Source organism: Cryptomeria japonica, chromosome 6 (assembly GCF_030272615.1).
Source record: "Cryptomeria japonica chromosome 6, Sugi_1.0, whole genome shotgun sequence".
NCBI classification, from domain to species: domain Eukaryota; kingdom Viridiplantae; phylum Streptophyta; class Pinopsida; order Cupressales; family Cupressaceae; genus Cryptomeria; species Cryptomeria japonica.
Genome location: NC_081410.1, coordinates 322,430,282 through 322,502,370, shown reverse-complemented (window position 1 = coordinate 322,502,370; position 72,089 = coordinate 322,430,282).

Below are 72,089 nucleotides of genomic sequence, written 5' to 3'. Positions count from 1 at the left end.
TGAAGAAAAAGAGGAATTGAATTGGAATTTTGAAAAGGGTCAAACCTAATGGATAAGGACACCTTGGAAAATGTTTAAAAATCTGAATGTAAATGAAATTGATTTCAAATTCACACAAAATCCAATTAAATTTAAAAATTAGGGTTTGATGACCTAACCACTTAAATTTGAAATTTGAATTTTGGGAAGAAGGGGGAAATTTAAAATTTGAATTGTAGGATTGAAGACAAATCAGAGAACAATCAAAAATCTGAAAATTAAATGGAAATCCAATTTTTGCACAAGTTCAAGATGATTTTTGAAAATTAGGGTTTTAACAAGTAACCACTTAATTTTAAAAATTTTAATTGCAAATTGAACAAGACAATGAGGAAATTGGATTTGAAAAACAAATTTTTCAGATCTAAGATAACCATAAGAAATTTTTACAAATCACAAGTTCAATTTTAACTTTTAAAACTAGGGTTTTTAATGATTTAACCACTAAGTTTGCAGAAAGTTGAAACTTGTAAATGAAAAATATGCAATTTTGTTCAAAGGAAAGCAGGCAAGATGTCGGGTTCACCAAAATGTAATGGTGGGAAAATGGTGAATGATAAATTAAGAAGGAAACTACCCTTTCCCTCAAAGAGAGATGAGTTACCCTTCAAGCACTTTTCACCATTACATTAGGAAGAGGGAGAAGATAATTCTCTAGATCTAATCTCTCCACACAAAGATGGTAGATTGAATTCTGAATGAATTGGGAATGCTAAGTTGATCCCCTTTTCCTTGTTTGATTTAGAAAGAAAATTGATTGAATTATGTAGTGCAAAAGTGACAAAGAATCGATTATAACTTGAGATGGGAATATGGGATGAAGCTATGCACCTAGATCTAGCAATGAAATGTTGAGATGAATTCACCCTACAAATTTGAGGAAACATTGCCTGGACCATGGCTGGAATGTACACAGTCCTCCGAAAAATCTGCGAAACAAAAAGGGTTTTTCCGCCTCTGAAAATGAAGCCTGAATCTGAAAGTACAGTTGCGCACCTGTAACCTACATACAAAAAAGAGAAGAAAATGGGTTGGGATTGGGGGATTGCCTTTAGGTCAAACCCCATTTTTGGAATTAACCAAGTAATGAAAGAAAGTACTTGCAATTAGATGTAAACAAAAGACTGGATTGTAAATCACTTCAAGGGAGGTTGTAGTAGCAATGTTGATAGAAATGCTTGTGTGGAATTGTATTTTCCAATCAATCTCCTCTTCAATGATTGAATCCTACACTTGAATGCAACACCTAGCCTTGAAGGGAGACTTGAGAATTCTCATTTCTGGAAAAGAATGCCTGAATGCTTGAATGTTCTTGAATGCTTGATCACTTGTGCATACTCCAATCTTATCTGACTTCAAGTTATCCAACTTATACAAATTAGAGGATGAATGCCCCTTAAATAAATGTTTAGTGGATTTGATTTTCATCATGGGCCAACATCGGGGGACTTTCTCGCCCGAGGCACAACCCATAATGCATGCTCTAGGAAGGGTCCTACCCTAAAATAGGGTAGGGACAGGGGTGCCACGCCTCTGTCATGGGAGGAAAATGGCACCATTCCCCTATCCAAAGGGGGATAGTGGCACCATGCCCCTATCCTACCTCTTTCTCTAGGGCAGAGTGCAAATGGGGCCATACAGAGGCTAAGGAAGAACCTGTTTTTGCAAGCCGAGCAATCTCTGGTCTCCGATCAGGCTAGAGGATTCAATTTTGCATGCGTGAGGAACCTAATGCAATCAAAAATTGCTAGGGTCACAATTTTTTGACACTACAATTACAATCTAATTCTCTATTATAATGATTTGTATGATCCAAGAGGATTTGGTTGACCCAAAAAGGATCAAAACCCAAAGAACAAGATCTAACATGTAAAACCAACAAGGTCGGCCTCCGCCAAAGAAATTTCTCTGAAAAATCCAAAGGATTAAGAGTAGATCATGGGAAAAGGTCAGCCACACACCAAGGAACATTAGAATCAACGTTCAGGGCTCTGCAAGCTACAAAAGGGGATCTAGTAGATCAGCAATGCAAATAGGTCTAGGCAATCGGTAATAGTAAATTGTCTTAGAAACAGGTAGCGATAACTTGTTGGGAAATGATCCAAATGCTCCACGATTTGGGAATAAGGAAGATGACCAAGTCTTCAAGTAAAATCCAACTCCACATGTTCGGGTGAGCCAAATTCAAGACACAAAGAAAGAAATGTTGAAACTACAAACAGAAAGGAAATATTTTTAGTTGATGCAAGATTTCTATGAACCAGAGATGCGCCCGCATCAGAAATTTGGGGTTGTTGAAAAAAAAGTGAGTCTCTCACTTTGCTAGGCTGAGAGGAAAACCAAGGTGATCTACCTCTTCCTGAGAAATCCAAGATGAATCTTCAATTGGTATGTCCTTCCACTTCACAAGATACTCCTTGTACTAAATTCTTTGAGTACTACGCCCAATCCTTTTGTCCAAAATATCTTCAATCTGATCTGGTTCCTTTCGAAGCAACTATTTCTCCAAGTCTACAATACTGTCCTCACTAAATTTTGATTCATGATACTGATGAAGATCTACAATGTTAAACACAGGTGAAATACTCAGACTATCCCATAACTCCACTTCATATGCATTCCCAAAACTAAACTTTCTCAAAATCCTACAACGTCCAAACTTTCTCATCTACAATTTGTTATAAGTTCCAACCAAGAATCTTTATTTTATCAGATACACCATCACTTCATCACCAACTTCAAATTACTTATGTCTCCTCTTCTCATCTGGCTTCTCCTTATACTTTCTATTCATGTCCTCCAAATTTTTCTTAACTTGAATATGTAAGTCCTTCATGTGATCTACAAATTCTTCTGCTTCTAAACTTCTCTGATCTTCACTACTAATATCTCTTAATTCTGATATACCTCTAGGGTGTGCTCTAGTAACAATCTCAAAAGGTGTTCTTCCGGAACTCCTGTTTACTAAATTATTGTAGGAAAACTCTACTTGTGCAAGAATCAAATCTCAACTTCTGATTTTATCTCCAACTAAACATCTCAACAAATTTCCCAAGCTCTGGTTAACTACTTTTGTTTGTCCATTAGTCTGTGGATGAAAAGTAGAACTAAACTTAAAATTTGTTTTCATCTTCTTCCAAAGTGTTCTCCAAAAATAGCCAACAAACTTAGTGTCTCTGTCTGAAACTATGCTCTTAGGTAATCCATGCAATCTCACCACTTCCTTAAAAAATAGGTCGGCTACATGTAATGCATCTGATGTCTTCTTACAAGCTATGAAATGAGACATCTTCAAGAATCTATCCACTATGACAAACATAGAATCATTCCCTCTTGATGTTTTAGGCAATCCAAGTATAAAATCTGATAGTCCTAAATATATCTTCACATGGATTTTCATATTTGAGCCAAAATATTGGTCATTCTTGTTTTATTTTTCCCTCTATCAAAGTTCAAGGTATAGGGTTTAGGGTTTGTGAATATCCAATTAAGTCTTTTGAAGAAAAAACCCTAACCTTGTTATATTTTGTCATTACCTTTTTCCACTTAAGCCAATGGTCGGAAACTGTTGGCGGGGCCATTTTATTTTTGAAGCATTAAGTTGTCTTCAGCAAGCCCCTTATATTTTCTTAAGTCTAAAATTCTAAGAATTTTGGTTGGTGCATAAAGATTGTTTATATTTGATGGTCTGTGCTTCCCCATGGTCGAAAGTGCAGGGAAGATAAAGACCGTGACATCACGAGATGATGTCACGTGTTTTTGACGAAGAGGGGCAAGCTGGAAGTTTGACTTTTCAAGACCTCATGTTACCGGATCTTAGGAGGTAAAGAGCGGTTTACTAATGACCCTATCAATTTGCACATGTTTCAAATGGATGATGATGTTATGATCTGGGTGAAAAGCTGCTTGATTACTAATTTGCAAAGGTTAGCGGGACCTATGGTTGCACAGTAAAGTGCAAACATATCTAATTGTGCTTGTATCCTCGGGATAGAAGTTGCAAGAAGGATATGGACTGTGGCATCACGAGATGATGCCACATGTCCTAGGCTGACCAAGAAGACCAATGGTGGGGCTGTTGATAGTGTTAGGCTAAAAGATGATAAGGCACTACAATGTCACACATGTAATGGATCCACAAGCCCCGATTGAGGGTCAATTACTATATTGACCATTAGTGATCATTTGATTTTCTAGGGTGGGAAGGATCTAATGCTAAGTTTCAAATTGATTTTAAAAGGGTCATTAGAGGTATTGGTTGTCACCCACACGGGAAAGATAGGATGAATGGAATATAGGCTTGTCAACTTGGAATAGATAGCGACAAGTTGGGACACATAGATGTCGACTCATTTGAGAGGGACTAATTTGAAATTTTCTACTGTCAGAATTCATTAGATAAGTAAGGATGATGTCTCAAAGGTGTGAAAGGATTGGGATAGCTTCTCAGTTAGAGATGAAGGATAATGGGTTCCTTGATGAATTCAGAGATCACCTATTCACAAGGATTTTGAAGGTAGAAAAAGTACACTCAAGGAAGAGTACAATGAGAACAAAATCATTCACACAAGATGAGCCTTGGCAAGAATACAGTGGATTTGATAGGAATGATTTCTAGAATCCGTAGCTGGCAGGTTGAGTTGAAAGCACTAGAATGATGATTTTTCATGTGAAAGAGCATCACCAGATGAAGTGTTTTGATTATAAATAAAATAGGGTGGTGACTTAATTGGTAGGAGAGAAAAGAAGCATTTTTATTTTCTAAGAGGAGTTATTTCTTCTGCAAGGAAGATGATGTTTGAGCAAGGTTGTAAATGGAGTTGTTGTATGCTCTATGATACCAAATGGATGTTTTTTTCTCTCGTGTGAGTATGTTTATTGTCATAGGGGTTGTGAAAGTGAGAAGGATTATCAGAGAGGGCATGAAAGTCTTTTGTTATGAAGAAATCCCATGCATGGCACAGCCTCTGCTTCTACTCTACCACTGAATGTTAGGAGTTTCTAAGAAGGAGCCTACAGAGGAATGAAAGAAGGATTTGTTCGGGAGGGGAGTGGTAGCCAATCATCTCTGTGACTGCATGCAAGTTGCAACCCCTCCCCAACATATTATGTTTCCCCTATAGCTCCTCCTTTCACTTTCTCTGATCCTAGGCATGAAGGCTTGAGGTCCTCTTCTATTTTAGAAGCGACTTTTTTTCTTGCTAGGACTCAGTATCCCTTCCAATAAGGGAGATGCTCTGTTGGACAGAATGTAACACGTCATGCTCCATCTGAAAGCATTAGGGTGATAATGGTGCGGCTCAACCGGTTTTGCTTCTACCAATTTTCATTTGAAAATATTGATTCACAAGTGCCAATGCATGGATATAGAATATCTTTGTAGCATAATTGAATATGGCCTTTTAGGCCTAATTGCTAAGAGTAAATCTGTTGTTGACATTAACAAAAAACAAAAGGGACCATGAACCATCCCAGTTACTCTAAATCACTCAGTGAATCATCAAGCAACATAGGAACATGATTGAAGCCAAAGATAAATCAGTAAAAAGATAAGACACACAAATTCAACCAAGTCAAACAAACAAACTGATCGTCATTGTCAAAAGTGGAAAACAAGAATGATCATGCTGTCTGGTTTCAGGGAATGCGGTACCCCGTCTAAGATAGGACACAGTCTGGTTTCGAGTATACCACACCCTGTATAAGACCCATGATAATGTTGACAAGGACATGGTCCATGTTGATGCTATTTTGATTGATGTGACAATTGTGATTAGGTTGAATGCTTGCTTGGTCGAACAGTTCATTTGTTAATGTGTAATTTCATTAAAGCACAATGTTTGATTGATTGTCATTGGATGTATGCTCAGCGATCTGTCTATGCACAAAGGGGACCATTTATTGACAAAATGAAAAATTCCAAAGAAATTGTTTTTGGATTTTGATGTTTTTCACTTTGTAGGAATTTCGAGTTTTTTACAATTTTTTTGTTCATTTTTTCAAGACTTTATTTGACTTTTTAGGGATTTTTTAAGGACATTATTTGATTTTTAGGGATTATTTTTTATTTTTTATTTCTTTCAAGACATTATTTGATTTTTAGGGATTTTTTCAGGACATTATTTGATTTTTAGGGATTTTTTCCCCTGACATTTATTTGATTTTTAGGGATTTTTTTAGGACATTGTTTGATTTTTAGGGATTTTTTCAGGACATTTTTCAATTTTTATGATTTTGCCCCTAGTGTCTAGCAAGGCAAGGAATATGATAGGTGAATAAATAGGCTTGTTGAAATGTTGGTGGATAGAGGGAAAACAAAGGCCTTTTATCATGGAGACAATACAGATGCAATTTTCAAGGGCTATTGCGTGATGGGACAAGAGACTGGATATGACAATGTAAAGTAGGAACATGGCATGAGGGACATGTCAAGAGGTTTTTAAAATTATGTTTAAATTTTGCGTCCTTATGTCAGATCAAGATCAAGGAATGAAAAAGAGTGTATGGATAGTGATAGGATATGGATAGGATAAGCAAGACCAAGAATGGATAAGGGATGTGGACTGAAGGTCGGGATTGGTTAAGGGATAGTGGCAGAAAGTTGCAATAAGACAAGGAATATGGATGAAAGGTTGTAATAAGCAAATGGATAAAGACCAAAAGCTATGATAGACTAAAAGCTGCAAACAAGATGCATGATGCTCATGAAGATCCTTAGCCTTGTCAAGATCAAAGGTGGAAAGAGGAAATGGACATGAGGGACAATAGGATATGAAGGGTAATGACAGGGGTTCAATAGGATAATGGAACAATGAAGGACAAAAGGATATGATAGGATAAAACCTATCCCCAAGTATGGTATGCAAGAAGTTCATAGATTACGCATGACGCCTGTTTGCCAGATTTTCATCATGGTACTTTCCCAAGGTGTCTGTTTGTCAGGTTTTCACCAGTGGATGAATTATTTTTGCTTTACTTTTTTCTTTTGTCTTTTTTTTTTTTTCTTTTTTTCAATTTTTCACTTTTTTTGATTTTTTTTTTTTTGATTTTTTTGACTTTTTCAATAGAAGATGGACACATGATAGGGGATGGAAGAAGGACTCAAGCATCTTTTTTTTTTTTTGTTTTGGATAGTAGCCTTAAAAAAAATGGACCATGACCTTTAAAAGTATGCTCAAAGACGTTGGTAGGATAAGGACATGGAAAATAAGATGAAACTAAGGCAAGGATTTATGCAAAGGATTGGATCAAAGGGATCGAAGGATGGAAAATATGCATTGGATAATAGATAGGGTATTGAAGAATTGGGCTTCAGTGGATGGAAATGTTGGCAAGATCAACATTGGCACACACCTTGAGGGGTGATGGACTGATGGAGGAAGAGTGGGTTTTGGATATGGAGATTTTGATGAAGGAATAGCTAGGGATTTGTGGACATAAGGACCCAAAATGGAAGAAGGAGGTGATGGAGGAACAAATTTGAGAGGTTTGGATGGAGTAATATCAATTTTGGATGCCAAGTTGGATTTTTATTTTTGTGCTTCAAGAAGCTGCTTAGGAACCCACATGGTTTTTGATTTTTCATGCTTTTGTGGTTCCTTGGACTGCATTGCTTGCACAAGAGATTTAGGAACCCATATATATTTTGACTTTGCTTTATTTTTCTCAGTGGGCCTTTGTGGCCTTTTGGATTTTTCTTTTTCTTTATAGATCATATTGTTCTTTGTTTTGACATGTCGATTATATTGGACATGTTGATCCTTGAATACATGTGGATTTTTAGACTTATGACTTTTATGCTTGGCATCCAAATTGCTTGGAGGGGGAAAGGAATGCATGGATGAATATGAATGAAATGGACTTCTTTTGGATGGATGAAATTTACTCAAGGATGTGTGCCTTTTCCAACCTTGCATAGAGGACAAAGGGATATAAGGACCTAAGATGGATGGAAATTAAGATGGATGGAAAGTATGATGGAGAAGGTGTATGTTTTGATTTTGATGGAGGGATATTGGATTTAGTAGGGGTACCCACATCTTGAGGAATTTCACTGAGGCCATGACCCTTAATATTTTCTTTAACATGAAGGGATGCTTGCTTATGGAGATCTACTCCTTTGCCTTTATGAATATCTTGACTTGTAGGATACTCTTTTCTTTGGGAAGAAGATGTGAGTCCATTATGAGGTGGATATGATATGAGAGAAATAATGAGATCTTGAAGTGGATCGGATTGCACCAAAGTGGAAGAACCCATTATGCATGTCGAGGGTTCATGAACATCTTGCACTGACACATCAGAATCATGAGGGGGATTAGGATCATGAGGGGGACTAGGATTGTGAGGGGGACTAGGATTGTGTGGTGGACTAGGATCAATGACAGGCTCTTCAAGAGATGGAATGGGAGAAATAATGGGATCATCAAAAGAAATGAAATCTTGGAGTGTATATGGAGGAACAAAAGGATCTTGTGGAGGATTTGAAGGAATAATTTGATCTTGACAAGGAGGAAGATCATTGGAATCCTCTTTAAAGGTGCTTTGCTCTTGACTTTTAATGGGATCATCGGAAAGGATGGAAGGGATATCTTGATCTTTCTTAGGAAGTGGAATGTCAATGGGATTTGAAAGGACATTTTTTTCATGAAATGGAAGGGGATCATTTGGGATTGGATGGACTGGGATATCTTGATCTTACTCAGGGAATGGAGTGTCAATACGAATTTGGATAGGATGGACAAGAATAGGGGAATCATCGTGAGTGTCTAGGAACATGGGGTCCTGATCAACAATTGGATGGGATGATAAGGTTTTAGGATCTTGATCTTGATCTGTTTCAAGACACGTTTCTTCATGCTCTAAATTATCCTCTTGACATGGGGCTGGACTTTGGATATGCATGGGGGATTCTGATAAGGGATCAATGTTTTGGCATGAAGGAAATGCACTTTGAACATTTGTGATGGATTCTGGCAAGGAATCAATGCTTGAACATGAGGAAGAGGGACTTTGAATGGGGTCCTCTAAAATAGGTAATGGCAATAAAGTGCATGGTGGCATTGGGTCTTGTATTTCTGAAACATGACAAGAATGTGCATCATGAATTGGATTATCTTGGCAATCAATTATGGATAGCCCTTGGGTAATTTTATCCTTGGGTGTATTGTTTGATGAGGACAATATGGAAGGTTCTTGGGAAACTTCTAAAGGTGTAGGGATAGATGCCACTGGAGAGTCAATTTGTTTGTGGGGGGATGAGGCATTGCTAGACATAATTGTATTATCTTGATCTTCCTCAAAGAACTCACTTGGTAATTTCCTTAAGATCCTTGCAATAAGGCCACCTTTCTTTCGAGGTTTTGACATAGTTGTATCTGGAATTTGAACTTGTTTGGAAAGGAGTTGGTTCTGGTCTGATATCATGTTTTGATTTTGAACTAGATGTTGATCAAATTGGTTTGACATGTTCAAAATTTGGCTTGGTGTGTGTTGCAAGTTTTGTTTTTGAATTTGTGATTGTGGTTGTTGATACTGAGTTGTCCATTGAGTTTGTTGCTGATACTTGACAGTTGGCTGGACATATTGTTGAAATTGGACCATTGGTTGTGTTGGTTGTATATGTTGGACCATTGGTTGTGTCTGTTGGATATGTTGTTGATTCAAGATTTGATTGAATGAAATTTGACCAAATGAATTTTGATTTGGGACTTGATTGAAATTTGTGCTTGTTTTTTGAAATTGTTTCATCATCTCTATTTGAGAGATGAGAGCTGGTATGTCTAATCGTTCGATAAGAGCTTTTACATCAATTGGCTCAAATTTTGGGTTTGAACCTTGAAATTTTTTAAATGCTTTGGACATTTGGGATCTAATCTTCTCACTATTTTTCACTTTTTGTTCCAAGATCTCTTTTTCTCGAACTAGTTTTTCCTCTAGTTTTTGTATTTGGAGCCCTGTTTCATCATAAAAAGTTTGACCGATATTGCCTTGTTGTTGGGTTGGATATAATTGTGATTGCCTTGGATTAAAATTCAATTGCATTGTCAGTTGATACGTCAAACTTTGTTGCATCATTGGTGCTTGGAACCTTGTTTCAATAGACATGTCACTATGCAATGTTTTTGGGATTTTTGATTTTAAAAGGATGATGTATGATATGCAACTAAATGTAACCTAAACAAATGAAAATGCAATCTATGGCAAGAATGCAACCTATGGTTTTGTTGTTTTCCAAGATTTGGACAAAGTTTTTGGAATGCAACCTAAAGACTCAACCTTGGGAAGTTGGAATGAAGCCAAGACCTTAAAGGACAAAGGACCGAATGACAATAGGACAAATTGACAATGTCTCACCTATATGCTTGGATACTAAGCTAGGTTTGACAAAAATGATATTAATGAAAGGACAAATTTTAGACAAGGTCAAGACTCCCTAACAACAACTTAGGGTATCATCCAAAGTTTTGATTTTTCAAGTTTGACAAACCAAATTTTTGAGACTAAATGCAAGAAGGCAATAATTATGACAATGACTTAGGATATGACATGAAAATGATCTAAGGATATGATATGACAAGATGAAGCCAAGACAAGATAACAATACAATGATAAGGATATGTGAAGACCAATGACTTGGAATATGCAAAATACAACCTAGGCAAGACCTAATTTTAGCATGACAAGGATAATGCACGAATGTCACCTAAATGGAAATATAGCTTGGATATGAAAATGAAATGAAAACTTAGGGAAATGATTTTGAACCTAAGTGAAAAATGAGGATGCTTGCAATGAAAAGGACTAAAATGAAGGGAGATGACAATATGCCCTAGGACCTAAGTTGGACTATGCAAAACCTAGCCTAAAGTGACATGAATTTTGAAACAAAGACATTCAATGTTTTGAAAAGCCATTTTCAAATGTTGGATGAATACTTGGAAAAATTTGGATTTTTGTTTGGATTTTGTTTTGAATTGAAGGTTGTTGATTTTGAAAACCCAAGTTGATTATGAGCACTTTTGAAAGTTTGTTTTTGATTTAACCTTTGACAATCACGGAAGACAAAATGTTTGTTTGAATTTGACTCAAGACAATCAAGCACATTCACAACAAATCCTATGGCTGGCAAGGGCAATATCTGTTGAATCCTCGAACCATAAAATATAACACTCGGCCAGATAGCTAGACGCTTGGTATCACTGGCTCCCCCTTACAGTGCACTCACTTCTCAGGCATACCAAGCTTCGAGTTCAAGGGGCATCATTTCCCAAGAACTTGCTATCTCTAACTGAGGAGTACATGAGAGGTTTCTTTGGCATGCATGTATCACAATGCCTGAGCCAACAGATAGAAGGATTTTGGCATCTAAAAACAAGAGATTCTAGTAAGGGCATCTGTTCAGGTGGGTATTGATCCGGCGAATAAATCGTCACAATACCATTCCAGCACCTGTTGTCTACAACTTTCGTTGCATCCATAGTTATTTAGAGTGGTTCAAAAGAGCTTGGCTTTAGCTCATCACCACTTTGGGTCATTCCCTCTCACCAATGCCTGTGCAAAGTGCCAGGCAAATCGGGAGGTAGGCCCAGTTCTAAGGGTTAAAACATGCAATCAAATTAAAAATAGATAAAGCATGCATGGTGTTCATTAACCTTTAAGAAATGAAATGTACAACTACTTTAGAAATCACAAACACACAGTTTTGAATATGAATCTTTGGCTGCGTCCTACAACAAATATGTCAGTAATTTCAATGTTTGTCTTCAATATATGAAAATGCCAACCTCCAAACCTGCACACATCAAAAGCTCCAAATTAGTTGCCAAAAAGAAATCCAAAACACACTAACAAAAAGAAAAACATTAATCTAATTAACAAAAATAATGTTTAATCTACTTAACAAAATTTAAAATCTAATCTAAAAAAAAATCTAATTGTAATCTAAAAAGCAAAAATCTAATCTAAATTAAAATAATCTAATAACAAGTTAAAAATCTAACTAATTCTAAATAACAAAATTAAAATCTAACTAATTAAAAATCTAAAAGTAATCTTAAAAGGAAATTCAAATCAATCTCAATCATTTATATTAGCATCAATCAATGCCTCAATCAAATTTGTCCATCACCTCCTTCTTCCATTTTGGGTCCTTATGTCAACAAATCCCTAGCTATTCCTTCATCAAAATCTCCATATCCAAAACCCACTCTTCCTCCATCAGTCCATCACCCCTCAAGGTGTGTGCCAATGTTGATCTTGCCAACATTTCCATCCACTAAAGCCCAATTCTTCCAATACCCTATCTATTATCCAATGCATATTTTCCATCCTTCGATCCCTTTGATCCAATCCTTTGCATAAATCCTTGCCTTAGTTTCATCTTATTTTCCATGTCCTTATCCTACCAACATCTTTGAGCATACTTTTAAAGGTCATGGTCCATTTTTTTCAAGGCTACTATCCAAACAAAAAGATGCTTGAGTCCTTCTTCAATCTCCTATCATGTGTTCATCTTCTATTGAAAAAGTCAAAATACAAAAAAAAAAAAGTGAAAAATTGAAAAAAAAAAGTAAAGCAAAAATAATTCGTCCACTGGTGAAAACCTGGCAAACAGGCACCTTGGGCAAGTACCATGATGAAAACCTAGCAAACAAGCATCATGTGTAATCTATGAACTTCTTGCATACCATACTTGGGGATAGGTTTTATCCTATCATATCCTTTTGTCCTTCATTGTTCCATTATCCTATCGAACCCCTGTCATTACCCTTCATATCCTATTGTCCCTCATGTCAATTTCCTCTTTCCACCTTTGATCTTGACAAGGCTAAGGATCTTCATGAGCATCATGCATCTTGTTTGCAGCTTTTAGTCTATCATAGCTTTTGGTCTTTATCCATTTGCTTATTACAAACTTTCATACATATTCCCTATCTTATTGCAACTTTTTGCCACTATCCCTTAGCCAATCTCAACCTTCAATCCACATCCCTTATTCATTCTTGGTCTTGCTTATCCTATCCATATCTTATCACTATCCATATACTCTTTTTCATTCCTTGATCTTGATCTGACATAAGGACGCAAAATTTAAACATAGTTTCAAAAACCTCTTGACATGTCCCTCATGCCATGTTCCTGCTTTACATTGTCATATCCAGTCCCTTGTCCCATTGTCTCCATAATAAAAGACCTTTGTCTTCCCTCTATCCACCAACATTTTAGAAAGCCTATTTATTCACCTGTCATATTCCTTGCCTTGCTAGACATTGGGGGCAAAATCATAAAAAATCCCTAAAAATCAAATAATGTCCTTAAAAAATCCCTAAAAAGTCAAATAAAGTCCTGAAAAATGAACAAAAAAATTGTAAAAAACTCAAAATTCCTACAAAGTGAAAAACATCAAATCCAAAAGCAATTTCTTTGGCATTTTGCATTTTGTCAATAAATGGTCCCCTTTGTGCATAGACAGATCGCTGAGCATACATCCAACGACAATTAATCAAACATTGTGCTTTAATGAAATCACGCATTAACAAATGAATTGTTCGATCAAGCAAGCATTCAACCTGATCATAGTTGTCACATCAATCCAAATAGCATCAACATTACCATTGGTCCTTGTCAACATTATCATGGGTCTTATACAGGGTGTGGTATACTCAAAACTAGATTGTGTCTTATCTTCGATGGGGTACTGCATTTCCTGACACCAAACAACATGATCATTCTTGTTTTCCACTTTTGATATTGATGATCAAATTGTTTGTTTGACTTTGTTGAATTTGTGCGCCTTATCTTTTTACTAATTTATCTTTGGCTTCGATCATGTTCCTATGTTGCTCGATGATGTCACTGAGTGATTTAGAGTGACCAGGATGGTTCATGGTCCCTTTCCTTTTTTTGTTGTGTTTGTTGTTTGTGGAATGTTTGTCACAAACTGGGGCAACTATATCATTCGGTGTTTGTGATAAGTATGTTCACTTTGTGAACGCTGCATAGACCTCGACCCTTGATGTATGCACCCTAGGATGCTTCACTCATTCCTTCTGTGCGATGTGTCTTTCTTTTGCAAAAGGGGTTGTGTTCCTGCTCTGGCCTTCAATGCCATGATGCTCTGCATCCGCTTTGCTACAATAAATAAAGGTTCTCACCTACTTATGTGCATTTGTGAAAGCATGTTTTCCTTCATCTCTAACTGTCCTCTGTCTAATTTCTTCTTACTAACATTTCTTCCATCAGTCTTGGCAGTCCGTTCGGTCTAGTTCTCCAATCTCCAACCTATTGTCTTATGTCATTCTTATTGATCACTTGGCCTCTTTTCTGGATTTTTCTGGCCAATTCCTCAAGGGGGCATGCATATGTCATTGTTATTGTCTAGGGCATTTTCATTATTGTTCTTTGAAACAACGCTTAAAATCACATTGTCTCAAAGAGGGGCAAAATGTAGACATCTAAAAATGGTCAACGCTTGTGGAGTCAAAATATAACATTTGTGCATTGCCTTATTTTAGGGTTCTTACATCGCATTAACATTTCTTCTATGTTGTGCACTTGGTCTTTATCATTTGCGAGCATTGAGTCCTTCTTTTGCATTCCTCATTTTTATCACTTTCGAATTAGGTCTTGTTGATAGCAATCTTCAGTCATGATTTTGGTCGATCCTTGTCCTCTTATCAATCTGTCAATCATCTTTATCTTGTTAGTAATCATTTGCGATTATCAACTTGTCAATCTTGTCATTTTGTGATCGATTCATCATCGATCCTTGTCCTTGTCAATCTTGTCATTTTGCGATCGATTCGTCATTGATCCTTGTCCTTTTCAATCATGTCAAATTGGATCGATTAGTCATTGTTCCTCGTCAATTGGCACCTATCAATTTGATCACCTTGTCAATCTTGGTCAATTTTTCATTGATTTTTGTCAATAAATCTCAATCATTTATCAACATTGGTCCTTTTTCAATTAGAATCATGATCGAACCTACATTAATTTCTTATTATCTTGACCTAATTCCTTGTCCTCTTATTTCTAGGGTTTTATGATTTGTTCATTTAATCCTTTTCTTCTTCTTTGTGGGTTAAATAAATCTATTTATTTAGTCCTAGGTCTCTTTCATGAATTAATTAATGGATGAAAACCTATTAATTAATTCACCTAATTTCTATTTCATCTTTTTCCTCAATTTTCTAATTTGCTAATTTCTCCTAATTCCTAATTTCTATTTCTCCTATTTGCTTTATTTTTTCTAATATTTCCCCTAATTTCATTCCCTCATTTTCTCCTATGTTTATGCTTCCACTTGCCATAATTTGTCATGCATTTTGCATAGCAACTTGTCATAATTGTCATAATTTGTCATACTCCTTGCATAGAAAATTGTCATTTGTCATAATTTTGCCATTCTTGATTTGAATTTCCTTTCAAATCTCTTCATGCTAATCTTGTCCTCTCTCCAATTTGTCTATAAATTGGATGATTTTCTTCAATGAAAGGAGGAATCAATCACATTTTCAGAATCAATCACATTTTCGATCAATCAACCACGCTTCTAGTATATTTTATGCTGCAATTTTCATCTTGTCATCTTGCTTGCTTTCATACTTTGCTCTTGCACTTGTAGGTGAGATCCACAAACAAGATAATTTGAAGGAGAAAGAAGGACAATGGAGGTCAATTGAAAGAGACATTGGTGATGATTTTTCATTTATTTTGAATGTCTTGTTTTCAATTCTTCTATTGATTGTAATAGGATTTTATTTCATTGCAATTTAGCTTTGTGGTTAGCTAATATTTATTGCTATGATGCATTCCATTTTTCTAGTTACAGACATGTGTCTTTTGGCCTAAAGCTTATTGCTCCCTTTTTTTCTACAAAAAGGGAAATTGAGGCCATTAGATGAATTCATATTTTTGGGGAGTCTCTTATAGGTTCAGATTTTTCTTGTTCCTTGGGTTTTCCTAATCTGTTTCTAGTAGTGAGTCTAGGTGAAGTGAGCAAGCTGTAAATTTTATAGAGCAAATAAAGAAGAGTTTTAGTGTCTAGCTTTGCACAGGTTCTTGAAGGAGTTATATGTAAATTTCATCTTGTGACAGAAGTAGTCTTTTATTCAAATAAAAATAAAATTATGACCTATTTCTCTCCACTGTATGATTCTATCAGTTTTTTGTGTAAAATCAACCAAGGGTTTATTTTATTTAGCGCATTGTTGTGATGTATGTATTTCTCTCCAAGAGGTCAATTAAATTGCTTAAATAGAGTTGTAGAATGATAGGGCTTGTGTAGGGAATTTTGATAAGAAGTTTGGGTTAGGATTGTAAATGAGATATATTGTAAGGTGGTATTATCTTAGATCTTATACTATTAGATGGAATTATGCCATATTTTTCAGTTTAAATTTTGTATTTTTAGGTACCCAATGGAGTAAGGCACCAATCACTGCTTGTAACTATCTTTAGTGATCAGCCTTGTTTTGATTTCATTGATAAATCTCTCTAGGTAGGTTGAGGATCACTAAAGGATTTTCCATCCTTGAGAATTCTCCCTTTTAATCAAGCCTTTTCATGAGATTATCTTCTTAGTTTTAGTGAATTTTTGAGTGTGGTGTAGAGATCAAGAAATTCACTAAAGGGATTACCCTCTTGGGTCTTGCATAGCCCAAAGTATAGAATGATTTACAGAATCCTTGTCATAGTTGGTCCAAGCCTGAAGGATATTTATAGTTGGAAGTGGCTTTCCATAAGTATTTGGAGGAATCAGCTTGGGCTTTGCCTTGCAACAGTGTAAACCCGTTAATTTTTAGGAACCAACAAAAATAGCGACTCTGTTGGGAAAATAGTTATCTGGAATATCTAGAAAAGAAACTAAGTTGTTTATTGCATAGAGTTTTCCATTTCTTCCTATGATTTGATGGTTGATATTTTCTCTTGCGTCATAGGACCCAAACTTCTTGACTCGTAGAGTGATGAGTTTCTTAATCTGTCTCTTGTTGTCTTTAGTCAATTCTCATAAATATTATCGGAGAATCTATTGTAATTCATCTTTCAATATAAGTTCTATATAGATATGTCCATCTTTCAATATTATTTCATAATACCTCACAAGTTGTGAGTGGTGAATATGAGATCGCTGCACCAGTGTGCATTGTTGTAAGAAGAAGTGGCAAGAACCAAAGAATTTGGAGTGGAGATGAAGTAGATTTGAGCTCTTATGGTGAAGTACCCTCACAAGTTGAGGATGGAATCCATATGATGTTATATGATGATAAGGAGTTGTTGCAGTGTTGGTTTGAAATGAATCTAACTTGTAAAGAAATTCCAACTGTTTGAATTTGTTGGCATTTGGTGAACCAGTATGTGGACATAATGACATTGTATGTTGTCATTGATGTCAATATGTTGAAGAGGTGTGAACCGGTATATGTGAGAACCAGTATAACACTGTGAACTAGCATTTGTGCCAAAGTGAAGCGGTGTGCTTGTTCAAGGTGAACCGGCATATGGTTATGGGAACCAGCACATGGAAGCGTTGTATGACTACCGGTTGGTAGTCTCAACTTTAGGGTTTCTGGTTGATGTGCTTCAAGCCTGTATGGCTCAATCGGTGACATTGTGTGATGAGTTAGCATCGTAATGAAGAACAAATCATGTTGCCACATCAGCCTTGTGCGCGTGAAGGATCTTGCATGAAGGAGATTGTTCCTATCAACCACGAGAATGTGCGAAGTCTGTAAAATGGTGATAATGTGTGATGGGTTATCAGCCACCATGAAATTGGTGAAAATGGATGATGGAGAATGTCTTGAGATTAGATAAAGACTGTTGCAATTAATGAAGTGTTCTCAACGGTTAGAATTGAACCATTTGAATTCCTTAACCTAATAGGTTTAGGGTTTAGGGTTTATGCTACTGACCTATCTATTTTCCTATAAGGTCAATGTTGTGTCTCTTTTTGAGGCTATTGGAAAAAGTTGTGTGTGTGTATCTGAGAGAAGGGATACATAATTATTGCTAGACCAAAAGGAGAGAAGTGATACCTACAGAGTGTAAGTGCAGAAGGTGAAGAGGAGCTTAAGCCAATCTGCATTGGCATTGAGTGTTGTTACCAGATCATTGTAATTCCTGTTGATCTCTAACCACCTCAATAGTTGGAAAATCCCTTAACAGGGTAGCCTTAACCGGCTTGCTGAAAATCCTTAAACAGGGTAATTCAAAGCTACTAAGTTCGGAATCCTTTAGCTATTGAGTTCTTGAAATCCTGTAACAAGGTTTAACCCTTAACCGGGTGATCTTTTATAGGATCGGTTCCTAGCAAAACCTATTGTAATGTCTCTAACTAGACAAGGCTCCTAACAAAGCGAACTTCTAAAGAGTTCAAAAATAGCTTGTGGGTATTCACCCCCACCATGGTTTTTCCCAATTGGGTTTCCACATGAAAAATATGTGTGTCATGTGTGATGCTTTTATCTTGTGATTCTTTGCTATTGTCTATCAAGCATATGATGGTTCTGTGTTTTATGCTTGTCAATAAAACATGTTTAATGAGTTATTATGATATGATGATAGATTACCTATTTATGTATAAGAGTGAAATGGTGGTGTAGTCTCGAGTTGAGTGATAAGCTAAGTGAGTAACTAGTTAATGCTTGTCTTAGACATTCTTATCTTTACCAGTTGCACTTTGTTTCAAACCAGTGTCCCTGTCTGCCAGTCATTTGAAGTGTCTGCTATCAAACTAGCTTAGGACTGTATTTTTGTCTGTACTAATTCACCCCCCCCTCTCAGTACTGGTTTGGTACTATTCACTCATCATTGAGTTATCAATTAGTATCAGAGTGTCTTCCAGGTCCTCTGTGCTATAAGCTTAACCGCTTGAGGTAAAGATCCCAATCTAATGATGAAGAGGGAAGATCCAAAGTTTAACAGAGAAAATTTCAGTATATGGAAAGACAAAATGAAGATATTCATCAGAAGCATGGGTGCTCAACACTGGAGCTATGTTGAGACTATATATGTTGCTCCTACCGGTACCCTTACCGATGACCAAAAGAGAGAGATGCAGGAGAATGGGCAAGTCATGGAAGCCCTAATTTGTAGTTTATCTGACATTGAGTTTATTGATGTTCAGGATAAGGTAAATCCCAAAGAGGTATGGGATACTCTTGAAAATATCTATGGTGGTGATGAGCATGTAAAACAAGCTAAGGAAGAAAGCCTTAGAGGGAAGTTTGAAGATATGCAGATGGTTGAAGGTGAGACCATTCAACAGTATGGAATAAGGATCAAAACCATTGTTGGAGATATCAAGAGTGTAGGTGGTAAAATAGAAGATGCCACTATGGTAAGCAAAGTCCTGAGATCCCTATTTTCGGTCTATTCAATAAGGGTTGCTGCTATTCAGGAGCTGAGATCAATAGACAAGACTAAGGTATCCTTAGACTCCATCATAGCAAAGTTGACAGCCTATGAGATAAATAGTTTTGATGGTAGCGTTCAAAAGACTAAATCATCTTTTAAAGCTTCTGTTGTACCATCTAGAAAAGGAAAAGAAGCTAGCACTAGTGGTGAACCAAGACAAAGCAGAGAAATGGATGATGAGGAGATTCTAATGGCATTTGAAGCTCTCCTTTCTAGGAAACTTCCAAAAGGAACCGACAAATACAAAGGTAAGCTACCTTTGAAATGCTTTTCTTGCAACCAGATAGGACATATTGTTGTAAACTATCCTAATGGCGACAATAAGGACAAACTGGAAAGGTTCAAGAAATTCAAAGGAGGAAACCAGAGAAACTGTTTTGTGGCAGTTGATGAAGGTGTCACAGATGAAGAATCAGAGGATGAAGAAAATGAAGATATTGTGTTTGTTGTTGTCAAAGAAGATGTGTTAGATAAGAAGGCTCTTGTCTCACGGTTTGATAATTCCAATGAGTGGATCGTTGACAGTGGTTGTTCTCACCATATGACTAGTGACCAGAGCAAGTTTCTATCCTTGGAGGAGTATGATGGTGGTGTGGTTTTCTTTGGAAATGATGTACCATGCATGGTCAAAGGTAGAGGGTCCATCTCTCTAAATGGAAAGAGTAGTGTGGACATGTGTATTGGGTTGATGGTCTTAGACACAACCTTCTAAGTGTTGCCGAGCTGAATGACAGTGGCCTCACTCTGCAATTCAAGAATGGAGTTTGCAGAATCAAAGGAAAGAATGGTGAATTTGTGGCCATCAGCATGTAGACCAAAGGTAACCTATTTCATCTGAATGCAAATATAAGTACATGTCTTATGGCAAAATTTGATGATAACTGGATATGGCATAGGAGACTCTGCCATGTAAAATTTGATAACATTGTGAAAGCTAGTAAGATCAAGGCAGTTAGAGGGTTGCCGGTGATAAGAAAATTGGATAATACCTTGTGTAGAGAGTGTCAATTGAGGAAAATGTCTTCCTCAACCTTTAAAGGTAAATCTTTCACTATTGACAACTTTCTTGATCTTGTGCATACTGATTTGTGTGGTCCTATGAAAACTAGAAGTGTGCAGGGTGATAGGTACTTCATGATTCTCACTGATGGCTGCTCAAGAATGATGTGGTCACATTCTTGAAAGACAAGTTTGAAGCCTTTGTAAAGTTTAAAGCTTTCAGTGCTTTAGTGGAGAATGAAAGTGATAAAAGGATCAAGTGCCTGAGAACTGATCAAGGAGGGGAATTCACTTCCAGTGAATTCAACAAGTATTGTGAAGAACATGGCATCACGAGACAATTGTCTGCCCCCTAGACTCCACAGCAGAATGGCCTAGTAGAGAGGAATAACTGGATAATGGTTGAAGTAGCTAGAACCATGTTGATTCAAGGAAAGGTGACTCACACCTTTTGGAGAGAAGCAGTGAGCACTACAGTCTACACAATGAACTAGGTACTCATCAAGAAAGGTAAGGATAAAACTCCTTATGAGTATTAGACTGGTAAGACACCTATGGTTAGCTACTTTAGAGTGTTTGGCAGCAAATGTTACATCAAGAGGAGTGAACACCAGAGTAAATTTGATGCGAAATGTGATGAGGGAATATTCCTTGGATATTCCACCAAGAGCAAAGCTCTCAAGTGTTTCAACAATAGGACTCGGAGAATTATGGAAAGCATCAATGTAAGAGTTGATGAAACCTCTGAGAAAACTGAGGAAACTAGCAGTGAGCAAGCAGTAAACAAACCGGTTGCAACCTTCTGGGAACTGATTGTCAGTCAACCAAGTACCAGTAATAGTGTTCCTACACCAGCAAATGCAGATGCTGATACTGATGGAGATGAGGATGAAGAAGAAAAGCAAGAGGAATCCATCAAGACCATTCCTCAGTATGTCAAGTTGAAACATGATCCTAATTAGATCATAGGAGATAAGGATGCAGGAATCCTTACAAGAAGAAAGGTCAGAGAAAACTCATGTATGATCTTTGAATTTGAGCCTAAATCATTTAAAGAGGCACATAAAGATGAAGAGTGGATCAAGGAAATGGAAGAGGAACTTGACCAGATAGAGAAAAATGGTACATGGTCTTTGGTACCTAGACCAAAGCATAAAAATGTCATTGGTACCAAATGGGTCTTCAGAAATAAGCTGAATGAGGATGGCATAGTGATTAGAAACAAAGCCAGATTGGTATGCAAAGGATATGCTCAAGTAGAAGGAGAAGACTATGGAGAAACCTTTGCTCCTGTAGCCAGATTGGAAGGGGTCCGTATGCTTCTTGCATATGCAACTTTTAAAGGTTTCAAAGTATATTAAATGGATGTAAAATCTGCATTCATAAATGGTGTACTTGAAGAGGAGGTGTATATTGAGCAACCAGATGGGTTTTCCCTATCTGAAGACAGTGACATAGTATGTAGGCTACATAAAGCTCTATATGGACTAAAGTAGGCACCTAGGGCATGGTATGAACGTTTGTATTCCCATCTTGTGAAGATTGGATTTGAAAGAACAAGTGAAGATAACAATATCTACTTGAATTTTGAAGGAGATTAGATCCTAATCTATGAGGTATTTGTTGATGACATTATCTCTGGTGGAGATGACAAGATGAGTCATGAATTTGCAGATGAGATGAAGAAAGAGTTTGAAATGTCACTCATAGGGGAGATTAAGTTCTTCATTGGACTGCAGATCCAGCAGATGAAGGATGGAATCTTTATCACTCAATCCAAATATGTTAAAGAAGTGTTGAAGACTTTTGGCATGGAAGATAGAAAACCGGTTGGTACACCAATGGTGACCAGTTGTAAACTATCCAAAGAGGATGACTCTGCATTGGTTGATGAAAAGGAATACTAATCAATGATTGGTAAATTGCATTATGTAGTGCATAGTAGACCGGATATTGCACATGCGGTTGGCATTACTGCAAGGTTCTAGAAAAGTCCAAGAGAATCCCACTTGGTTGTAGTCAAGTGGATTCTTAGGTATCTGAAGGGAACTATTGACTATGGATTGTGGTATCCATACAACAAGGATTTCAACTTGAAAGTGTTCATAGATGCTAATTGGGCTGGTAATGTTGATGATCGGAAGAGAACAATCGGTGGTGCATTCTTCCTCGGTGGTATACTAGTCTCATGGATGAGTAAGAAGTGGAGTTGTATCTCTCAGTCTACAATGGAAGCTGAGTATGTTGCAGCTTCCATGAACTGCACTCAGACAATTTGGATGAAGCATGTATTAAATGACTTCAAAGTTCCTGTATCTGAACCGGTAAGTATATTTTGTGACAATACTAGTGCAATTAATATCTCCAAGAATCCAGTTTTGCATTCCCATTTTGTGACAATAAGTTCTATATAGATATGTCCATTTTTCAATATTATTTCATAATACCTCACAAGTTGTGAGTGGTGAATATGAGATCTCTGCACCAGTGTGCATTGTTGTAAGAAGAACTGGGAAGAACCAAAGAATTTGCAGTGGAGATGAAGTAGATTTGAGCTCTTATGGTGAAGTACCCTCACAAGTTGAGGATGGAATCCATATGATGTTATATGATGATAAGGATTTATTGCAGTGTTGGTTTGAAATGAATCTGACCTGTAAAGAAATTCCAACTATTTGAATTTGTTGGCATTTGGTGAACTGGTATGTAAACATAATGACATTGTATGTTGTCATTGATGTCAATATGTTGAAGAGGTGTGAACTGGCATATGTGACAACCGGTATAACACTGTGAACCGACATTTGTGCCAAAGTGAAGCAGTGTGCTTGTTCAAGGTGAACCGGCATATGGTTATGGGAACGGGTACATGGAAGCATTGTATAACTACCGGTTGGTAGTCTCAACTTTAGGGTTTCCAGTTGATGTGCTTCAAGCCTATATGGCTCAACTGGTGACATTGTGTGATGAGTTAGCATTGTAATGAAGAACAGATCATGTTGCCACATCAGCCTTGTGTGCGTGAAGGATCTTGCATGAAGGAGATTGTTCCTATCTACCTCAAGAATGTGCAAAGTCTGTAAAATAGTGATAAAGTGTGATGGGTTATCAACTGCCATGAAATCGGTGAAAATGGATGATGGAGAATGTCTTGAGATTGGATCAAGACTATTGCAATTAATGAAGTGTTCTCAATGGTCAGGATTGAACCATTTGAATTCCTTAACCTAACAGGTTTAGGGTTTAGGGTTTATGCTAGGGTAAACTCACAATAATGGTTCCCACTTTTTTGCCACTTTTGACACTGAGATGTACATTTTTAAAATAATCTTCAACTTCCGAGAATTATAACTTTTAAACTATTAAAAATTTGAAGATGATGTAAATTAGTGATTTCTAGCATTTTGTTTGTAGATTCTATATACATTTTTTTCAAATTTTTTTGAAGGATTTTTTTAAAAAAATTCCATCTCCCTCGAAAAGTAGTTTTTTACAGCAAACTACATTTTTTAAGAGTGAGGTGCCTCCCGAAACCCATAACTTTTTTTCTATAAATGATAAAAACTCAATTCTTTCGAATTTTGGCTTGTAACATCAATGTCCAGGGCTTGCATTTGGTTTTATAGTGATATGTTCAATATTTTTCATATAAAGTTTTGAAGTCCGACTAGTCATAATTCAGACATAGGTTTACGTTTGAACACATAACTTGTTCTATATAAATTGAAATTCAATTTTATTTTTTTTGTTAGAAAGAAGACATCAATACCAGGGGCATAGATATTTTTCAAATTTTTTTTGAATTAGTTTCTTATTTTTCCCAATGCGTTGAATAGAGAAGTTCATGTTCGATGAAAAACCAGTTTTCCATAAAATTAAAAAAATAACATAATAAATTCAAAATATAACAAAATTATACTCATTGGAAAGCTTGTTCCGAGTACTACCATCTAATATTTTGGGTTATCAAGATTATTTCATTCGTTCTTTGAACCAGAGCTCCGAAGTCATTAATTCTTCAGAATTCTGAAAATTTTTGGGAGAAACCTCAAATTGGAGGGTTCAATTAAATAGTACTTTGAGCGAATGGGGTTTGCTCGAATCCCTTATGGTTCAAGCGAACCCCCATTCACTCGAACCAATAGGCTTGATTTCAGCCCGTACAAAGTCACCCATGGTTCGAGCAAACCTAGGTCTGCAACGTGGTTCACTCGAACGCCCAGGGGTAGTTCGAGCGAATACCACTATTTCACTCGAACACCTAGAAAATCAAAGTTCCCACTTTCACCAAATTCCTTCGTTGGCAAAAGTGGGAACCAGCTTTGTGATTTCACCTGCTACCAACCTATCTATTTTCCTATAAGGTTGATGTTGTGTCTCTTTCTGAGGCTATTGGCAAAAGGTGTGTGTGTGTATCCGAGAGAAGGGATACGTAATTCTTGCCAGACCAAAAGGAGAGAAGTGATACCTGCAGAGTGTAAGTGCAAAAGGTGAAGAGGAGCTTAAGTGGATTTGCATTGGCATTAAGTGTTGTTACCAGATCATTGTAATACCTGTTGATCTCTAACCACCTCAATAGTTGGAAAATCCCTTAACAGGGTAGCCTTAACCGGCTTGCTGAAAATCCTTTAACAGGGTAATTCAAAGCTACTAAGTTTGGAATCCTTTAGCTATTGAGTTCTTGAAATCCTCTAACAAGGTTTAACCCTTAACCAGGTATTGTAGCCATCCCTTAACCAGGTGATCTTTAACAGGATCGATTCCTAGCAGAACCTATTGTAATGTCTCTAATCGGAGAAGGCTCCTAACAAAGCGAACTTCTAAAGAGTTCAAAAATAGCTTGTGGGTATTCATCCCCACCATGGTTTTTCCTAGTTGGGTTTCCACGTGAAAAATATGTGTGTCATGTGTGATGCTTTTATCTTGTGATGCTTTGCTTTTGTCTGTCAAGCATATGATGGTTCTATGTTTTATGCCTGTTGATAAAACATGTTGAACAAGTTGTTATTATGATCTGATGATAGATTACCTATTTATATATAAGAGTGAAATGGTAGTGTAGTCTCATGTTGAGTGATAAGCTAAGTGAGTAACCGGTTAATGCTTGTCTCAAACATTCTTAGCTTTACCGGTTGCACTCTATTTCAAACTGGTGTCACTGTCTACCAATCATTTGAAGTGTCTGTTGTCAAACCGGTTTAGGACTGTATTTTTGTCTGTACTGATTCACCCCCCCCCCCTCTTAGTACCAGTTTGGTACTATTCTCTCATCATTGAGTTATCAGAATTTTTGTCCTTTGCAAGGAGGTGACGACTCTATCAGAGATCAATGTTAAAGATTTGAAGAATTGAGGGTGATTTTTTGAATCCCCAATTAAAGAAGGTAGCAGAAACTTCAACATTTCCAAGTATTTTTATTTTCATGAGTCAAGTATATTATCATGAAAATTATGTGTAAAAAATGTTTCCCTATTAAGTGAGTAAAGCACTAAGGAAGGGAATAGTAGTGATTGTTTTACATACTTTTGTGACACAATTTTCACATTTTGTATTAAATTGGATGAAGTGTGTTTTGAGTTGTGCATTGTAATATTTTAAGATCGTGATAAAGGAAAGAAGTAGAGAAATGAATGAAAATATGTATTATGTGCATGTACCTCCCTATGAAATGTCAAGTGTAAATGTGCAAAGTGTGTAACCTCTGTCAAATCACAACAGAGCTTTCTTTATGGAAAGATATAAGTCATTAATTTTTAATGGTATCCAAGGTTTCCCAAGCCTTGTTCCTATTAAGGTTAGGGAACATCTACCAGAATTCAATAGGAAAATATCAAAATCAACACATCAACATCTGAAGAATTTTTATTAATTAATGGGAGATTTTGAGATAAGTCAGGAAGATGTCTTCATGAAGATTTTTGTCCAATCTTTGAAGGAAAATGCTAGGGATTGGTTTTCTTATTTGCCAGCATGCACTGTCTCTTCATGGGATGAACTAAAGGTAGCATTCATGGAACGATTTGGTGAGAGAATTAGTCCAACTTTAGTTATGAAAAGATTCATGGGTGTTCAGAGGGAAGAGGATGAGCTAGTTCCTATTTTCAACCTTAGATTTGCTAGGAACATTGGATGACATTCCTAGCTGTTATAGGCCAAATGATGTAGTATGTTTGGTTCCTTAATTGGTTTCATTTGATGAGGAAGTGAGTTATTTGTTGAGAGAAAAGGACCCCAAAACCTTGCATCAGGCTTATAGGATAGCAATGGACATTGAGAACAACTTGAAGTATGGAATTCCTAAGGGTCATCTATTTGCAAAGGTATGTGATCCCAAGACATTAAGTGTTGAAGAAAGGTATGAGAAAAAAGATGAATATCAATGGCAAAGCATCTACATCCCTATTGATCACATTAACCCTATTATGACAAATAATTTGAACAAAAGTATGAGCAAAGAGGACTTGTCCCAGACAATGGTTACTCCTCATGCTATTGAAAAGAAGGTTGACGAGAAATTATATGACATAAATGATACAGAAATGGAGGTAATGTCAGATACTCTACCATGTGATAGCAATATTAGTGTTTCCAGCGAGGAGAGTACACAAAAGGTCCTTATGTAGTCTTATGGTTTAGATGAATCTAATAGCTTATATAAAGAGGAATTAAAAAGTTACATATTTGATGAAAGTAGTGTTGGTGTGCAAGATTCTAATGACATTGATTCATTCTCACATAAATCAATTATGTGTGACGATCAGCACTTGAAGGATATGGTGCTACAAATTTTAGTTGATGATGTTATTGAGATAGAAAGCTCCATGATGTGTACCAATGAAGAAGTTGTCCCATTACAAGCCACTTTTAGTACTGTGGATCATATTGTTTTTCAGTGTTCCCACCACAAAAATGCCCTTGAATTGGCCTATATGTTTGAGAGGGATTTAGTTCAAAAGGGTAAAAATAGTCATGACAACTTTTTTGAAGCCCATGACATTGAGCATTTGTTTTGTGAGGATTATAATGCTAGAAGTTGTTCTAGTTCAAATTGTGACTCCTTGATTCCTATTGAAAATGAATGTGAAATTAAGATGAGCAGTGTTTTTAATGAAAATTTTAATGCATTGTTTGATGAGGATGCAGATATGGATTTGTTAGTGCTTTGTCCTAATATTTTTTAGAAGGGTTTTCATATGGTTCTTAACCCTTTATATGAAGAAACAATTAAGAGTTTGGACACTATTGCATCAACTTTTGAAATAGGTAACTATGATGATCAAGATTTGATACTTGAATTGATGTTAAATGACAATGACAAGTTTCCTTTTGTTGCTGATATTGTTGATATCAAATGGGATTTAGAGCAAGAGGCCGAAGTCTTTCTTCGGCTTGATGATTTGCAGTTACATGAAAGGATCAAATGTGATCCTTTTCCTCCTCTTGATAACAGTTTGATTTGTATGTACCAGTAAGAGAGTTGATTCTTTTGGGAGTTCCTTCTATTGAATTTGCCCTATCCAGGTAATTTATTTTGGGTCTGCTCTACAACTGGTCTGCTTCACCAAAGATTTTGGAATTATCACCTCATTCCTGTGAAGTGAACATCCCCAACTAGAGCCACTAATAGTCCTAAAAATAACTGCACATGATTTTTCATATTTGTGCCAAAATATTAGTCATTCTGGTTTTATTTTTCCCTCTGTCAAAGTTCAAGGTATAGGGTTTAGGGTTTTTGAATATCCGATTAAGTCTTGTGAAGAAAAAACCCTAACCTTGTTATATTTTGTCATTATTGTTCTCCACTTAAGCCAAGGGTCGGCTACTGTTGGCGGGGCCATTTTATTTCCTAAGTATTAAGTTGTCTTCAATAGGCCCCTTATATTTTCCTAAGTCTAATATTCTAAGTATTTTGGCCAATGGATAAAGGTTGTTTAGATCCTATAGTCCATGCTTCCCCATGGTAGAAAGTGTAGGGAAGATAAATATTGTGGCATCACATGATTATGCAACATGTTTTTGGTAGAGAGGGGAAAGCTGGTGGTTTGACTTTTCAAGACCTCATGTTACTGGTTCTCAAGAGGTAAAGACTGGTTTACTAATGGCCCTATCAATTTGCACATGTTTCAAATGGACAGTGATGTTATGATCTGGGAGAAAAGGTACTCGGTTCTTAATTTGTAAAGGTTAGCGGGCACTAAGGTTGCAAGGTAAATTGCAAACATATCTGATGGCCCTCGTATCCATGGGATAGAATTTGCAACAAGGTTATGGACCGAGGCATCATGAGATGATGCCACATGTCCCAGGCTGACCAAGAAGACTAACAGTGAGGCTACTGATAGTGTTAGGATAAAAGATGATAAGGCACTGCTATGTCACACATGTAATGGATCCACAAGCCTCAATTGAGGGTCAATTGCCATATTGACCATTAGTAATCATTTTATTTTCCAAGATGGGCAAGATCTACTGTTGGGTTTCAAATTTATTTTAAAAGGGTCATTAAAGGTATTGGTTGTCACCCATGCGGGAAAGATAGGATGAACAAAATATAGGCTTGTCGACTTGGAACAGATAGTGACAAGTTAGGACACTTAGATTCCGACTCATTCCTGAAGGACTAATTTGAAATTTTCTACTCAGTCAAAATTGATTAGACAAGCAAGGATGATGTCTCAGAGGTGTGAAAGGATTGGGATAGCTTCTGATTTAGAGATGAAGGATCATGGGTTCCCCAATAAATTTAGAGATCATCTGTTCATGTGGATTCTAAAGGGAAAAAATGTACACTCAAGGAAGAATAAAATAAAAACAAAATCATTTGCACAAGATGAGCCTTGCCAGGAATATAGTGGATTTGATAGGCATCATTTCTAGAATCCATAGCTGACAGGTTGAGTTGAAAGCACTGGAATGATGATTTTTCATGTGAAAGAGAATCACCAGATGAAGTGTTTTTATTATAAATACAATACGGTGGTGAATTAATTGGTACGAGAGAAAAGAAGCCTTTTCATTTTCTAAGAGCATTTCTTTCTTCTACAAGGAAGATGATGTTTGAGGGAGGTTCTAAATGGAGTTTTTGTATGCTCTATGATAACGGATGGATGTTTTTTCTCATGTGTGAGTATGTTTATGTTCAGAGGGGTTGTGAAAGTGAGAAGGATTACCAGAGGGGGCATGAAAACCTTTTCTTATGAAGAAAGGCCACGCATGGTACAACCTCTTCTTCTACTCTGACACTGGATGGCAGGTAGTTCTAAGAAGGAGCCTGCAAAGGAATGAAAGAAGGACTTGTTTAGGTGGGGAATGGCAACCAATCATCTCTTTGACTGCATGGAAGTTGTTACCCCTCCCCAACATATTATGTTTCCCCTGTAGCTCCTCCTTCCACTTTCTTTGATCCTAGGCATGAAGGCTTGAGGTCCTCTTCTATTTTAGAGGTGACTTTTCTTCTTGTCAGGACTAAGTATCCCTTCCAAGAAGGGATATGCTCTTGTTGGACAAAATGTAACATCTCACACTCCATCCGAAAGCATCAAGGTGATAATGGTGCAGCTCAATAGGTTTTGCTTCTACCAATTTTTAGTTGAAAATATTGATTCACAGGTGCCAACGCATGGATATAGAATATCTTTGTAACAGAATTGCATATGGCCTTTTAAACCTAATTGCTAAGAGTAAATTTGATGTTGATGTGCGTCTTTTGGCCTGAATCTTGTTTCTCCCTTTTCTTCTATAAAAAGGGAAATCAAGGCCATTAGACGGGTTCATGTTTTTGGGGAGTCTCTTGTAGGTTCATTTTTTTCTTGTTCCTTTGGTTTTCCTTATCTGTTTCCAGTAGTGAGTCTAGGTGAAGTGAGCAAGCTATAAATTCATTTACAGAGCAAATAAAGAAGAGTTTTAGTGTCAAGCTTTGCACAAGTTATTGAAGGAGCTATATGTAAATTTCATCATGTGACAAAACTAGTATTTTATTCAAATAGAAATAAAATTCTGACCTATTTCTCTCCACTATATGTTTCTATCAGTTTTTGAGTAAAGTCAACCAAGGATTTATTTTATTTAGTGCATTGTTGTGATGTATGTAGCTTTATGTTTATGCTTTGGCCCAAGGGGTCAATTAAATTGCTTAAATAGAGTTGCAGAATGATAGGGCTTGTGCAAAGATTTTTGATAAGAAGTTTGGGTTAGGATTGCGAATGAGATATATTATAAGGCAATATTATCTTAGATCTTATACAATTAGATGGAATTCTACCATAGTTTTTAGTTTAGATTTTGTATTTTCAGGTACCCAATGGAGTAAGGCACTAATCACTTCTTGTAACTATCTTTAGTGATCAACCTTGTTTCAATTTCACTAATGAATTGCTGCAATCTATTGATTGTTAGAGCATTCTTACATTTTCATGTATTTTTGAGTTGTCCCACCCCTCTTATTTTCTAGGTAGGTTGAGGATCATTGAAGGATTTTTCATCCTTGAGAATTCTCCCTTTATGTTGACCCTTTTCATGAGATTATCTGCTTAGTTTTAGTAAATCTTTGAGTGTGGTGTAGAGTTTAAGAAATTCACTGAAGGGATTACCCTCCCAGGTCATGTAGAGCCCAAAGTGTAGAAGGATTTGCAGAATCCTTCTCACAGTTGGTCCAAGCTTGAAGGATATTGATAGTTGGAATTGGCTTTCCATAGGTATTTAGAGGAATCAGCTTGGTCTTTGCCTTGCAGCAGTGTAAACCCGTTCATTTTTGGGAACCAATAAAATCCATGCTTACATCCTCCCAAGGTCTTACTAGTACTGTCAAAGGTTTATACAATCCCACATTATGACTACTACCCTTTGCAACTTGACAAACTCTACAACTTTGCACATATTTCCTAACATCCTTATGAATCTAGGGCTAAAAGTAATGCTCACTCACTAATGCTATTATTTTGTCAATATCAAAATGTTCTGCTAATCTTCCACTATGTTTTTCCTTTATCTAATTCTCCCTCATAGAACTCTTAGGTGTGCACAATTGAATTCCTCTTAATAACATCCCATTCTGAATTAAGTAATCCAACTACATGCTTCTATCTACCATAATCGGTTCTCTACATGCTCTCCAAGGTTTTGCAAAATCCGGGTCATCATCATACAAGGTCTTTAATTCCTCAAATCCTAATAATGGCACTCTCATGTCTGTCAGCAAATTCCTTCTCCTTCTCAGTGCATCAACAACTTTGTTAGATTTCCCACTTGTATGCTTCAACACAAAGGTTTAACTCTACAAAAATTATACCCATCTCATATGTCTCCATTTCAACTTACTCTAACTGTTCAAATACTACAAAGCTTGATGATTTGTATACAACACAAACTCCTTAGGCAACATGTAATGTCTCCACTTCTTCAAGGCTTGAACTATGGCATAAAACTCCTTATCATACATTGAATATCTCCTTTGGGCATCATTAAATTCCTCACTAAAATAAGCTATTTCTCTCCCTTCCTGACTCAAGACTTCTCCTATTGTTGTTCCACTTGCATCACAATCCACTTGAGATACTTTATTGAAATATAATAAAGCTAACACAGGCTGCTCAATCACTTTCCCTTTCAACATCTCAAAACTTTTGTTTTCTCTAGTGGTCCACTTGAGTTCCTTCCAATCTTCCCTCATGGTCTCAGTCATAGGGTTACAAATTGAAATGAAATTTTTGATGAACTTCCAATAGAAACTAGCCAATCCATGAAATGATCATACCTCTCCAATTCTTTTTGGTGTAGGCCACTCAAAATTTTCTTTTACTTTCTCATGATCCATCTTCAAACAATCCTCAGATATCACAAATCCAAAATAGACTAATTCATCTTTCATGAAAGTACACTTAAGTTTTATCAACAACTTTTCTTCTCTCAACCTCTGCAAAACTTGTCTCAAATGCAAAAAATGTTCCTCTTTTGTCTTACTGAAAATTAGAATGTCATCCAAATATACAATAACAAACTTACCCAAAAATTTCTTCAATACCTCATTCATCAGCCTCATGAAAGTACTCAATGCATTATTTAACCCAAAAGGCATCACTAACCATTCATACAGTCCTTCATTTGTCTTGAATGTTGTCTTCCACTCATCTCCTTCTCTGATCCTGATATGATGATATCCACTTTTCAAATCTATCTTTGTAAAGTATTTGGCTCCACTCAAACAGTTCATTATGTCATCCATCCTAGGCAAAGGAAACTGATATTTCACTATGATCTTGTTTGTTTCTCTGGAATCGGTGCACATTCTCCACACTCCATTCTTCTTAGGTGCTAATACTGATGGTACTGTATAAGGGCTCAGACTTTCTCTAGTCAAACTTTTCTTCAAAAACTCTTGCACTTGTCTATTCAGTTCTTCATTCTCTATCGGTGTCATCTAGTGTGCATCTTTGTTAAGAAAACTACCTCTAGGAACCAAGTCCATGCAATGACTGATACTTCTGACAGGTGGCAATCCACCAGGCACATTATCTAAAATGATGTCTTCATATTATTTCAGCAAAATTTTTATCTCTTTCGGTTGTTCCTCTTCATGCTCCGGATTCTTAGTCTTCTTAGTAACTAAACAAAAATAGACATTCTCATGTCTTAATCCATCTAGGAATTTCCTTCTGTCCACCAAACAGACTCTAGCATTCATACAGACTTCACTCTTCAAAGCTTCCTCCAAGGACAACAAGGTTTGCTTCATTGCATTGGCCACAATAGTGTATGTATTCTTCCTCCCATCATGTATTGCCTATCTATCAAACTGCCAAGGTCTACCCAACAAAAGATGACAAATATCCATATGCATAATATCACACAAGACTTCATCATGATAATTCCCAATTTTCAATTTCACCAAGCATTGCTCACTTACTAACAACTTATGTTCATCCTGAATCCATGCTATCTGATAAGGTTTAGGATGTTTCAATCTTTCCAAATTCAACTTATTCACTATCTCTTCTGAAACAAGATTATCTAAACTACCACTATCAATAACAACTTTATAGCACTTACTGGATACCTTACATCTGGTCTTGAACAAATTCTTCCTCTGTAAGGGCTCTTCATCTCTCCCAGTATAACACAAATCTCTCCTCATCATCAACAGTTCTCCATCTTCTAGTTTATTATTTGATCTAGTGGGGTTTTCCTCCACTACTGTTTCTCTTCTTGTATTCTCTATCTTCTTACACTCGAAAGCACGATGTCCTTCTTCTCCACACTTATAAAAGTTCCTCTAAACACTCTCTTGTCTTGTCTTCCAAAATTCTCATTTTGATAGCCATCCGATTCTTTCCTCCGATAGAAATTTATATCATCTTTTCGGTATAAATTACATTCTTTGTTCACTTATTTGTCCTTGTTTTGATCTATACAGGTTCCTCTACCTCTAGTAAATCCTCTTCCTCCTTTAAATATTCCTCCAAAAAACCTTCCACCTTTGCCTCTCTACCTCTGCTCATGTTTTTTGTTTAGCTTTTCTTCTGCCTTCAGGGCATACTGGTAAGCCTCTTCAACATTCTACAATTTGATCAAACTGAGTTCATCTTGCATAGACACCCACAATCAATTCAAATATCTTGCAACTTGTTCAACTTCATCATCAACATGTCTAGATCTGATATTCAACTTGTAAAATGCTTCAGTGTATTCTTTCACACTAGATTCCTTCTGTCTCAAATTCTACAACTTTTCAAATGGATTCACTTGATAATCAGCTGGTATAAATTTTGATTTCAACTTAGCAACCATCTGATCCCATGTCTTCATCTTATCTTTGTCTCTTCTTTGTCTATCAACCTACAAATGCTCCCACCAAAGAGGTGTAAATATTATTTCAGAGTGTTCCGTGTGTGGCATTTTGGTAAAGTTTTGACCCCTTCCTTGAATTTTTGGCCCGCTCTCCCGATCGGTCACGTGTTTGCCAAGTGGTGTCTTAGTGTTGTTGTAAGAGGCTCGCTCTTCTCACCCAGTGTTGAGAGGATGTAGAGCTGCCATGTGGCACAGGTCTTTTCTTCAATGTATGTTTCTCAACCCCGCCATCTTCCATGTGTTGGCAGCGACACTTGGTGCCCCCATGTTGCATGTTTTGGTTCTCTTTTTTGCACTCAACTTCGGGTCTCCCCTGAGTCGCCACATGTCTTCTTTGATGGTTAGTGAACCAGAATTTTGTTTGCACCATGATTTTCTTATTTGGCAGGTGTAGAGGTTGCCATGATGCAGTTGGAGTAACAATATTAAAGGTCATTTTCGCTGGGTAACATCTCAGGGAGCACCACACTGGGAGATTCCTGATCAGAAGTGGTTGCTAGGATTTTTCTGATGCTTTTGTGTTGTTTGTTGAAGGCCGAGGGCTCTATATAGGTCTTATTATCTACTTTTTGAGGGGTTCAGACTTTCATGAGAATTGATTAGACTTTGGCTCATTGAAAAGCCTTTATGTTAATTAAATTAGGTGAATCATAGACATATTGGATTGTGCCTATGGCCTCTATGGTTGTTTCATTTTAATCTTAGTAATTAACTTATGTGTTGTATTGAGATTCAATAACTTCTATGATATATGTTGTGAGACTCTACATATTAAACTATATTTTAGGACTTGTTATCTATTGGATGAATGGTGAATGTCATATTATGTTGAATTAATTTTAGTTTTATCTTCTTCTCTAATGATGTTGAGCATGTAGATTGTTGAATGGGCTTTAAAACTACATGTATATGGGTTTTATATGTTGGTAGTGTCCTAAAAATATTTTGGTGTATCGCCTAAGTAGTGTAGCTTTTTAAGTTTTCCTCTTCCCCTTTTCTTCCCAAATTGTATGAAGAGTCGGCTTCTCAAACCCGAAGGTTATTCAATGAATCTCATGCAAAAGGTCCCCCATCACTAAATTTCCCATAAGGTTGTTAGCATTCAATGTAAAATTAGGAGTCAACAGTTCTTTTTCTAGCACACCCGATGGGACTCAAATTTTTAACAAGCATAAGGAATGTTATGAGCCATAGACTTGTTACCAAGAGTCAAATATCTTTAAATCCGAGTTTGCTTCTCCCACCCCTGGTAAGCGTCCATTCTCCTGCAGCTACTTCTTCTCAGAATCCACCTGTTATCACTGTAGTACCTATTCCCGTAGTAATGGCTCAATTTCCTCCAAGAAATTTTGTAACTTGGAATAGCAGTAGCCCTCTCATTCCTCCCATAACACCTGCATTATGGAAGCCAATTCCTACCTCCATGCTAAAATTTGTCCCTAAATTCACCAGAGAATGTTTCAAGACATTGGGGGAACACCTAAAAGATGTGGCCGATGTTTGCACCATCCATAACATTACAGAGAAAAATGTAGCTCTGAGATTGCTTATAGCTTCATTCAAAGGAAGAGCTTTAGATTGGTATAGATCTCTTGATACAAACTCTATAACCAATTGGGACCAGCTAGGTGACCACTTCTTTGAGAGATTTTCCAACAAGGCTGATAGATCATCTCTAATGTGGTAATTGATTACCATCAAAAGGTCTCCTCAAGAAGTGGTGACAGAATTCAATATGAGGTTTTAGAGGACCTGGTAGAGGATACCATTTTCTTCTCATCCTCCCACAGATATGGTGTTTATGATTTATCTGAGAGCCTTTAATTCAGATATATCTATGATGATTCATTTTCTTGGAGGAAATACTCTCCTGAATGCATATGACTTTTTGGTCTGAGAAGAAAACAATTTAATTGACACTAGAAATCTTGTGCCATGATCGCTCATGTCGATCTTCCCCTAGTTATCAAATCAAGTTCCTGAGCCAACCATGCCTAGCACATCTGCACCCCAATCTATATATGTGTATCCCAGATCCCAACAAGCAAGCACGTCCTCCCCTTCATGTCTAGTTGCGGAAGTCAATGATATATAAAATTTGTTGAGATTTTCTCAAATGATATCATTAATTTGAAAAGTTCCCAAATTCCCCCTGCTAGACCTCCCTTCCAACAAAATTTACAAGGGAATAGACCCACATATCAACAAAACCAATATGTGAATAACTGAGCTTTCTCAAGTCAATCAAATGGCCATATAGTTCCAGTACCCAATCCTTTGCAAATTGTCTATCCCAGCACCAATAAAGATTTAACTATAGGACAAAATAATCTAGAGGATGACACCAATTCTTGGTGTTTCCCATGTAATAATGCCCGTGACCCAATAAACTGCCCAAAAGACAATTTGCAACAAAAAATTGCAAATTAGTGAAGTCAAGGTGCTGCCTCAAATGATTTAGTTTATGCTTCCCCTGGCATGGACAATGTGGCTCTCATTGCACAGATGCAAGGTATGTCAATAGAGCAGGAAACAAAGATAGCTCAAGACCATGCTTTATTCTCTTGGATGGAGGATGAGGATGTCGTACTCCTAAATGGAGCAATTGCATCAAGCTCGGGAGCTCCTCAAGTGCAATTAGATTATAACCTCCGATCAAAATGATGTTTTATGGGAGAGAATGTAGGCACGTAGGGGAGGTTCATCTCAGATAAAGTTCTTGAAGAACATGCGGTTGCTATTGCATATCCGAGAAAGCCATTTATTCCCTATAAGTCAAGAGAAGAAAAAACATCAGTGCCATCAGTATTGGACATGGGGGAGCAGCTAAAGAAATCCCTAGCTAATGTCTCCTTATGGGACCTCCTTAGCATCCCAGAGCAAAAGAATCGGTTAAAAGAAGCTCTAGTAGAGGCGGAGAGACCTATTAATAGGAATGTGTTACTATTTACAAAGTTGTCATTAGTTTTATATCCAAAGTCATCCTATATACTCTAGTCAGTTAATACTACCAGAACATTCAGTCGATAAGGACTAAAGTAGTCGGTTACAGAAGATAGAAGTCACAGAGTCTAGTATACACTGAGTTGTCTACCGAGTAACACTCTATGTCTACCGAGCAGCAAAAATGATATACCAAGTGAACACACACCGAGTGAAATGTGTTACCAGATTCATTGAACCTAGACACATGTGTGGAAACATGTTACAAGATCGAGGAACAAAGAACTATTATCACATAAGAAATTGCACTTCTAGATTGTTTATGATTTTGAGGACATCTATCCTATGAAATAATTTCTAGGGTTATTCATTCGATGAATCTTGTTTATAAGATCGATGCATGAACAAGATCACTGTCATAAGAAATATATTTATACAGCATGAATTGAGGATCAAATATGAATGTGTGTATGAGTGTGAAGATAGACATATGTGAAAAGCAAAATCATGGGAAAGCACTGAGTGTTATGACTATTACAGATACACAGAGGTCACCGAGAAGGATTTCAGAGAACAGTCAAGGAACAGAGTAAATAGAAAGTTTTACCGAGTTATTTTATGGGTTACCAAGGTATGCTATAAGCAAGGTAATTTCATTTTGAGCATATAGAATCTGCTATAACATTTCAGATGTGAAGTTACAGATATTTTGTGAGATTTTGAATGTAATATTTTGAGTTGTAAGAGAAACCTTTAATAGGGTAAAAGACTCTAACAAATTCTATAAATTGTAAAGCCTTTAACAAGGTAGATCTAGCGATCTTGATACTCCTAATAGGGTAAGCTATCAGAAATAGCTAAACATGTAGCTCTAACCGAGCAACCTTTATTATTGTAGTAGTGAAGTTGTGGGTGCCATCCCCACCGCAGTTTTTCTCTCTAACCAAGAGTTTTTGCGTAACCAAAATATGTGTTATGGAGTGAATCATGTATGATTGTTATTTATTTGTTTTAGCATTATATTATGTTACAATAGTTTTTGGTTTATGCTTAATAGTAAAGTTATTGTTGAAGAAAAGATTTGAAGTACTGATTCACTCCTCCCCTCTCAATACATTAGTTTTCCATATTGGGCCTAACAATTGGTATCAGAGCTTGAATCTTGGAAAGGGTTTAACAGCCTAAAGAAAAAGATCTTATCAATGGAAGGCTATAAACAATCTTGAAGAATTGTGTATTTGCAAGAAGAGTTGGATCATGCTAATCAAGTGATTGTAGACATGCAAAGACAAATGCCAAAATCATTAAAAGTCAAAAGAAGGTTGTCTGATGATCTACAAGACTCACAAGAGCTGGTGGAACAAATTGAGACATCATCTAAGAACAATATATCTGAAGAGACTAAAGAGATGATTGGAGAATTGAAAGAAAAGAACAAAGCACTGACTGATTAGCTAAAAGCAATGAAAAGAGAACATGAACATTTCAGCACATAGATGACTAAAAATCTTGATGCATTAAGGATAGCCGAGGATAACATAAGAGATATGGAAAGAGAAAAACAATAGCTTGAAGCATTAGTGTCTGAAAAGAATGATGAAATCACTAGGATGACTGGAATACAAAGTAATATATCAGATCAATTGGGTTATGTACATCATGAAGCAAATCTAAAAGATGATGAGAATCAAGCATTGAAACTTGAACTATCAAGATTGACTGATGAACTTGAAATAGAGAAGAAATCCAAAGAAACATTGAAGAAGAGTTATGAAGCATCAAGGATGTTGGATGAGCAACTGAATAAAAGAAGACCCAACAAAGATCCAGGACTCAGTTAAAAAGGAAAAGACTCTACCGAGAAGGGAATCAACACCACCAAGAGAGGAGAATCATCCAAGCAAGTTGGAAACAAGAAACACATCAAAGGAAAGAAGCCTATTTGCAACTACTGTGGAAAACAAGGACATACTGCCAATTTGTGCCAAATCAAAAAAGGTAAGCAACCGAATGTCACAAGGTCTAATGGTTATTGTAATAATTGCAATAAGTATGGTCACATATCTAATCAATGTAGGACAAAGTCTGTTAGCAATTATTAGAAGGAAAAATTCAAAGGGTTTTGTAAAAACTGCAATAGATATGGACACAGTACCGAGTAGTGTTGATTTAAGCAAAAGAACTATATATGGTTTGCACATCAAGCAAATACTGGAAGCTACCAAACTCACACAAATCCTAACCGATAGTATACTGTAGTACCATGAGATTACAATACAAGGATATGTTGTGAATGTTGTGGAAGATATGGACATATAAGTGCCAACTGTTTTATAAGGTTTGGAATGAACAACTGAAGATCATGGAGAAATCCTAGTATGGCATGTTTTCATTGTCACAAAGTTGGACACTTGGCTGGAGATTGCAGAGATCAACCTAGAGGAGATACTGAGGTAATAAGAAGCAAATTATAGATGATTTGGAAAAAGAAGGAAAATGGATCAACTAATGAAGAAAGCACCTTACCTACAGAGTTAGGTGCATCTATTCCAAATTAATCAGTAAAGGTATGAAGGGACTGCATGCTCTCAAAGTTAGATCTTAACAATTCCTATTTTATCATGTACTTAATTCCAAAATATGCAAAGCTAAGATGCATTAGCAAGTTTGAAATTTTACCAAGTCTTTTGGAGCACTAGTAAAGTCGGTAAATACAGGAAGCATGTCTAGTCGGTAAATACAGGAAGTCTGGCTACTCGGTAAATGCATAAAAAAAAGTTAGTGGAACCGAGTGCATTTAATGTTTTTGACCTAACCGCACGGAGCCCGACAAGGTAAAATGTGTACTTAAAGCACTTTGCACGGTCATTTAACACTAGTTTTCAGAGAGCAGAGCTAAGGGATTCAAAGGTGATCAAACACCTCCTAAGTGAATTTCAAGGTATTTACACATCGATCTCAAGCATTTCTAAGAGCTAGATAACCGGGAAATATCAGTGTGATTGTCTATTTTATATTTACTAAGTGAAAGCGTTTGTTGGTTAAGCTTCAAACCCTAAGCCTTTTTCGTTAGTAGATATCCTGAGTTTGTAATGGCTCCAAAGATTCAGAAACCCACTGTTGTTGAAACCATTGGGAAGCCCTCATTGAAATATTCCCTACCTCCTAAAGTAGCATCTGAACCAAATGATACAACACCATTTTCACTCATTCCGGATAGGGTTTTACTAGTTGAGGATATTAGATTTTTCACCAAATGTCATGTTGAGGAACTAGGTCATGTTGAGATCAAGGACACATATGATGAATTGTGTATCGATGGAAAACTAGATAACAAGTTTGAACACATTAAAGTCAAGGGATTGACCGAAGCCCTAACCTATCACCGTGTCTTCAAACCCCAATGGGTCAAGTTTGTTATGAGTAGAGTTCATGATGATTTCATGTGGTTAGAGGAGAAACCATTCAAAATCACCAAGGAAATCATTCACTTGATAACCGGATACCCTATTTATGACCATGCCTGAGCTCAGAAAATGATTTCACAGAAGGAATTGATCACTTTAACTGGAGTTGAATCCAATTGCAGAGGTCTAAAACTAAATAATGTCACAGATGCAGAGCTGAAGTTTTCCATTAGAGCAATAGGTTATTGTTTCTTTCAATCGACAAGGGAAAACAATGTACCATGTGTAGTTGTTGATTTAGCATATAAAATTGCGAAGCAGGGAATGAAGATTGATATTTGTGAAGTGTTGTTGAAGAATCTATTTGAAAATCTAAGCACCAAAAGGAAGCCAAAGAAGAACAACTCGGCTAACACACTGAAGTTTGGATCACTCTTGGTATGCATGTTTTTCTATTCTAAGAAATTCTTTCCATCTGTCGGTAATGTAGTTTGGGAGCTACACCGACCAATCACCCATCAAATCAATGACTTCATCAAACAGCTAGGTGATAACTTTAATGAGATTATGGATGATTACTTCAGCAAGTTTAAGGAAAGGATGCATAAGAAGTATAGGATTCCACCCAAGTTAGTGGAGAAATACAAGGATGATATATGCTTTGAAGTAGACATCGACTACTGCTATGTCAATGTTGTAGAGCCAAGAACTCAATCTTTTCCACCTATGGGTTATGAGATTGATTTTGACATTTCATAATAGCAGATAGATGCCTTTCTTGCACTTCCAAGGAATGCTACAGAAATTAGGTACAAAACCTATGAAGAGGTTAAAGAAAAAGTTAAGATGAGCATTGTAGTACCTAAGGCTACAAGGAAAGCAACTAAAATGATTAAAGTGTTAACTGAGAAATTTGGAGAAGGTTCTTCCTCCACTCCTATCAAGAGTGAACTACTTGCAATTGAGGAAGAATCTGAAGCTCATGAAGATGTTGTTACTTTGAGCACCGAGTTGCCAAAAGGCAAGATTCTGAAAAGGAAGAAACAAGACTTGTCACAAGTATCACTGACTCCTCCAACAAAGTGACCTAATACTAGATCATCTGCAGTGTCACCAAGTAAGAAGCAGAAAAATGTCACAATGCCTAAGGTCACAAGGACATATAAGAAAACACCTCGGAGACTCATTTTGAGAAAAGAGTCAAGTGACATCGAATCTGAAGATGCAAGCAAATTTCAGATTGTTAAGAGACAAAAGGAAGATTTACACAGCGTTAATAATTTTTGTGCTAACCTGAAACAATATGGTGGATTTGGAGCTTTTAGATATGTGAAATATGATTCCAGAAATGAAGATGAAAAGAGGCAAATAGAAGAAGCAGTAGTATGTACACTACTTAAATTCTGAATAGTCCCATTGGAAGTGACTGATTTCCTTCCTAAAACATTGTATTCACATATTGACACTAGGTGGCAATATGCTATGGACTCAGAGAAACAAGTTAGAGAAAGAGTTTTGGTACATCTATTTCTAGACATGTTGGTAGATTACATTAAAGAACATTTAAAGACCTCAAAGACAAACTTTCAAGTAAAGCAGAGAGCATTGAAAATGATGAACAGTCTTTATCTTGAAGTTGAGAATGAAACTAAGGAAAAATGGCAAGAAATATTCTGACTCAAGAATGATGAACCTCATGCTGAACCTCAAAGTGAAGTTGAAATAGTTGACATCACCGAACAAGATCCTGCTGAAACTATTCAATTAGATGAGGATGTCATGGCTTCTGAGGATCAGGGACAAGAAATGATAGAAGGCAATTCCTATGCCAAACTGGTATCCAGTGAATCAGTTTTGGAACAAGTCAAGTCATATCCTTCGGTCACTCAACAAGTCCCAACCCAGCATCCTAAGGATACCGATCAAGGAAAAGGGGGTCAACAGTCTACCAAAGGAGAATCTACTTCTCAAACCACTGGGGAATAGACTTCTCAAGCACCTGCAAGCACAGAAACTATTTCCACTGAGACCCCAAGTACAAAAGCACCAAAGGATACAACAAAGGCTACAGGAACTAGCAAAAGTGTTGCCTCTACCAAGCAACCTACTGAAGGTAAACAAGCCTCCCAAACCATTGTATGAGTTCAACTAGTGAAAGCCTCCTCCTCTAAAGAAAAGAAAATGAAAAGGCATAGTTCCAAGATAGATTTGTCAAAACCAATTGTGTTGCCTAATGTAGATATATCCAAATTAAAAGGGCAAGCACTTATTGAATTCAGTGAGCTATGCAAAGCTAACGCTGAATAGGAAAGATAGATGGCTATTCAGAAAAAGAACCGTGTAATTTAGAAGGTTAAGGCATTATTGTTCACAAATCCTTGATGCCTCATTAGCCAGTGAACAAATCCTAAGATCTTTTCGCCTATAGATTGCTTGCTCCAATGATGAAGCAGAATATGAAGGGCTAATCCAAGGCCTAAGTTTAATAGATAGGATGGGAATAAAATAGCTAAATTTTTTGGGTGATTGTGAGCTGATAGTGCACCAAGTCTAAGGAATATCATGTGACAAGCACATCCACATGAGGTCCTACCACCATAGGACATGGGATTTGATTGAAAGCTTTGATGCTTTCAACATTAAGAGAATTCCTCAAAAGACAAATGCATCTGTTAATCAGATGGCCACTATTGGGTCACAATTCAACCCTGTTGTGGATTTACTCACCAACCCTCAGACTGTCTGCATGATCATTCGACTAGCTATTCCAAACAATGACACCCATTGGCAAGTTTTTGAGAGTGATGAGAAAATTGTTATGTTCATTCAAAACTCTAAAGAGTTTGCTGATCAAATAATTCAATTGAAATCCAACAAGCTCCCAAATGGATTGATCACCCTAGAGAATTTAGTTGACCATGATGATGCTAAAAATGATAAGTGAAAATTCACAGCCTATAAAGGTGACTACATCAAAATGTCAGTAGGGAATGGGAGAACACTTAAGGTCAGAAGGGAAGTTCCCCCAGAAGATCGAGAAAGGTTGGCTCAATATTGTGATGAATACATGTGCATGCTAGCATGGTCATATGATGATTTTAAAGATTACAATTCTAGCATCATTCAGCACACCATTGAGCTTGCCGATGGGGCCAAGACCGTTCAACAAAAGAAGAGACCTATCAATCCAAAGATTGAGGTTCTTATGGCACAAGAAATGAAGAAATTAATAGATTCCAAGATTGTCTACCTCATAAAGCATAGTACATGGGTATCAAATTTGGTACCAGTTAGAAAGAAGAATGGGGATATTTGGCTCTATATGGACTTTCGTGACTTGAACCAAGCTTCTCTAAAAGATTATTACCTATTGCCACCAATGGAATAATTGTTTAGCACTGTGCTGGGATCAAAGCTATTTTTGATGCTGGATGGATTCTTGGGTTATAACCAAGAGTTGGTAAAGCCAAAAGACCAACATAAGACCACCTTCACAACCAAATGGGGACCATTTACTTACCAGAAAATACCATTTGGATTGTCAAACGCAGATGCCACTTTTCAAAAGGATATGAATTTGTATTTTAAGGAGCTGATTAATAAAATTATCCTCATCTACTTGGACTACTTGACGGTGTTTTCATATAATAAAGAAGATCATTTCGATCATCTCGAGCTAGTTTTCAAGAAGTGTTGGAATTCTACATTTTGTTGAACCTAAAGAAATGCATCTTTGGGGTCCCACAAGGGAAATTATTAGGACACACAGTGTCAAAAGAAGGAGTCTCCATCGATCCAGATCAAGTGAAGGCAATAAAAGAGCTTCCTCTTCCTGTCAACGAGAAAGGCATTCAGTCCTTCCTAGGCAAGGTCAACTTTGTTATCCATTTTATCTCAAACTTTGCTAGAATGGTGAGGCCTATCACGTTAATTCTTAAAAGGGAAATAAATTTTAAATCAAATCCTAAAGCAAAAGAGGCATTCGAGAAAATCAAAGATGTCATTTCTTCCACTCCAATACTCTCAAACCCTAATATGTCTAGGGATTTCATAGTGTATGTTTTCTCTAGCAATTATAGCATTGTCATGGTACTAACCCAGAAAGATGCAAAGAAAAAGGGTTAGCATCTGGTAGCCCTTCATTCCAAAACTCTAAAGGAGTATGAGGCTAAATACAACTTTGTTGGAAAACAAGCACTGGCCATTGTCAAAGGCCTCAAAATTTTCAAGCATTTCATTGCCTTCAATAAGACTACTGTGTATGTCGCTCATCCTTCAGTCAGGGAATATATAATGGAGGGTGACATTACAGAGAAAAGGGAAAACTAGATTACCAAGATCTTAGAATATGGCATTGATGTCAAGCCCACTGTAATCCACAAAAAAGGCCTTTGCGAATATATAGCCCAAGAGTTTGACCCTCAATAAGTCAAGACTATTCCAGAGGAGGTTGTGATGTTCACCACTGAGTGAATGAAAGCAGATTGGATCGAGACTTGAAAACACTTCATGGAGACTAGAATCTTCCCAACTGACATCTCTCCTGAAAAGAGGAGATTCTATAGGATACAGAATAGCAGTTTTTGCCTTGTTGAAGGAGTGTTTTTTAAAAAGAATTTTGACGGGATTCTACTTCACTGCGTAGACCAAGACCAAGCCCATAGAATCTTACACAAATTCCATCAGGGCCTTTTAGGGGGTCATTATTCAGCACAAACCACCATCATCAAGATTACCCATGCTAGGCATTTCTGGCCCTGCATACTTAAAGACACACATGCTCTGGTAAGAGAATGCAAGGAGTGTCAATACTACAGTGGTAGGTGCAAGATTGCAGCAATGTCACTTAGACCAATAATGGTGGAAGAACCCTTTGCTTAATGGGGTCTAGATTTCATAGGTATGATTAATCCACCTAGCTCAACTAGACACAAGTGGATCATTATTGCCACTGAATACTTCACCAGATGGTCTGAGGCTGTACCCCTAATGAATTCATCAGAAATAAAAATACTAGCATTTTTGGAGGAGCTAGTATGCCGGTATGGTCCGCCAAAGACCATAATATCAGATAATGCACGCGCATTCATAGGCTCCCATGTAACCCAATTTTCTCTTCATCAGGGTATATATCTGAAGACTTCCTCAAATTATTACCCTCAAGGAAATGGCCTAGCTGAATCTACCAATAAGAACCTTATAAGACTCATTAAAAGATGGGGTCTAAACACAAAGGAAAGTGGCATCACCACTTGAGAAGTGTGTTATGGGTGGACTAGATCACACCTAAGCAGATTTTAAAGAACTCTCCATACAAGTTGTTCTACGGCAAAGACGTCGTATTCCCCGTATCTTTGGAGATCCCTGCTTTGCAGCTCCTCAAATCCATTGAGGTGGCTGAAAATGAGCCCATGGAAATAAGGTTGGAAGAACTTATGGAGCTAGAAGAAGAAAGGGAAGTGGCATTCGAGTCTCTTCAAAACCACCAACAAATTATCAAGAGGTGGTTTGATAACAAGAAGATTTCTGACCTGGAGCTCAAATCGGTTGATCTTGTTTTAAAATATAATGAGAGGGAAGTCAGGTCAGGTCAACATGCTAAGTTTGATGGTTTACAGGAGGGACCCTTTTGCATCATGAATTTTAAGGGGTTTAATAAATTTGACCTTGAGAATATGAAAGGGGAATCTCTCAAAATATTGATTAATGGGTTTCATCTTAAAACTTTCTATTAAAGCTTAGTGCCCCCAATGTAAATAATGTATTTTAGTATGCCTTATTTATTTAATTATGTTTCTTCATGAATTGTAAGGAAAAGAACTAAATCATAAGATACATCATAAATAATAAAAAGATTCATTATATTAAATATATCAGTATCTTTATACAATGCATAAAAAGGCTTGCAAGATATAGATTTTAAGTAGAAGGGTGGAAAATCTTAATAGCAGGGTGGCAGTCTTTCAGTTGTCTTCCTCATCCTCATCCTCATCCATGAGAAATTCTAGGTCATCATTTCATCATCATCATCATCATCATCATCATCATCATCATCATCATCTCCTATCCACTTGTGGTGAAGTCATTGTCAGATTCCTGAGATATCGACACAAGCACCAGGTTCTAAATAATATGTGACATCAGGATCCACGGGAAGATGCAGTCGCGGAACTCGATACACCATGTTGTGCCGGCTAGAGTGGGCACTATTAGACAGAATAGAAGGAGGAATTCCCCAACATGCTCTACGTGTAGGTGATGAGCAGACAATGACATACTCTTTAAGCCACCTATAAGAGGATACTAAGCCACCTCCTCTCCAAGGGTGATGAAATGCTGCAAGTCCAAGGCCAAGGGAAAACCTCTGAAAGGGATGAAGTATTCTGCGACATCCTTAAGGCCGCCCAGATACACTGATGGGAAGTGCATATTGGCCAGCTCCATCATCAGGTAGTCACCTATCCCAACATCCAATAATGTGATGAATACTAAGAGGGGGGGATGAATTAGTATACCAAAAATCTTTGCACTTAAACACTTTGCAAGACTAACAGTAAACTGGTAAAACAATTTAGCAGACAAACTGGTTAACAAACATGCAAACCAAATAGATAATAATGCATTCACCCACAGAAGAACAAACACCATAACACAAGAGATTTTGACGTGAAAAACCAAATGGGAAAAACCACAGTGAGATGGGACTCACAAGTAACTATCTGCAAAATAGAAACTAGACCAGTTAAGATCTTACAACGTTCTTTACCAGAACAAATCTTGTTAGGAATCTCAATCTCTGTTAGGAGATAAGTCTGATTAAAGACTACCTTGCTAGAGGATTTTAGATCCACAGATGTGAATCACCTTGTTAGAGGATTTACAAGAGGCTTTTGGGCCTACCTGGTTAAGGGCTACAGACTTGTCAAAGATGTGAGTAATCAACAAGTGAGTGATCTAGCAATTAGCACAGATTTCTTGGTTAGATCCTTGATAGCTCGATATTAATGCATTACAACATTAGTTCAGTCTTCTACACATTCATACTCTCTCTAACTCTTCAGTTACCTTGAACCCTAGCAACAACGTCAGCCTCAACAACAACAACCTTAGAACCCTAGACATGATGTCCTTATAAATGAATCTGATTTCATGTAGGTCCAATAGGATTACAATACAATTTCCTAGGTTCAGTGCATCTGGACATATCTGGTAACACGACACAAAAAGCACCATTAGAGAGTCAGCACCATCAAATGATCGGTGGATGGTAACTCATCAAAAAATGTCGATTTGTAACTCATCACAGAGTATTACCGGTTCATACAAAATACCAGTTGCCGGTTTGTCAAAATGAAGACTAGTAAAAATGTGTTATGCTGCTTTAATCCCTTGTACCACTTGGTATCCATGAACCACTTGAGGTCGACATGCCACTTCAGACCAGTAAACACATTCTACAAAACATCAATAGTCTAAAGACTATAATACACCATACTGATTGGAACAAATACCGGTTGTTCTCTAACTCACACATATGAAGAGGATCTTAATGCAAGTGTGTGTCCATCAATGACAATCACAACATGAACATCAAAAATGCAAACAATCTCCCCCTTTGGCATTGATGACAACACTTAGGAAAATAAAATTTTGACATCTAAGTGTTTTACAACAAAAACATGTCATTAGTAAAATTGCTCCCCCTAAGCATATACACTATCCCTTTAACAATATGATGTATAACAATTTTGCATATAGAGCATAAACATTGAGATATAAGAGCATATATCAAACCATATAGAAAAATTTAAATCCAGATGCTTCTCCCCTATACTTCTCCAAAATAGATAGAGTACTTCTCCCCCTTTGCCAACAATGACCAAGTGCCATTGAACAATCCTTTTTCCATTTGATATTAAATAATAAAAGTTTATGACAACAAGGAGTAATACTTGTCAAAAATAGATTTATAGTCCTGCAAGAACTATTTCATTGATAGAGACCAGGACTCTAGTAGGGAGGTGGCTACTTCTTTCTCTATTTGCATCTGGGAGACCTATTCTTTCATGGCATCAACTGTGCTCATCTCCTATGTAACTGTCAAGGAATCTAGGTTCAGATAACACTTCTAAAGAATTTGCAGACGTGGGAGTAGAACCAGTTGTAGCTCCTACAAATCTCTAGACCATGTGCTGATCTCTTGCTCCATTTTGGCTGACTGGATGTGAAACTGGTGAACGGTTTTCCCATAAGTTGCAAAGGAATCATAAGGCGTCTTGAATGTGCTCATGTAGGACTATAAGTCTATTTGAAGCTTTTACTTCTGAGCTAGCACATCATCATAGAATAGATGGGGTTGATAGATTTTGCCAAGTAGCAAATTTCCCTCATCCAAAGCATCCCTTATATCCTTTTGTTCTTTCTTTAGTTCAGTTTGGAGCTCATTCAACTTCTTCACCAGAGCTATATTAAGAGCTTTTTGATGCTCCTTCTTGACATTAGCCTCTACTTCCTCTTCAAGGCTCTACACCTGATCATCTACTACTGTGCATAGGAGCTTAAGTATAGCTAGTGATGAATTGGTGTTTGGAAGATTTGTATCGGGTATCAAACCGGTAAGCGTATCCACAGCTACTTGGATTACATCCTGCTCCTTTTGTTGAATGATTTCAAGGAACTCTTGAGCTACCTTGATGCTTTGCATTAGCTCTGTTTCACTTGCAGAATGGAGATCTATAGGACTGGTGAGATCAGTTGGTTTAGCTTGACTCCCAGTTGCCTTCAAAGTCTCCATCTGGGTGCTCTTCATCACTTCTCTTGCCTTGTCCTCTTCCACTTTCTTCTTCTTCACTTCTCTCCTCTTCTCTTCTTCCTTGTCTTCCTCAGTCTTTTTCTTTTCTGCTTCCTTTTGCTTCTCCTGTTCCTTATCTTCTTCTTCCTTCTCTTTCCTCTCTGCTTCCTTCTTCTTCTTCTCCTCTTCATCCTTTTTCTTCTTTTCTTCTTCTTCCTTCTTCTTCTTCTCCTCTTTATCCTTTTTCTTCTTTTCTTCTTCTTCCTTCTTCTTCTTCTTCTTCTTCTCTTCTTCATCTTTCTTCTTTTTCTCCTCTTCATCCTTTTTCTGCTTCTCTTCTTCTTCCTTTTTCTGCTTCTTTCTTCTTCCTTTTTTCACTTCTCTTCTTCATCCTTCTTCCTCTCCTCAGCCTCTTCCTTTGTCACTTCTTGTCTATCCTCAGCTTTCTTCTCCTATTCAGCTTGATGCTCCTATCCTATTGCCTCAGATGGTATCTCTTGGGTAACATCGTCAGCATCCAAAGAATCGACATCAATGGTGTCGATTGGTTCAACAACCAGATTTCTTTCATCGTCAAATGCTTCATCCGGTTTGGATAAAACTAGTCCTTTCTTAGTTTGTTGGTTGGCTTCAGCCACTCGATGCATCTTCAGAGCATCTAGAGCATGAGTGTGTGAATCCTTGAGCACTTCCTTACCTTTTCCTTCTAGTAATAGGAGTCTTCTTCTTCTCATGAAGAAAAGACCTTTGTATTTGTTCAGTACATCGAACAGTTTCAAATTTGATACATCAGGAAAATGTTTAGCAAAAACTTTTTCTCTCATTTCCTATTCCTGCTCTATGGCAATGCGCCATTTATTGTCTAAGGAATTATACAAAGAATCTGGTGTTTGAGATCTAATTTTTGAAGGGGACAGGTCATTAACACATAAATATTGAATTATTTCTTTTTCCACTGCCTCCTTTTCATCATCATTAAAGTCATCAAAATAATCAATTAAATCATTCAATACTTTTCTCCTAATGCTTTTGATAGTTATTTGATAATGTGTCAAAGGTTTGTGGGAGGAGATATCAATATTTACCAGTGCAGATGATGTCGGTTCATTCTTTGTTTTCTTTCTTGTCTGTCTTGCCTTCTTGGGCTGCTCCTCAGACACAGTTTCCTCTGAGTCTAGAGAGTTTCTTTTTGTCTTCCTTTTCCTCTTGAAGACTTTAGCCACTGCTGCTTTCGGTTTCTTTTTGGCTAGTGATGGCTTGGTCACTTTTAGAGTCGCAGTAGTAACTAGTGTAGATGCTGCAGGCATTGTCTTTGCCTTCTTTACTATAGGTTCTTTTCCTTTCTTTGCTGGTGGTTCCTCAACCGGTGTTATCCTCTCTAGGTAGGTGCCAGTTCTCTTCGCCTTAGGATCAAGCGGTGAGGCAATAAGGGTAGAGGCATACCCTTCCAGCATATCATACATCACCTCATAGCCCATTGGCTCTACTTCTTCCTGTCTAGGCTCAACAGCCTCCATTATGCATTTATCTACTTGGATGGTGAAGTAGATATCGTCTTCATATTTCTTGACGATGTCCCCTGATATCTTCACTCTTTGGCTCATCTTCCTTCTGAACTCATCAAAATACTTGTTCAGAATATCAAGGTAACCGGTTCCAAGTGCTTCAATGCTTTCCTTGATTTGCTTGGTTACCGATTGATCACTAGACCACTGAACATCTCCTACTCCTGGGAAGTAGCCTTGGAAATAGAAGAACAACCCAACTAGTAGTTGTCTGAACTTAAACCTAAGTGCATTATCCTATTTGATCACCTTCAGATTCAATAGAAGTTGTCTTTGCATACTGGTGCACAGATAAAATGATGCATCCTCCTTTATCATCCGGTAAGCGTCATTTACCGCTGCAGCAGATACAGAGTTAATCCTGTTGGTTGAGAATGTCTGGTATCCAATCACCATACATGCATACTTCACTAGATCATCCTTGATAGAATTTACTGTCATGCCTCATGAGTCACTCGTCGAACCGGTGAGCTTGGCCATTTCAGTTTTGCTTACCGTTCTTAGGGTTGGCACTTCCCCTGTGTTGCAGAAACTGGTGACTACATGAATTGCCTGCAGCATAATATCATGCGTCCTCTCCAGGTACATCTTGTCACCATGGACTCTACTCAAAATGATCCTTATGTGATCTTCTATAAAATCTTCCAGGAAGTAGACATCATTGTGGAGTTTCTTCTTCTCCAAGATATTATACTCCGGTTTGATTTTCTTATCCTTGCCACAGAACAAACCTAACTGGGAGTGGATAGCTAGAGACCCTCTTCTACTATCACACCAGCTGGAACTTGTGATAGAGCATTATACTTGGACTTTCATTGAATAAAACTTTCAAATTCAATAGATGCATTAGAACTGGTATGAGATGCGAAAGCCATGATAGAAACTTTAAGAACTTCAAGAAATAACTTTTTAAAACACGTGAATTTAGGGCTTTCCGATTCTCCTTCACTCCACATTCTGTCGGTTGCTGAATCATTGCTTTGTGTTATCCACTTAACTATTTATAGTTTGAATTTGAATCTCCTTCGCGGTTTGTCAATTTCTCAAGATCTCAGCTCAAATCGCCTCTTCGTCGCTCTGCTCTTTGAAAAACTTTTCTTCACTCGAAAACAGATAGTGAGAAATGATTTGAAAAATGTCTTTAAACATATCTCTCACCTACCCTCATTAATGCTCCTCTATTAGGGTGTAAACCCTAATTTGCCTTTTTATCATTTCCAATCTTCTACTAAGCAATAGGTATCATATATCGGTTAAGGTCTTTTACCAGTGTAAACTGGGGGTTCAAAACATCTCACCATTTGCTCCCCCTAATCTTTTATAAGGCTTAGTTTGTCGGTTTCGAAATTTCCACACTAGGTGCAGAAACCGGTTCCTCTTGTAACACCACTGGTTTCTTCTTCCAGGTTTTGTTCATATCCACTTGAATGGTGTCAACATCAATGTCTCCTTTTGGAGTGACCGGTATATCATTAGATATGTTCTTTCTTGATCTACAAAATCTGGCAATGTGACCCGGTTTGTTGCAGTGATAGTAGACCAATCCAGGTGCTCTCCAAGGTCCATTGTTCATGTTTTCATTCTTCCTTCTACATGTTGCAGTAGTGTGACCATGACCATGATAGATCATACAATTTTCTCTCCATCTGGTTGCCGCTTGATAGCCACCGCTTCTTGGCTAATGATTGCAGACATTAAACTGGTTGTGGTTTCAGTTCTCAAAAGGTTCAGGACTAACTCCTTGGGTCCTCTGAGGATGTCTTCTAGTGTCATTCATGATAGACCTGCATTCAAATGCTCTATGCCCATACTTGTTGCATGCATAATAGTTACCATTGAATCTATAGGGTCTAGGCTTATCATTTAGGAAATAAGGAAAATTGTTGTAAGCCTTACTCCTACACACATTTGGAGTATGTCCTTCTTTAAGACAGTTAAAACAAATAGGTTTAAACTTTTGCTTACCTTTATCCTTTGATGTCGGTTGTTTCTTTGATGCTCCAGCATTTGTACCAGAGGTCTCACCTTCCTCATGATTGGAATAACCAAGTCCATTGGTATTCTTGACTGGTTTGGCAGATTCAAGCTTTTGCTCAAGTTTGATAGTACTCTTGTTGAACTTAGCAAGTATTTCCTTTGACTTAGAGAGTTCTTTGGAAATAGCAGTATTGGCTTCCATCAGGTTTTCATTCTTAGAGATGACATTGTTCAGTTCACCTTGCATGTCATCCTTTTCCAGTTTGCTAGCATGGAGTTGAGCAGTTAGGGCACTAATCTCTTGTTTCAGCTTGGAGATCTCATGATCTCTTTCTTTCATGAGATCTTCAGCTTTCCTCTGGTTCTCAAGCTCTTGACACATCCGGATAGTCAGTCCATCCAACTCCTTTCTCAGGTTGGAGTTTGATTCATTCAACTTGTTTACTTCTGCAATTAGGGCTTCCATGTCTTCTTCATCTGCAGAACTATTTTCAGATGGCTCCATCATTTTTTCTGCATGTTCTCTCCTTTTTGCTTGAGATGCCTTGTATTTGACCATAAGATCATCGTAGGCTTGCTCAGACTGAGTGAGTCATTGAATAAGTTCCCTCAAGGTTTATTCCCCCATATCTCTTTCCAAGTGGTTAAACTTATAGAAAGGTAGGCTCTGATACCAATTGATGAATACTAAGAGGGGGGTGTGAATTAGTATACCAAAAATCTTTGCACTTAAACACTTTGCAAGACTGACAGTAAACTGGTAAAATAATTTAGCAGACAAACCGGTTAACAAACATGCAAACCAAATAGCTAATAGTGCATTCACCCACAGAAGTACAAACACCATAACACAAGAGATTTTGACATGGAAACCCAAATGGGAAAAACCACTGTGAGATGGGACTTACAAGTAACTATCTGCAAAATAGAAACCAAGCCAGTTAAGGTCAGACCGGTTAAGGTCTTACAATGTTATTTACCAGAACAGATCCTATTAGGAAGCTCAATCTCTGTTATGAGATAAGTCCAATTAAAGACTACCTTGCTAGAGGATTTTAGATCCACAGATGTGAATCACCTTGTTAGAGGATTTACTAGAGGCTTTTGGGCCTACCCAGTTAAGGGCTACAGACTTGTCGAAGATGTGAGTAATCAACAAGTGAGTGATCTAGAAATTAGCACAGATTGCTTGGTTAGATCCTTGATAGCTCGATCTTAATGCATTACAGCATTGCTTCAGTCTTCTACACATTCATACTCTCTCTAACTCTTTAGTTACCTTAAACCCTAGCAACAACATCAACCTCAACAACAACAACCTTAGAACCCTAGACATGATTTCCTTATAAATGAATCTGATTTCATGTAGGTCAAATAGGATTACAATACAATTTCCTAGGTTCAATGCATCTGGACATATCTGGTAACACGACACAAAAAACACCATCAGAGAGTCGGCACCGTCAAATGATCGGTGGATGGTAATTCATCACAAAATTCTGATTTGTAACTCATCACAGAGTATTACCGGTTCATACAAAATACTGATTGTCGGTTTGTCAAAATGAAGACTGGTAAAAATGTGTTATGTTGCTTTAATCCCTCATACCACTTGGTATCCATGAATCGCTTGAGGTCGACATGCCACTTCAGACCAGTAAACACATTCTGCAAAACATCAATAGTCTAAAGACTATAATACACCATACTAGTTGGAACAAATACCGGTTGTGCTCTAACTCACACATATGAAGAGGATCTTAATGCAAGTGTGTGTCCATCAATGACAATCACAACATGAACATAAAAAATGCCAACACAATGAAGCCATGAAGAGGGAGCAGATATCAATGTTGACATGATATATGTCAACATCGTCAATAAAATCTTCTCCAAGCACCCATTTAATTGTAGTAGTGATCAACGGATTTCTCCACCGCATCATTCCTTGCAACCTCTGGTCTAAAATGTTGCCAAGAAAAGCGACTTGTGCCTTGTTGCTGGTAAGCCTAACAAGAGTATTCATAACTCAAGAAACTTTGTTGTTGAGCTAACTTTTGTGCAAAGAAATGTCTTAAAAGACATATTTATAGCTGATTTCCAGCTTAATAAAATTAAATTAAGAGCCAATGCCCTCGATCTGTGATGTTGTTATCCTTTCTCATCATTCACACAAGTGAATGAAGTCAAGCTTGAAGGTTGCATATGTCCTGTCTAGAGCCTCAAAAAGAAAAATAGTATACTAAGACACCACGCATATTTTAGAGTACATTGTGTCTTAACCCAGTAGTCCATAGGTATGTTTTGGGTCGTGCGAGCATTGTTGGCTGTGTATTTTCTCTTAAATAAGGAGATATGCTCGGATAGGCAAATCATCTCTAGTGGATTGGAATGACGTCGTAGTCAGCTAACGTCTTTTCAAAAATGCAAGTGGTGGCACTTCTTCCCATTTTAACATTAATGTTGCCTAGAAAATGAAGTGGCATACGTGTCAATAGATGCCTATCATGATTGCTTCCTTTTCACGCACAAATATAGGCATGCAATACATTTAAGGAAGAGAGCTTCAAAAGAGCATGTCATATTTGCAATTTGCATTCCCAGTGCCAATTGTTATAGTGTCAGTAAAAGATCGCCTACAAAAATGGAGATGGATACCATAGCCTCAAATCCATCCCAGAGTGAAATGTGGGTGGACATATACGGGGAAATTTCATACTTGTTCCATGCCATGCCTCCCAAGCTAGAATATCCCAGAACCAAACCCAAATCAAAGACAATCACCCATGATTCCATGACGGTGATTGATTCCTTAGAAGAGGTCATTGAACCCGAACTGCCCAAATATCCAAGAGCTCTCAAGGAGGCTGCATTTGGAAGAATTGTATATACATACATATATATACATATATATAGTATATGTATGTATATACATGTATATACATACATATATATACATACATATACATACATATATATACATATATATACATATATATACACACACACATATACATATATATACATATAGATACATAGAAATGAGTCATAGTCTATGGCATTCAAATTCTGGAATTCCGGCACTCCTCAGTTTGTGGTCCCTATGGCTCCACATTGTCCAGAATTTGTGACTGCATGCGCAAGCAAATTCATGCCAAAATCTCTTTCGATACAAAACTCCTTTTTGTGGGTCGTCATAACCCCAGAAGCTATTCGGGACATGTTGAGTTGCCCCAGAATTGACAGCACAGAGGTGTTTGATAAAGATGCTATAGAAGACTATTGGCATTCTAGGCGGGATATTGTCCCATTTTGTCAAGCTAATCTGAACTAGAGTTCGGTGGTCGAGCCTCCAAATATCCCTATCCACTATAGTGATTTAAGGAATGATGATCTAAAAGATATCTACTCTACCATTGCGTTCCTATGTGGTCATGACAATGATCAAGAGATCACCACTCCTATGATGGGTTTCTTGTTCAAATGTCAGAAGCAAAAGGAGCCATTCAATTTTGACTTCTTTGTATTGATAGCTGGAGAAATGGTGAGGCAATTGGACTAATTTGAGCAATCACGACGGTTTAGGTTTACCTCATTCCTAGTTCATTTATTCGTGCACCAAAATATTATTTTATTTAGTCAATTCATTCCATTGGCTACTCATGATGAGTTAGGAAACAATATGTTTGTGTCCGCCTAGACCCCCGTACTACTAGCCACTTATGATGTATACCAGTTTTCAAATTGTTTCCTTGATCCCATCCTTCTCAATTTTGGTGTCATCCCTAAAGAGCCTCTTGCTCATTTTTCTCAAATCCAAATAAATTGTATGAGTAATGAACGCCCCCGCTGTGACTGGTTCTTGGGTAAGGATTTCTCTTTTGTCTAAGTGCATGGCTTCTCTAAGGATCCCTTCCACCTTCCTACTTATGTTACTAAGAGAACCCTGGCTCTCGAGATATGATGGTAGCTGGTGGAAGTTGAAAAGGCAATAGGGTTAGGAAAACATGATACATCTATTACTAAGGACCACAAATTCATTGGCCCTATTATTCTTGAGCGAAGAAGAATTGCCGAGAGGGTCTTGATTCCCAAGCTAGTACAACTAGGCTTAGTAGCATTGGATGATGTATGGAGCTATGACCCAGATGGTTGTTTGTCCAATAAACACAAGAAAAATTCTATTAAACATGTGTCACAGAACTCATGGGAGGGACGCATCTACCCATTGGTGAATGACCCAAGACTTTATGTGGGTCCCACTGACTTTCCTATCCTTGAGCACCCCCCATGGTTGGCTTTTTACCATATCTTTCAAAGGCACAATCTGGCTAAGCCTATTGCTCGAAACATGTGGTAAGCTATGGAAAATGATCATTGGCCGAAGAAGAAGAGAAATGATTTCTGGATCTACCACCAAAAGACTAATCAACCTAGGGCTAATATGGGGAACACCCATTTTGATGAGCATTTTGAGGAAGAATGGCATAATCATAACAATTCAGAAGAAGAGACAAGTGACGAGTCCTCACGTGATGACTCCTCCCCTGAGGAGGTCCAACCTCAGGAGGATGATATTATAAATGTAGAAGAGCAAGGTATCAAAGTTGACATTTTAGTTTCTCTCATTAGCTCAGTTTGAAGGCCTCATTCCCAATCTGCCAAGAGATCAACTAAGAAGAGATGCCTGATTCCCCTTCTAGGAAGAAAAAATATTTGGGTTCCACAAAAAGGGTTTGTCTTCTCAAGTCCCTGTAGTTCCTCTAGCCCCTCAGCAATTGGTGGCTTCTATGGTTCAGGTATACTCTAGTCTTCCCTTCCTCTCTGCTCAATTTGTGGTTTCCTCACCACCCCAAGTTGCATCGATGTCTACTCAGGTCCCTTGTGTTCTTACATTATCCCTCCCTAGAATGTTAGTTGAGCCTCAAGTTTGTCATCGTAGGTCATTTTTTTGCTCTCTGCCCTTGTGTCATATTTCCCTGTAACATTTTTCCCGCAAATTTCTGCTATAGCTATCATTTCGCATAGGCTTGGTTTTGGAGAGTCCACTCCTCCCCCAAATGTCAGTATAGCATCTAGTGATCCTTCTCTTTCAGGAGCCTCTCCCTTTGTTTTTTTTTTCTCTTTGACCACATTACCATAGCCCATTCAAACCACTTTTGTCGGTCCTATTTCCCATTTCCCCTATGTCATCCCTCCTCATTCAGCATTTGTAGGACAAGCCATTTCGGTCCCAGATACTTTTTATCAGCAAGTTACCTATTCCAAATCCATGAGGGTTAGTTGGGTACATAAGAGAAAGGAGAAAGATGGTTCTAAGCCAGCATGGCCACATGTGCAGACACATTTCAGCAAGGAAAATAATAACCTCCTCTTTGCAACGATGTTCCCAAAGGTCAACAAGTCAGAGGCCCAAATGAAGCCCAATGATTACACTCTACATGTTGTCAGGGTTAATCTCTCAAATGCCACAGCTATGGATAAATTAGAAATGATGGAAAAAACTTTGAAGGTAGTGTCTTTGGATCTCATCAAGAAGATTCATCACCTGGACAAAATGGAAGCAGAGCTCATCCACCTTAGAGAATATTTGGATACTCAGAGGAAGGACAAAGATAGAAGTGCTGAGATAAACTTCTTGTAGGGCTTGTTAACTCAAGCAAATTCTGAAAAAAGGGAAGTTGCAATAAGCCCTGAACAACGTGAGTTCTCAATTGAAAGAGCAAGAAGCAATGAGGAATGTGGCACTGAAAGAATTGCAGGAGAGGGGGCAAGAGATATAGCAGCTTCCAAATATGCTACCTAGATTCATACTCAGTTGCGAGAGGAAGTTTGCCTGAAGGAAGAATATGCTTGGCAGCTGAGCAAAGCACAAGTCACACTTTGAGGAGAGAGAAAAGTTTGAAATAGAAGTGCACAAGATGCAGAGTAACCTGGAATGGACTAAGAAGAAATTCTAGGATATAAAGAGATTATTACAGCAAGAGAAGGATCACACAACGTAGCTTCAGGAAGCTTTTCAAGATGGAGGTACTAATATCCTTTCTTTGGAACATCAGATGTCCCATGAGTAGGACAGATGCAAAATATCCAAAATGAGATAAGAGTGAAGGATGATGAAATCACATGCTTATCTCATCTTCCTCCCCCTCTGGAAGTTCCTCGGGATCTATCCCTGGTTGTGGAAAAATTGTATGTTTCTCATTGGGAGAATATTAAGCAGTATTGCCCTTTGCTACAGCCTATCCTGAGGTTCCTAGGTGAGGCACAATTTCTCTATGCCAAAGTGGACACTCTTATTGATAGCATTATGCTTTCCATTAGTTATAAGCTCCCCGTGGCCTAGAGTTTGATTCAGTTGTTGTATGTTGCTTTAGATGAGGAATTAAAAGCAAAAGGGATTGTAGATCGCAAATAATTGATTAGGAAGGCCAACATTTTCATTAACCAACATAGGGCAACCATGCAAGCATCAGCAACACTTGATTCCTTGAGGATTTTGGTTCCAGACATTAAGCGACGTGTAGAGAAGTTTGTGTTCTTGGGTTTTCCTTCACCTTTTCCTGTAGATGGCTTCGTGCCAAGGATTTAGCGAGTTATAAATCAAATCAAGCAATTGCAGCAAGATCAAACTTTTCTACAGCACCTTAGCAGTCCTATTTCAATGGAGGAAGTCAAGCATCTCTTGCACTCCTTGGCCCATCTCTACGTGCTCCTGAATATGGTCCATGATGAACCTACAAGCTTGCCATTTGATGAAGTGATATGTTTGGACCAAAACAGCCAAAATCTAGAATCTTAGGTGTTACTCTCAGAAGATGATTGGTTTCCATTGCAATGGGTCTTTGATCTTCTTTTCCTTGTTCAAGCATGAATTCTGGTCTCCGAACCAGCAATTTTGGGTCCTAGCATTCCACAGGCAAAATTGCCCATTTAGTTGCCAAGAAATGTTAATATTCTTTTAGAGTGGTTAGTGTGCGACATTTTGGTAAAGTTTCCCCTTCCTTGAATTTTTGGCCTGCTCTCCCAATTGCTCACATGTATGCCAAGTAGTGCTTTAGCATTTCTCTAAGTGGCTCACTCTTCTTGCCCACTATTGAGAAGATGAAGAGCTACCGCATGGCACAGGTCTTTTCTTTGGTGTATATTTCTTGGCCCCACCATCTTTTGTGTGCTATTAGCGACACTTGGTGCCCCCACATTGCATGTTCTGGTTCTCTTTTTTGCACTCGGCTTTGGGTCTCCCCTGAGTCACTGTGTGTCTTCTTTGATGGTTTGTGAACTAGAATGTTGTTTGCACCATAATTTTCTTGAAGCAATCACCAACTAAGATGGACCTCAAAGAGATCAATCCAAACCAATCAGCAAGAGTAAACACAATGGAAAAATGAGGACATGATGGAGGCAATGCAAAACAGATTGAATTATAACATGAAAATTGATTACAACCAACTGGTAAGAGACGAGTTATAGAAACCAGCTCACATGCCTGCTAAAACATGCTCAAAATATAGAACATGTCACAATTGGGACCTCACATCTTAAGATCTACCTTCTATACTTAGTATAAATTCTTTATTACATTCTAATGCTCTATTATAATGATTTATATGATACAAGAGGATCCAGTCGGCCCAAAAAGGATCAAAACCCGAAGAACAAGACCTAACGATTAAAACCAACAAGGTCGGCCTCCGCAAAAGAAATTCCTTAGAAAAATGTAAAGGATGAAGAGTAGATCATGGGAAAAGGTCGGCCACATGCCAAGGAACATCGAAATCAATTCTCGGGGCTCCATAAGCTACAGAAGGGGATCCAGTAGATCACCAATGCAAATAGGTTTAGGCAACTAGTAATAGTAAACTTTCTTAGAAACTGGTAGCGATAACTTGTCGAAAAATGATCCAAATGCTCCATGATTTGGGAATAAGGAAGATGATCAAGTCTTCAACTAAAATCCTACTCCATAGGTTCCGGTGAGCCAAATCCAAGAAACACAAAAAGAAATGTTGAAACTACAAATAGAAAGCAAAATAGAAAGGAAATATTTGTGGTTGATACAATATTTCTATGAATCGGGGATGCTCCTGCATTAAAAATCTGAAGTCGGAATACAAGATTCTTCATGACAATGGCTTCACATATTTTATCCAAATTCCAATATTTGAAGAAGCAGAATGGTTAAGTACATTTTGAGCAAGGTTCATGTTGATTTCATATGGCTGGACAGACCTTATAAGATTACAAAGCAGGCCATTCAAGCAATCACATTCTTGAGTGCAACCTGTGAGATCCCTAGTCTGAGTAAAGAATAGAACACAACTGTGGTAGTTGTTACCAATTCCCAATATGACAATTGATTGATAAAAATCAGTGACATAGTTGAGCATGATGTAAGATTTGCCTCAATGGTGGTGGGATACAAGGTTTATCAATCTAGCAGGCAAAACTTAGTCTCTGATATTTTCATATTCAGTGCATATCGGAAGCTCAAGGAGGATAAAAGGTATGATCTTTTTTCAGTACTCCTAAGTGAATTGATGAGAAAATTAAAGAAAATAAAGAAAGATAAGAAACATACCTTCAAGTTTTAATCCCTTACTATCAATTTAGCATTATACTTCATAAATGAGATCCCTTGTATAGGAAAATTCTAATATGGGTTATGACAAACCAGTGGCTATGTAAATTAAAGAAGGATTATTGGGTATAGGTGACAATGTAATGAGAATATCTACCTTATGGGGCTATTTCAAGAGCTTCCAAGACACTATAAAAGATAGAGAGAGAATTCCTAAGACCATAGTAGAGAAATATAAGAAAACTATCTTTTTTATGGTGGACAAGGATTGATGTCTGATGGAGGCAGTTGAACCAAGAACTATGTGGATCGTGCCCATGGGGTATGAGGTTGATGTTGACATTCTTGATGCATATTCTCAACACATGTTGAGCCAATCGGTGGACCAGCAAGAGAAGAGATTTGGCACATTTAAGGAGAAGGATATGGACTTGCACAAGAAATTCACTGAACCAGCAAGGAAAAGGAAAATAAGGAAAGAAGTTGAAGTGGTTGTAGAGTAGATGGGGATTACAAAAGAAGTGAAAAGGGCCATAGCACATAATATATTGAAGGAAGAGGATATGGTGAAGCCACAACCCAAATTGATATTTTCACCTTCGAAGCAGTCCAAGGCCAAATCTAGCAAATCTGCACCTACCTCTGGTGTGTAGAAGTCGGTACCTCCACCCAAGCCAAAACTAGTAGAATCTACCAGTGGAGCTAAGAAGAGGAAGAAGGAGAAATATACAAGGTAATATGTTGCAGCAGAAGAGGAAATAGAGTTGGATGAAGAGGTGAGAGAAGTAAAGAAGACTACCACTTGTGCAAGGCTAGTTCAGAGATCTACATCTAGTGATGCTCCTCCTGCCAAGAAAGCTAAATCACAAGGAGAGCTATCTAGAAGGACAAGGGTGGGAAAGAATAACTTTGAGCTAGATGAAGCTCTTAAGTCCGTTAAGCTTCAAGGCCCATATAAAATTATGCCTCTTATGACTTTGCAGCAATTAATTGATGAGATTTTGAAAGATGGAAATATGAAAAATGTTTCTATATATTATAAAAAATTTGAGGATAATATCAGTGAGTTGTAGAAGAAGCCATTGTATAGTATATGGATAAATTTAGTAAGGTCTTGATAGAATTATCATCTATGATCTCCAAGAGATTTTTTAACATTTTGGATGCAAGGAGACATACAACTTCACTTGAGGATGAGAGAATAAAATAATATGTACTGGTAAGTCTATCTCAGAGTACTTCTCAAGAAGAAGCCATTGATCTACTAAAGCTTGCAAGAGACAAGTTTTAGAGAAAGAGGAGAGTTAACAAGCTTATGGTCAGCAAAAAAAGAATGAAGTCATAAAGGAAACCGAAATAATTTTGAGAAAGTTTTGGATAGAGTAGGGCACAAAAGTGATTCTGAAAGAATATTCTCAAGAAAAAATTATTCCAGAAGAACATGCATCAGTCTCTGAGCCTAAGGATACTCCATCTATCCTAGATGTTCCTATAGATATTCCTGGTGGACAAAAAGATCAGCCATCTATAGCTCTGGTTGGATAGGAAGCTACAGATGATCCCACTGTAAATCAAGAAATCAATGACTTTGGTGATGCTACTCAGGATCCACTAGAGATTGAGATCATAGTAGAGATGCTAGCTAAGGAGATGGGTGATGTAGGAAAGAATAAAGATCATAGCAAAGAGGGTGAAAAGGAAAAGAATGAAGAAGTTGGGAAGGAGAAGGGTGAAGAGGAAACTTACAGGGCTCCGACAACACTGATAGTAGTCATTGTTCTTGACAAAGGTAAGCAGATTGCAGATGTTGAGGATGATTTCTCTCATGGTCCAGTAGATCTGAGCACCTTGTCCCCTCTTCAAGAACTTAAGCTTGCCACTCTCACAAAGATCAAGGCAAGTGAGAACCTGTTGAAATCACAATCTGAGGAAAGAGAAGTTATCTCTTTAGCCACATAAGTTTTTGAGAAGATTTTACCTGATTTCAGATAGGATTTCAGTGCTTCACCATCTAGAAAGCTAAAGAATATTCTAAGTGTTGTTGAGACTCATTTTGAATCATTAGAAAAGGTTAAGGATGAATCAGTTTAGAAGAGGCTTAATGAGATGCGGTTGCAGAAAAACTTGAAGACCATTGAGGGAGATAGAATAAGTCTAAGAACTTTCATGAAGAGTGTAGAAGATGCATTAGATGAAGGCGAAAAAATATTCAAATCATGTGTTTTTTTTCCCAAGTTTACTACAGATATTGATAAGCAAATAAGAGATCTTGAAGGGAAACTAGCCAGTATTGGTCATTCATTTGCCCTCATTGAGTTTTTCCAAGTTCCCTTGAAGCTCAAATAATGGATTTGACTGACAAAATAAATGCCTTGAATAAATAAAAAGAGAAAGTGTTAAGCAGGGTGGGAGAACTAAGAATTTTGATCACTCCTCGAATGGACATCTTACTTGGAGCTCAACAGCATGCAGTCAATGCTTTAGTTAAACTGATGCCATCAGATCTCAAAGTCATTGAAATTCATGCATATATTTTTAGTATCTTAATAATTATTTTAGATTGTTTCTTTAGAGGATCGAATGAGTACTTCAAATCCTTGAAGGTCACTTATGCAAAAAATTTTAAATTCATGTAAATTATTGCATTCATTTGTACATAAGTTTTGGTGAATTCCTACCCTTTTCCATTGATGTGAAAGGGGGAGAGAGTTGGGAGAGAGAAGTGAAAAATGATACTCATTTTTAGGGGAAGTTAGTTGAGTGTACAAATTTCATATTGTCAGATTGCTTGTAGTTTTTGGTATTTTGGAACACTTATCATTTTTTGTAGTGTTGCCATCAATGCCAAAGGGGGAGATTGTTGGCATAAGATACTGTTCTGATGATTCTTCAGTGAAAATTGATGATGTTTGGTGGATAAGATTTCTTAGGAGTTTTCATTGATGGCAACTCAACCTATTGACCTTATCCGATATGAAATTTGGGATATCTGGATGTCTTGAGTAAGTTTGGTATAAGTTCGTTGGTGCTCAATGTACAGTTTTTGTGAGCATTTCTTATTTTCAATGATGTGTTTTTGGTTTTAGTGATCAAATTTAAGTTGATTGAGTATGAGAAGAAGATTATCATGAAATCCTATCCTTCGGTGTTGTTTCTTAAGCATGTTAGAAGGTCTGGTATCTAGTAGAGCAATAAAACAGGGTTATCTTCATAATTGGTGGTGTAACATGTGGACCAAATTCTTTGAAGTGATTTTGGTGGTTGTTAGTAAGTTTGAGGTAATTGGACCAACTTATGGAAAGTGTGTGATCATTTGTTTTGGATCCAGAATATGGTTTTGTGAAGATTTGAGCTGACTTGAAGCTACACGTTTTATATTTCAATATTTGAGAAGTCAACTTGTGGGAGATCAATTTGGTCAATGTGGATATATAAGATTAACTTAGATAATGTTTTTGTGTGATGATATAATATGTGAGATAATTTTGGGAGTGATTGAGCGTAGTTTCACGTGCGCACCTTAAGTTTTGTTAATCTAGTAATCAGTAGTAGAGTAGGATAGGGCAGTTTATTAGAACAACAACAATAGATTATTTTGTGCCTAACCGAAACTATCATTTGGCATAGTTAGATGCTTTTCTTCAGTTCATTACTCATTATAATCATTTTTTATTATCCTATAAGGCAGTGAGCTTTGCTCTGAGTTGTAGCCCCTTTATAATTGAGTAATGAGCTCTAGGCACTATGCATTAATGCATGTGCATTCCCCTCATGTAATATTTTTCTACTACTGGTCATAGTATAATAATATTGTGGGTTCAAATCCCACTGTGGTTTTTCCCTTTCTGGGTTTCCATGTAAAAATATTGGTGTTATGATTATGTGCTTATTTTCTTTGTGTTTCTGCATTATAGTTTCTGTTATTAGCATCAGGTGGATAAAGAAACGGATTAATAAATTTGTAGTCACCGAAACACTGATTCACCCCCCGCCCCTCAATGTTCTTTGATTCCAACAAAGAGTGTGTACTAGAATTTGTGTCAATCAAATTAAATATTAAACACATCAATGAGAGTAAATTGAAATTAAATTAAGAGAAATAAATTCAAACTCAGCCTTCTTGTGAATGTCCCATTGTCCTCTATCTCCAAGGATTTATCAAGCAATATAAGCTCTTAGATTTATGCACTTGTGGCTTTCAAAATGATAGTCTAGAGAACCAGATTCAATGTAAATGCAAGAGATTCTTCCCACAATGTACAATATTAAGCTATATGAGATTCAAAGTTGATCTACACTATGATAGAATGCTTTATTTATCTATGCTAAAAAATGAAAACTATGCTATGCTATGCTAAATGCTCAAAGATTGATGGATAATTATTGAAAATGCTGGAATACTAAATGCTCTCTATTCTTAATAGATACTTTTAGACCTTGATTTGTGAAAATGAGAGTTTATTTATATATTTTCCAAGGCTCATGTCCTAGGTGACAAAGATGGACAATCAAGATTCGGTTTGAGAAGATGAATGGTTGGAGATGTAGAGGTTAGAGAAAAAAGTGGATCATGTTTCCTTAAGAGGAATCAAATACTATGTGGAGGATGGGGAGGAAAAAGGGAATGCCAAGTGTCTTCCCAATTAGTTGCAATGCAGTGTGTCTCTTTAGTTTATTGAAGATATTTGTGCAATTAAATATTTAAGAATATTTAATTATATGAGACACATGTTGATGTGGCATAATAAGATGGGTTGGTAAATGATGTTGAAATGATTTAAGGATAAGAAGAATGAATGTCTTGAATCATATAAATAAATTAAATGAATAGAGGAATTAGGTATTAATTAAATAGCATGTATTAAATTAATTTTTTTAAGGCCAATTTTAGGTGTATACATTTTGCCCCTCTTTGAGACGATGTGTTTTTGACACGTAGTTTTAAAGAAAATTTTGATAAGACTGCCCCGGACAATATATATATATATATATATATATATATATATATATATATATTATAGATGGATGCCCCCTTAAGAGTCAATTGAAAACAAAATGATTTGTATGATTTTTTTTTTGATTTTTTTATTTTTTTAAATTGATCTCTTGATAAAATTATTGGATTATTTAAAAAATAATGGGAATTACACAACTAGCATAGCATTTCCTACACATCCACCATGGTCATACACTCTTCTCACTTCCACAAGCTATATAAAGGACTAGGGTTATCTTTCTCCACTCATTTGCACATTTGGAGTTTAGTGAGTTGGGCATTTAAGAGAAAAAGTGTTTGAAACAACATGGTGCCACCTTACCACAATCCTTGATTCGAGCGGGTTCATTGAATCAACAAAAAGTAGCATATGGACCTCTTGTGAGTGGATCTTTCAACCGTTAGATTATGATTTTGTGATTTGCTTTTTCATTTTTGCTCTTTTTGGCAGTTTTTTGTGGTTTTTATTTTTTGCTGATTTTTGTTGTCTTTTGGTGCATTTGAAATCTTTTGTTCTTTTGATTTTTTTTTGGCACATTTGATTTTTGTTGTGGCACTTTTGATAGGGTTTCAAAATTTAGGGTTTTAGTGCATATGAAAGATAATGTAGTGCGTATGATTCTTGAAGTTGTGCATTTGATAAATCATTTATCACTTTTGATTTTTAAAATTGCACATTTGTTAAATTGTTTTTCACTTTTGATGTTTAAAATTATCACTTTTGATTTATGTTTTGGCACAAATGGTGGTTGTTTTAGCGCATTTAATACAGTGTTGTTTTCCTACTTTGTAGATTAAAATATCAATTTCTTTATTGTGTTGATGCTTTCACTTGAGTGCATGATTGATTGAGTTTTATTGACCTCATGTTTGAAGAGAATCAATGATATAAACTCAAAGATTGATGATTGATAGAATTATTTATTTGTATGACCTCAAGATGGATGAGCATCACTGATACATGCTCGAAGAGATTGATCAAAATCTTGAATGAGTTTATAGGATAGTTGATTGATTGATTGATTGATTGATTGATTGATCTGATAGATAATTGACATGTTGTTGATATCACATTTTTGTAGGTGGATTTAGATGCATTGATGTCTCAAGAGCGATACCAGGAGGCAATTGCAATGATACTTGATTTGAATGATATTGATAGAGTTGTGATTGCATCATGTGGGCTATCACACATTTTGTTTATGTCTAAGTATAGGACAAATGGAGGATTGTTCATTACTTTAGCTGAGAGGTGGCATAGCGACCATAACACATTCCACTTGCCTACCAGAGAGATGTCCATCACCCCTGAGGATGTGTATAGGATTCTTGGCATCTCCTTGACTAGAGAATTAGTTTAGTATGATCATCATGAGATTGGGGGTGAGGATGCACTAAGGAGGATCTTTGGAGATTATGAGATTGAGGGGCCTGATGTTAATTGGGAGTACATGGTGGAGTTTTATGAGCCTTTTCCATCTATACTAGTTGGTTTGGTAGGAGGATTCTTATGTCCTGATAGGAAATCTCATGGATTGGCGATGTGATGGGGTCATATTTTGGACAGCATGGTGACACATGGTACTCGTTATGTATGGGGAATCTGTATGTTGGCCCACCTTTATCATGATTTGCATCAGGTAGTGTATGATGAGGTGGCTAGTCTATCGACAAGAGTTACACTATTATAGATATGGGACTGGGAACACATAGCAGTGACACGGCCTATAATGCTCACCAAAATACCCTAGAGAAATACACTAACTAATATGCAAAATAGGGATAACATTTTTTTTTAAACATCACATAAACTAATACAACATAATCAACTAACTACTCATATGCATCTAACACCCATTAACATGATATAGAATTAATCATCATAGATATTATCACAAGAGCAGATAATGCAAGCGGAAACAAATGTAATACATCAATAACATCAATCTTCCCTTGGGTAAATCAATGCCATTACTTAAACTAAACACTTAACAATCCCTAAAAATGATAACATATTCACTTTCATAATCCAAATGCAGTTTAACTTACTATCAATAATTCCTTTCACACAATCACATAAAGTTCATTACTCTAACCTAGAATGATTACATCTATTTATGAATACTCGACCATCCCATAAGGTTAATTTTAAAGCACCAATACCAAATGTTCCTAATCCCAACCATTTGTTTCCTTTAACATCAATTAACCATTTCAATACCACATTATTAAACCATAGCAATATGAACTAATTACATCATCATGAGCATAGCACTATGTACACATCCATAGATTCAATATCCACTATTCTTATTATTAATCATTCTCAAAATACACATGATACATCATTGCTTCCCCTTTTAACATATACTAGATACATGAATGCAATGTCTTTTACAACAATGTGCATAGTTCTCAAATACAATTACATATACATATCAAATGAATCATGAACAATAATATGCTACAAATATCCATCCATGAACTGAAGAGATAAGAGATCCACATCCACACAAGGCATCCAAGAAAAGCATCCCAATGGAAGAAAGGCACCAAACCACCCAACCATGTGGAACCAAAAGAACCACCCCCCGTACTAGGAGATGACACAAGGTCCCACACACACTATAGATCTAAGCTAACACCTAACAACCAAAGAGGAAACAACTCTAACACAAACAAAGGAAAACATACTAGACAACCAAGAAACCTCCAGAGGAAATGCAACAACAAGACATAACGAACTAGGACCGACATGTAGGGAAAGAGTGTCATCACATGCTACCACATAGGATACACATTTGGAAACATCTCAACCTTTAAGGAAATTGAGGTAGTATGGTTTACTCGGTTACTAGATATACCACCTTACTCCAGTCTCTGATCCATGAGATGGGTATAACAAAACACATTTATTATATTGCTTAGATGAGTTACTCTTCCCAACCCACCTAATATTGATTATTATGCTATCTCTCATCAATTATAATGGAAAACTGCCAATGAGCTATCCAAATGGTCTAGACCCCAACTCTATTACTCAAGAATCCTAGCAGTCTATTCCTCGTGACCTCGACAGACTCATGGAAGCCCAGTCCCCCTAATCATGCTCCTATACCTCAACAATGCATAAAATCAAACAAGAAGGCTCACAAAACACAATTCAAATAACCAAGATAAATTTGATGAGCCAAAAAGATAAACCACATAGATCTCTTAAATCAACATAGACAAAGAAGCCAACACCTAGCAAGGGATTAGCATCTTATGATAGAATGATCAAATAATGCATCAAATCACTACTTCAGACATCCAAGAGTCCTTAGGAACATACTCAGCCTCTAGACAGACCTCAACACAATCTAAGAAGACCATAAAATCCAATCTAGAACTCTAAAAATTTGGAAAAATAACCAAAACACAAGAAATATCTAGAATCATGCATTTACAACATCTTGCAGTGCATTCATTAATTCCTGCAATGCATTTGATAGGTCCTGCAATGCATATGCTGAGAATTTTAGCACTTTTACTCAAAGTTATAGTGCATCTACTAAGTATTAGCATACATGCATCATTCTACAGCGCTTTTGCAACACAGATTAGCGCATTTGATGATTACAGCAGTGCATATAACAAATGTATTAGTGCATATGTAGATTTAGCCCATTTACTTAGAAACACAGATGGAAAAAATAAAACTTGTGGGATTAAAATAAAATCAAGGGAATAACACAAAGTCTTGAAAATACATTCAATAGGAAGGCAATCTCAATATGAAGCTAAAGAATATAGTACCAAGCTCTATAATAAATATATAAGGGCTCAACCAAATTTATGAGAAAATAAATCTCAGCTTTGTTGGACATAAAAAATCACAGCTAGACAAGCAGAGACTCTCGACCTCCACTATACAATAAAGAGATTTCAAAACAAGATCCAAATCTCTTACCCTATGCAGGAATCAATATAGAGAGATGCAATCAACACAGACTCGAACTCACAGAGCCAACACCGCAGTGAAATACTTACAGACAATAATTTCTTCCCCCCAGACTATAGTTGAAATATATAATAATTTCTTACATCAAATTATGCAATTATACAAAATAATATCAATGAATTATTTATCCCAATACTCCTAAGAACAATCAACAAGAAAACAATCTTTTAAAATTGAAAATGCAAAAGCAAGAACCTCCAACCCGGCAAAAGTTGAAAGAATGATTGAAGAAGAAGACTGAAATCCAAACAATCCCAAGCAATCCAACTCTAGCAAGCAACCAAAATCCAACTCCAAAAAATGCATCTGAAAGGCCAAGCCCCGTGACATCACAAGAAATCCAATAAATAGAAATCAACCCAAACTATGCAATAATGTCGATCAATCAAAATAAACAATTAAAATATATTTCTTACCAACCCTTCTCAAAAACCAAAGTAAAAATAATAAGATATATTTTAATTAACCTACCCAATAATTTAGCCAATAGAATAAGAGGGTAAGTAGAAAGAATATATTAATTATCCCAAAGTGTCAAAAGAGAGATACTAATAATAATAATAATAATAATATTAAAATCAGCCAATGATAAAATAAACCATGGGCTATAAATTCCCAATAAATAAATATAATAAACCAAGGGCTATAAATAGATTAAAGCCACAATAAATAGTCAAAGGCTATATAAATAATTAAATATCAAAGCCTTAATATTACAAATTAATGATAATAATTCCAAACCAATTAATTAAATAATGGATAATAATTATCTAATGATATAAAATCATTTGTCCAATGTAATCCAATATTACTCCCTTAATAATATTAAATATTATTACCAACCATATATTTATTTTATTATTATAAACTATATGTCTTATTAATTTAATTTAAGATTATTAGACTATATAAATTAATTAATTAATTAATAATAATTAAATCAAACAATAAACACAATATGTCATGCAAGATAACAAAGGGAAACTCAAGAGATCACTCGACACTGAACAACAACTCACACAAAGACTAACAAGGGTGATTAATCTTAAACCTAGAGTGTAGAATGGGATTTTATGTCAACTCCAATCAACTTGCCATTGGGATAAGACACGGTTAGACTTGTGAAGCCAAGTGGAGTCGATGTTTGGTACCTACAAATCCTACATCCACAAAGCCACAATACAACATATACAATATATAATAAGGCAAGTGATAGAGAGTCATAATGGCACATCTTTCTCATAATGATTGATGTGACATTGTCCCTATCACAAAGAGAGTAGAAGACACTCACAAACAATCAAGAAATATCATAATCGATCGTACATCATGAATTAGGGTTAGTAAATCATATAATATCATTAAATAAACATTAAGTAGACTAAGATATAACAAAGAGATCTTTTGTTGTAGAAAAGAGCTAGATGGCTTAGGGAGAGGCACTACACGACCAATTGCAATTTGATCATGGACACCATGACAGGCTTATATTCATGCCTATGGTCATACAGTTTCTCAGCCGAT